The sequence below is a fragment of the Symphalangus syndactylus genome, chromosome 24, assembly GCF_028878055.3.
Source record: "Symphalangus syndactylus isolate Jambi chromosome 24, NHGRI_mSymSyn1-v2.1_pri, whole genome shotgun sequence".
Classification (NCBI taxonomy): Eukaryota; Metazoa; Chordata; class Mammalia; order Primates; family Hylobatidae; genus Symphalangus; species Symphalangus syndactylus.
This window is the reverse complement of record NC_072446.2, coordinates 18,908,733-18,980,821: the sequence shown is the minus strand read 5'-3', so window position 1 is coordinate 18,980,821 and position 72,089 is coordinate 18,908,733. Positions and strand designations below refer to the sequence as shown.

General features: G+C 44.8%; 1 protein-coding gene across 5 annotated transcripts; it reads right to left on the bottom strand.

Moving 5' to 3' along the window:
• Positions 1–15,929: 15,929 nt before the first annotated feature.
• Positions 15,930–58,492, bottom strand: ZNF217 (zinc finger protein 217). Of its 5 annotated transcripts, XM_055265197.2 has the most exons (6): positions 58,385–58,492; positions 46,845–46,917; positions 30,634–32,392; positions 27,477–27,593; positions 24,535–26,088; positions 15,930–18,109 (listed from the first exon to the last, which is right to left on the bottom strand). In XM_055265197.2, the coding sequence occupies exons 3-6, from the start codon at positions 32,048–32,050 to the stop codon at positions 17,961–17,963; spliced, it is 3,237 nt and encodes a 1,078-aa protein (XP_055121172.1). In that variant the 5' UTR covers positions 32,051–32,392; positions 46,845–46,917; positions 58,385–58,492; the 3' UTR covers positions 15,930–17,960. The 5 variants fall into 5 exon arrangements, with proteins under 5 accessions (XP_055121172.1, XP_055121171.1, XP_055121170.1 ...); XM_055265196.2 differs by lacking the exons at positions 46,845–46,917; positions 58,385–58,492 and adding an exon at positions 43,413–43,636; XM_055265195.2 differs by lacking the exons at positions 46,845–46,917; positions 58,385–58,492 and adding an exon at positions 43,055–43,573.
• Positions 58,493–72,089: the final 13,597 nt, after the last annotated feature.

Below are 72,089 nucleotides of genomic sequence, written 5' to 3'. Positions count from 1 at the left end.
ACCACCACATCCAGCTAATTTTTGTATTTTTAGTAGAGACGGGGTTTCGCCATGTTGGTCAGGCTGGTCTCAAACTCCTGACCTCAGGTGATCTGCCCACCTCAGCCTCCCAAAGTGCTGGGATTCCAGCTGTGAGCTACCGCGCCCGGCCAGCGTTTCACTTTTCAATATGCGCTGCATTCACCTGATCACCTTCAACTCTAACTGATAGTATCAAGGACAAACCAATAAAAGTTCAACCAAAAGTTTGTCTTGCCATTGATTTTGAATACTGCATGTCCACTTCCGGTCAATGAAATGGTAGATCTTGTCATTCTGCGACTTTGCACTCTTCGTTGTCTTTTTTTTTTTTTTTTTTTTTCAGACAGGGTCTCACTCTGCTGTCCAAGCTGGAGTGTGGTGGCACAGTCATGACTCACTGCAGCCTTGGCCTCCCGGGCTCAAGCGATCCTCCTGCCTCAGCCTCCAGAGTATCTGGGACTACAGGCATGTGCCACCACCCCTGGCTGACTTTTTTGGTATTTTTTGTAGAGACAGGGTCTCACTATGTTGCTTAGGCTGCTCTCAAACTTGTGGGCTCAAGCAATTCTCCCACTTCAGCCCCCCACATTGCTGAGATTACAGGCATGAGCCATCATGCCTGGCCTCTTCAGTGTCTTTCTATTGACCACAAGATAATGCCCAAATTTCCTTAAACAGCTCACCACCACCTCCTCAGCCTCTTCATACCCTTTCCTGGCAGAAAACTCCTTACTCAAGGGCATCCCCCTCCTGATGATCCCCAAAACGTGCCTTGTTGCCTTTAACCTCCTCCCAAGAGGGAAGTTCAGAGGGAACAGCAGATGCAAACCCTCCCAGATCCTTGTGCAAGCCTCAGATTAGACAGCTCTTCTTCCAGGAAGCCCTCCCAACCCTCCTCCTAGGGGTCGGGGGCACTGACAGATGAAGCCTTCCAGAAATGCAATCAAGTTCAATGAGGTGGGAGGAGCAGCTCCGGTCAACCCCCTCGGTGTCTCCGCGTGAATATTCAGCCTCATTTGGAATTAACATCAATGATGCAATGGCCCCCGGGTCAGACACCATGATGGAAAACACAGCTGTGCTAAGTCCAGTCGCTTAAATCCTCTGCTAAACCTCCCCACAGCTCCCCATCACACTTAGAGCAAAAGCTAAAAATTGGGCCAGGTATGGTGGCTCACGCCTGTAATCTCAGCACTTTGGGAGGCCAAGGTGGGCAGATCACCTGAGGTCAGTAGTTCAAGACCACCTGGCCAACATGGTGAAACCTCATTTCTACTAAAAATTACAAAAATTAGCCGAGCATGGTGGCACATGCTTATAGTCCCAGCTACTTGGGAGGCTGAGGTGGGAGAATTGCTTGAACCCGGGAGGCAGAGGTTGCAATGAGCTGAGATCGTGCCATTGCACTCTAGCCTAGGCGACAAGAGAAAAATTCCGTCTCAAAAATAAAATAAAATAGTCCGGGTGTGGTGGCTCATGCCTGTAATCTCAGCATTTTGGGAGGCTGAGGCAGGTGGGTCACGAGGTCAGGAGTTCAAGACCAGCCTGGCCAAGATGGTGAAACCCTGTCTCTACTAAAAATACAAAAAACTTAGCCGGGCGTGGTGGCAGGGGCCTGTAATCCCAGCCACTCGGGAGGCTGAGGCAGAGAATTACTTGAACCCGGGAGGCGGAGGTTGCAGTGAGCCGAGATAGCACCACTGCACTCCAGCCTGGGCAATGGAGCGAGCTTTGTCTCAAAAAAATTAATTAATTAATTAATTAATTAAAATAAAAATTGGGCTGGGTGTGGTGGCTCACGCCTGTAATCTAAACACTTTGGGAGGCCGAGGTGGGCAAATCACCTGATGTCAGTTAGAGACCACCTGGTCAACATGGCAAAACCCCATGTCTACTAAAAATTACAAAAATTAGCTGGGCCTGGTGGTGCATGCTTATAGTCCCAGCTTCTTGGGAGGCCGAGGCCACAGAATCACTTGAACCTGGACAGCCTGGGTGGGCAGCAGAGGTTGCAGTGAGACAAGATCATGCCACTGTACTCCAGCCTGGGTGACAGAGCAACACTCTGTCTCCAAAAAAAAAAAAAAAAGAGCAATACTCTGTCTCAAAAAAAAAAAAAAAAAAAAAAAGGAGGTGTATTGTGAGTCATAACCTCAATTTGTTCATACTTTACTCTGCTATTTTTTCCTTTTTTAAAATCGAAGTATCATACAGCCAGGTATGGCGGCTCATGCCTGTAATCCCAGTACTGTGGGAGGCTGAGGCAGGAGGATTGCTTGAGGCTAGAAGTTCAAGACCAGCCTGGTCAACAGATCATCTCTACCAAAGAAAAGTTTTTAGAAGATTTTTAAAAATTAATCAGGCATGGTGATGCATTCCTGTAGTCTAAGCTACTTAGGAGGCTGAGGCAGGAGGATCACTTGAGCTCAGGAGTTGGCGGCTGCAGTGAGCTATGATCACACCACTGCACCCCAGCATCCCAGTGACAGAGACCCTCTCTGTAAAACAAACAAAAAAACTGAAGTTTTTTTGAAGCTGAGATTGCCCCACTGCACTATAGCCTAGGCAACAAGAATGGAATTCCATCTCAAAAAAACAAAAACAAAAACAAAACAAAATGTGTACTGTAGTGTTAGAGAGTGCTGAGTGCTGTGGAGAAAAATAATGTCAGGCTGGCCTGGTGGCTCATACCTGTAATCCCAACACTTTGGAAGGCTGAGATGGGTGGATCACTTGAGGTCAGGAGTTCGAGACCAGCCTAGCCAACATGGTGAAACAACATCTCTAAAAGTACAAAAATTAGCTGGGCATGGTGGCATGTGCCTGTAATCAGAGCTACTTGGGAGGCTGAGGCACAAGAATCACTTGAACCCAGGAGGCAGAGATTGCTGTGAGCCAAGATTGTGCCATTGCACTCCAGCCTGGGCAACAGAGCAATCTCTAGCTCAAAAAAACAAAAAAGAAAAAAAGAAAAGGAAAATAATGTTAGATGCGGGGATAGAGAGGAGAGGTCTGGAAAGGCTTTGGGGCAGATGAGCACTTGAATGAAGTCGGGTAGGAAGGCGATTATCCAAAGGTTACCCAGGTGACAGGGCACTGAAACAGCAAGGGCATTGCTGCTGAGGAATAAAGGCACCTAGAAATTTCCAGAAAGAAATTCAAGTCTCCAGGCCAGGTGCAGTGGCTCACACCTGTAATCCCAGCACTTTGGGAGGCTGAGGCAGGTGGATCACCTAAGGTCAGGAGTTCGAGACCATCTTGGCCAACACGGTGAAACCCCGTCTCTACTAAAAATACAAAAACTAGCCAGGCATGGTGGCAGGTGCCTGTAATCCCAGCTACTCAGGAGGCTGAGACAGGAGAATCGCTTGAACCTGGGAGGTGGAGGTTCCAGTGAGTCAAGATGGCATCACTGCACTCCATCCTGGGTGACACAGCCAGACTCTGTCTCAAAAAAAAAGAAAGAAAGAAATTCAAGTCCCTGGCCGGGCATGGTGGCTCATATCTGTAATCCCAGCACTTTGAGAGGCCGACGCAAGCAGATCACTAGGTCAGGAGTTCGAGACCAGCCTGACCAACATGGTGAAACCCCATCTCTACTAAAAATACAAAAATTAGCTGGGCGTGGTGGCGTGCACCTGTAATCCCAGCTACTCTGGAGGCTGAGACAGGAGAATCACTTGAACCCAGAAGGCAGAGGTTGCAGCGAGCCGAGATAGGGCCACTGCACTCTAGCCTGGGCATCAGAGCAAGACTCTGTCTCAAAAAAAAAGAAAGAGAAGAAATTCAAGTCTCCTGTGGCTGCAGTAATAAATGGGAGAAGAGGAATAGGAAAACCCAGGGGCTGGGCCATGCAGGCTTTATAGAAGAAGCCATAGTGAGAATTTCGAGTTGTATTCTGCATGTGATAGAAAGTCTTTAGAGACGACCAACAGCAAGTCAGGGCAAAATTATTATTATTATTATTTATTTATTTATTTATTGAGACAGAGTCTTACTCTGTCTGTCGTCCAGGCTGAAGTGCAGTGGCATGATCTCAGCTCACTGCAACCTCCCAGACTGGAGTGCAGTGGCGCAATCTCGGCTCACTGCAACCTCTGCTTCCTGGGTTCAAGAGATTCTCCTGCCTCAGCTTCCCGAGTAGCTGGGACTACAGGCGTGTGCCACCATGCACAGCTAATTTTTTTATGTTTAGTAGAGTCGGGGTTTCACCATGTTGGTCAGGCTGGTCTCGAACTCCTGAACTCGGGTGATCCACCCTCCTCGGCCTCCCAAAGTGCTGGGATTACAAGAGTAAGCCACCGCGCCCAGCCCGAAATTATATTGTAAATGATAGTTCTGGCTGGGCACAGTGGCTCATACCTGTAATGCCGGCACTATGAAAAGCCAAGGTGGCCAGTAGTTAAAGACCAGCCTGGACAACATAGTGAGACCCTGTCTCTACAAAAAAATTTTTTAAACGTTTACAAATTTAAAACATAAAAAATAAAGCTGGGCACAGTGGCTCATGCCTGTAATCCCAGCACTTTGGGAGGCTGGGGTGGGCAAATCACTTGAGGTGAGGAGTTCGAGACCAGCCTGACCAACATGGTGAAACCCCATCTCTAATAAAAATACAAAAATTAGCCAGGTGTCATGGTGGGCACCTGTAATCCCAGCTGCCCAGGAGGCTGAGGCATGAGAATCACTTGAACCCAGAAGGCAGAGGTTGCAGTGAACCGAGATTGCGCCACTGCACTCCAGCCTGGGCAACAGAAAGAGATTCTGTCTCAAAACAAAAATAGTCAGGTGCGGTGGCTCACGCCTGTAATCCCAGTACTTTGGGAGGCCAAAGAGGGTGAATCACTTGAGGTCAGGAGTTCAAGACCATCCTAGCTAACACAGTGAAACCCTGTCTCTACTAAAAATACAAAAAATTAGCCAGGCGTGGTGGCGGGCGCCTGTAGTCCCAGCTACTCAGGAGGCTGAGGCAGGAGAATGGCATGAACCCAGGAGGCAGAGCTTGCAGTGAGCGGAGATTGCGCCACTGCATTCCAGCCTGGGCAACAGAGCAAGACTCTGTCTCAAAAATAAATAAATAAAATTAAGAATAAAAATAAATAACAGTGCTGGCAGCCACATGGAGAGTAGAATGAAGGAGATGAGGTTAAATGAGGAAGCAGAGAACCTGAAGAGTGACTGCTGTCCTCCAAGTGAAAAGACAGTGGGTTGGTCTGGGACAACAGCAATGGAGGCGATGAGAGACTTCACCCCCAGACATACTTTGAAGAAATAGGAGTGAAGATTTGCTCTTAGATTGGAGAAATGAGAGAGCAGTTGAGGCTGATTGTCAGGTTTTTCAAGCCATTCGACAGCATGGGAATGTATTAGGTTGGTGGTGCAAAAGCAATGGCAAAAACCACAATTACTGTTTTGTTTTGTTTTTAATTTATTTTTTGAGACGGAGTCTTGCCCTGTCACCAGGCCAGAGTGCCGTGATGCAATCTCGGCTCACTGCACCCTCTTCCTCCCAGGTTCAAGCGATTCTCCTGGCTCAGCCTCTGGAGTAGCTGGGATTACAGGCGTGCACCACCACGCCCAGCTAATTTTTGTATTTTTAGTAGAGATGGGGTTTCACCATGTTGGCCAGACTGGTCTCGAACTCCTGATCTCAAGTGATCTGCCCGCCTCGGCCTCCAAAAGTGCTGGGATTACAGGCATGAGCCACCGTGCCTGGCCCACTGCAATTACTTTTGCACCAACCCAATAGCTACAGTGGGCATCAAGGCAGAGAGTAGGGGGTGGCCTACCTTCAATGTGATGCACATTGAGTTCTAATGCCCGCCAGTGGCCCAGGTGGAAGCAGGAAGTAGGCAGCTGTGCACAACACACCTGGGTTTCCAGGGCAGGGGTACTTGAAATAGTCCTGAGATAGGACGAGACCCTTCAATGCAGGGTTTGGAACCAGGGGCCCTGATACCTTGGGAGGTGCAGAAGAAGGACCATCTATTCCTAAAATCTCTACAAAGACTGAGGGTCCCGAGGATGGCAATTCGCCCATTGAAAAACCCAGACACGTGGGAGGCACTTTACACAGGGCCAAGCCCCGATTAAGGCACCATCTCAATGACCATGATGATGAGCTTATAGGTACCACTGAAGCCATGTTAGGTCCTTGGAGTTGCAAATAGAACGCTAGAAAGTGTGGGTGAGTAGGTCCTCACTCTCGAGAGACAGGAGAATCACCTGATGCGCATGTGAGACACACAGATTTCTCATCTCAACTATTCCAGAGCCACCACACCAGAACCTGGGGAGGAAGGGGAGTGACAGGGCTTGGATATTCGCTAGGTGATCCTAATGGGTCTAGTCTAGAACATGAGCAAAATTCAGGCCACAGAAGTTTAGGAGTTTTGGCCAGGTGCAGTGGCTCATGCCTGTAATCCCAGCACTTTGGGAGGCTGAAGCAGGCGGATCACTTGAGATCAGGAATTTGAGACCAGCCTGGCCAACACGGTGAAACCCCGTCTCACTGAAAATACAAAAAAAAAAAAAAAAAATTAGCCAGGCGTGGTGGCTGGCGCCTGTAATACCAACTACTCGGGAGGCTAAGGCAGGAGAATCCCTTGAACACGGAAGGCAGAGTTTGCAGTGAGCCAAGATGGCACCATTGCACTCCAGCCTGGGCAACAGAACAAGATGCTGTATCAAAAAAAAAAACTTTAGGGGGAGCCGGGCACGGTGGCTCATGCCTGTAATCCCAGCACTTTGGGAAGTTGAGGTGGGCAGATCACCTGAGGTCAGGAGTTTGAGATCAGCCAGACCAACATGGTGAAACCCCGTCTCTACTAAAAATAAAAAAATTAGCCGGGCATGGTGGCAGACACCTGTAATCCAGCTACTCGGGAGGCTGAGACAGGAGAATCTCTTGAACCTGGGAGGCAGAGGTTGCAGTGAACCAAGATTGTGCCATTGAACTCCAGCCTGGGTGACAAGAGTGAAACTCCATTTCAAAAAAAAAGTTTAAGGGTTTCATGTTTTTTTGTGTGTGCAAAAGTGACTATAAGATTTCACTATTGTAAATAAGTGTAGAAAAATGTGTGATTCATATGCACCGTGGAATACTATGCAGCCATAAAAAATGATGAGTTCATGTCCTTTTGTAGGGACATGGATAAAGCTGGAAACCACCATTCTCAGCAAACTACCGCAAGGACAAAAAACCAAACACTGCATGTTCTCACTCATAGGTGGGAATTGAACAATGAGAACACTTGGACACAGGAAGGGGAATATCATACACCGGGGCCTGTCGTGGGGTGGGGGAGTGGGGGAGGGATAGTACTAGGAGATATACCTAATGTAAATGATGAGTTAATGGGTGCAGCACACTAACATGGCACATGTATACATATGTAACAAACCTGCACATGGTGCACATGTACCCTAGAACTTAAAGTATAATAAAAAAGAAAAAAGAAAAACGTGATTTTTTTCTTTTTTGATATGTCTATGAATCAACTCACAGACCAGAAATCTTTTGTCATATAAATATGTCCAGATATTTGTATCAGAAAATGAGATCTCACTGAAAGGACATAAAACTCTGGCATTAACATTGGTTGCCAAGATGGTACGCAGCTGTCAGCCAGGTCACACAGGCCACCAAGTTCTGAGGGATGAATGGAAGGCTCAGGTCCACAAAAGTCTAAAAATGAACCTGGGCCAGGTGCAGTGGCTCACACCTGGGATCCCAGCATTTTGGGAGGCTGAGGCAGGCAGATTCAATAACATTGACAGGCAACATTTTGGAATATGGTTAGATAGGTAAGGGAACATGGTACTGTTTAACATTTTAAGAATATGTGGGGGAGGCTGGGCACGGTGGCTTAAGCCTGTAATCCCAGCACTTTGGGAGGCCGAGGCGGGTGGATCACAAGGTCAGGAGATCGAGACCATCCTGGCTAACATGGTGAAACCCCATCTCTACTAAAAATACAAAAAAAAAATTAGCTGGGCGTGGTGGCGGGAGCCTATAGTCCCACCTACTCGGGAGGCTGAGGCAAGAGAATGGCGTGAACCCGGGAGGCAGAGCTTGCAGTGAGCCGAGATCGTGCCACTGCACTCCAGCCTGGGCAAAAGAGCTAGACTCCGTCTCAAAAAAAAAAAAAGTGGGGTTATGTGTATATAGAATATTTTATTTTTGCTCATCACAACCAGGTAACCAGGTTTCTTTTCTTTTGAGACGGAGTCTCGCTCTGTCTCCCAGGTTGAAGTGCAGTGGTGCGATCTTGGCTCACTACAAGCTCCGCCTCCCGGGTTCACGCCATTCTCCTGCCTCAGCCTCCTGATTAGCTGGGACTACAGGTGCCCGCCACCAAGCCCGGCTAAGTTTTTGTATTTTTAGTAGAGACAGGGTTTCACCGTGTTAGCCAGGATGGTCTCCATCTCCTGATCTCGTGATCCGCCCGCCTCGGCCTCCCAAACTGCTGGGATTACAGGCGTGAGCGCCCGGCCACAACCAGGTTTCATCAGTATTTGAAATATTTAAGATTGTGGCTTGGAATGTGGTTCAGACATTTACTCACTTATACAAATATTCACAAGTGTAATAAAAATATGAAGAAAACATTGATATGACTCTTCTTGCCTGGATAAATGGCTGCAGATGACATCACTTTTAGTATAACAGAACATTTCTGGATTTGACCTCTTTATATTATTTTCTTTGGATACTTAAACAATGAATAAGCACTTAGTTTTAAAATTAAAAAAAAACAAAAAACAAACTCTGGAGTTCGAGTCCAGCCTGGGCAACATGGCGAAACCCTATCTCTACAAAAAATACAAAAAATTAGCTGGGCATGGTGGCGCATGCCTGTGGTCCCAGCTACCAGACAGGTTGAGGTAGGAGGGTCGCTTGAGCCAGGAGGTGGAAGTTGCAGAGAGTCGAGATCATCCCACTGCACTCTAGCCTGGGCAACAGAGCCAGAACTTGTCTCAAGTAAATAAATAATAAAATCAAAATGAACCTGAGCTTCTGCATGTTCTTTTTTTTTTTTTTTTTGAGACGGAGTCTCGCTCTTTCACCCAGGCTGGAGTGCAGTGGCGCGATCTCGGCTCACTGCAGGCTCCGCCCCCCGGGGTTCACGCCATTCTCCTGCCTCAGCCTCCCGCGTAGCTGGGACTACAGGCGCCTGCCACCTCGCCCGGCTAATTTTTTGTATTTTTAGTAGAGACGGGGTTTCACCGTGTTAGCCAGGATGGTCTCGATCTCCTGACCTTGTGATCCGCCCGCCTCGGCCTCCCAAAGTGCTGGGATTACAGGCGTGAGCCACTGCGCCCGGCCCGCTTCTGCATGTTCTCTCTGACACTCAGAAGCAGAGCTTAGTTTAATGGAACGGGTAGCAAAAAATCCAGCCCCTTTCCCCGCAACACCCTGTGATGTTGTCTGGTTTTGGGAACACATGTGGCCTTCTGGGGACCTCGGGTTCCCCACCTGTAAGACAAGCAGTCAGAGTTCAGACCTCCCATGTACTGACATTTTGCAACCAAACGTTACATTTGTGCCTATTCGGGTTCTCTTAATATTGACCTTCTTTTTTATTTTTTTTGTTTTTTGAGACAGGGTCTCATAGTGTAGTGGCACTATCATAGCTCACTTACAGCCTCAAACTCCTGGGCTCAAGCAATCCTCCTGCCCCAGCCTCCTGAGTAGCTGGGACTACAGGCAAGCATCATCACATTCAGCTAATTTTTTTTATTTTTCAGGGTCTCCTTATGTTGCCCAGGCTGGTCTCAAATCCTTGGCCTCAAGCAATCCTCCCACCTTAGTCTCCTCCCAAAGTGCTGGGATTATGGGCATGAACCATCGTACCCAGCCAGCATTTCAACACTTGCCTAACCTCAAGCTTAAATGTCAGCCTACTCATGCTAAAATTTTGATTTTTTTTTTTTTTTTTTTTTTTTTTTTTTTTTTTTAAGGAGTTGCTCTGTCGCCCAGGCTGGAGAGCAGTGGCGCGATCTCGCTCACTGCAACCTCCCTGTCCCGGGTTCAAACAATTCTCCCGCCTCAGCTTCCCATGTAGCTGGGATTACAGGCGTCCACCACCATGCCCAGCTAATTTTTTGTATTTTTAGTAGAGGCGGGGTTTCACCATGTTCGCCAGGCTAGTCTTGAACTCCTGACCTCAAGTGATCCACCCACCTCAGCCTCCCAAGGTGCTGTAATTATAGGCGTTAGCCACCACACCCCACCAATTTTAATTTAAGTTATAGGAGAAACTGTGTAGAAAAAAAGGCTTGAATGCACAAAAGTAATATTCATGATTTTTCTGGATTATGTTTATCTCCAGTAATTAAGTACTAAGGAATTAAGACATTTAGTTCCACTCTGGCCCTCCAGTGTATTTCCCTACAGTGTTCAGAGTAATCCTAAAACAGAAATCTAATCCCACCATCTGCCCAGATACATTCAAAGGCTGCCACTGTACTTAAACCAACCCCCCAAAAAACAAAACAAAAAGCCCAAATCCCTACTGAGATTTAATGTGGCATTCTCCAAAATTCTCCAAACTTATCCAGGAGCAGTTGTCAGTCCTTCAGCGGGGACATTTTGCACACCCAAAGACACTGGGTTGCCTGATGACATTTTTGGTTGTCACAACTGGGGAGGGGATGCTACTGGCATCTACTGGGTAGAGGCTAGAGATGTGGCTAAACATCATACGATGCCCAGGACAGCTCCCTGCCCCCAACACAAAGAATTATCTGGTCCCAAAATGTTAATAATACCAAAGTTAAGACCTCTGCTGTGTAGCCACGCTGGTCTCCATTCAGTTCTTCAAATCCATGCAGCTCTTTCTGACCTGAGTCAAGCCCCATGCTTTATTAAAGGGTGCCCTAGGCTGGGCGCAGTGGCTCGCACCTGTAATCCCAGCACTTTGGGAGGCCAAGGCAGGAGGATCATTTGAGCCCAGGAGGTTGAGGCTGCAGTGAGCCATGATCTCCCCAGCCTAGGTGACAGAGTGAGACACTGTCTCAAAAAAAAAAAAAAAAATAGGCCAGGCGCGGTGGCTCAAGCCTGTAATCCCAGCACTTTGGGATGGGAGGCCGAGGCAGGCGGATCACAAGGTCAGGAGATCGAGACCATCCTGGCTAACACAGTGAAACCCCGTCTCTACTAAAGATACAAAAAATTAGCCGGGCATGGTGGCGGGCGCCTGTAATCCCAGCTACTCGGGAGGCTGAGGCAGAAGAATGGCATGAACCCGGGAGGTGGAGCTTGCAGTGAGCCAAGATCGTGCCACTGCACACCAGCCTGGGCGACAGAGCAGGACTCCGTCTCAAAACAAAAAAGACCGAGCACGGTGGCTCACGCCTGTAATCCCAGCACTTTGGGAGGCCGAGGTGGGTGGATCACAAGGTCAGGAGTTTGAGACCAGCCTGGCCAACATGGTGAAATCCCGTCTCTACTAAAAATACAAAAACATTAGCTGGCCGTGGTGGCACATGCCCTACTCGGGAGGCTGAGGCAGGAGAATTGCTTGAACCCGAGAAGCGGAGGTTGCAGTGAGCCACCACGCCCGGCCAAGATCCTTTATAAAGCATTAATTACATGGCCACCTCCTTTCATCCTCTAGGACCTGTTAGGTCCTGTCCTGACCACCCAGCTCTCGTGGGTTCTCCTAATTATTCTCAGTCTCCTGCTGATTTCCTCCCCAGCCACTACAGCAGGGCCGTAACTGGTCTGTTGACCTTTTCTCCCCTCCCCTCCCCTCCTCTCCCCTCCCTTCCCCTCTCTTCCCCTCCCCTCCCCCAGCCCTGTTCTTTTCTTCTTTTCTTTTTCTTTTCTTTTTTTTTTGAGACAGTCTTGCTGTGTCACCCAGGCTGGAGTGCAGTGGCACGATCTTGGCTCACTGCAACCCCCTCCCACCAGGTTCAAGCAATTCTTGTGTCTCAGCCTTCCAAGTTGCTGGGATTACAGGTGCACACCACAAAACCCGGCTAATTCTTGTAGTTTTAGTAGAGATGGGTTTTGTCATGTTGGCCAGGCTGGTTTGGAACTCCTGACCTCAAGTGATCCACTGGCCTGGGGCTCCCAAAGTGCTGGAGTTACAGGCATGAGCCACCGCGCCCAGCCATGATGACCTATTTTCAATATATCTTCCACCACCAGCAACCCCACAAAGACAGCCCCATGACGGCAGGGAACGCTACCTGGTTCATGAGACACGTCCCTGGCACCCAGCCAGTACTAGCCCTAAGCGCCTGGCACTTAGTGAAAGCTCAATAAAGATATACTGAAAAAATAAAAGCAGTTAGAGAAAAGACCAACTTCAACCTCCTCAAAGTAGATTTCTTCAAGTCATTTGATGTTCAGCAGAAAACCGTGTTCTTTTAAAAAAAAATTTTTTTCAGCATTTGACTTTTCCTGACTGTGTGTGTGTGTGTGTGTGTGTGTGTGTGTGTGTGTGCTGTTTCACTCTCCAGGAAAACAATGAAACAGTGCTAAAATCAGCCTGTGCTAGTGTGGACTGTAAACTCCTTTTTATATAAGAAAGGGAGATATAAATAGACCTGCAAATATGCCTGGATTTTCAAAAAAAAATGAAAAGATAAATCAAAAATTAATTTTTAGGCTGGGCATGGTGGCTCACACCTGTAATCCTAGCACTTTGGGAGGCTGAGACAGATGGACCACCTAAGCTCAGGAATTCAAGACTAGCCTGACCAACATGGTGAAACCCCGTCTCTACTAAAAATACAAAAATTAGCCCGGCTTGGTGGCGTGCGCCTGCAATCCCAGCTACTCGGGAGGCTAAGGCAGGAGTATTGCTTGAACCCAGGAGGCGGAAGTTGCAGTAAGTCGAGATCGTGCCACTGCACTCCAGCCTGGGCTACAGAGCGAGACTCATTCTTAGAAAAAATATTTTTAAAAATGGTTACTTTAGGCTGGGCACGGTGGCTCACGCCTGTAATCCCAGCACTTTGGGAGGCCAAGGTGGGTGGATCATGAGGTCAGGAGATCTAGACCATCCTGGCTAACACGGTGGAACCCCGTATCTGCTAAATATTCAAAAAAAAAAAATTAGCCAGGCATGGTGGCGGGCGCCTGTAGTCCCAGCTACTCGGGAGGCTGAGCCAGGAGAATGGCGTGAACCCAGGAGGCGGAGCTTGCAGTGGGCCGAGATCGCGCCATTGTACTCCAGCCTGGGTGACAGAGCGAGACTCCGTCCCCCGCCCCCCAAAAAAAGGTTACTTTATAGAAGGCAAAAGAACAGGGTGAAAGGATGAAAAGCTAAACCTCTCTATCATACCTGGTTTTCTAGTTTTGACTTTGAAACTAGGTAGATGTTTTGCATAACAGAACATTAAAAGCAGCATAGCAGTGCCTAAAGATGGAAAACGATGATTCTGCATATGAAGGGATTGGCATAGCCACGCACAGTTTCAACAGGCTCAGTGATGCCCATTCGGTATTCCTTGAGTGGAATCTGCCCAGTAGAGACCAGTGTCCACTGGAGGGCTTGATTGCTGGGCCCCACTTGCAGAGTTCCTGATGGAGCATGTCTAGGGCAAACCCAGTCATCTATATTTCTAACAATTTCTTAATGATTTTGCCAGCCAGGGAAAACTTGAAAACTATAGACCAACAGAACTATAAAAAGAAATCTGAGGCCAGGCGCGGTGGCTCACGCCTGTAATTTCAGCACTTCGGGAGGCCGAGGCAGGCGGATCACGAGGTCAGGAGATCAAGACCATCCTGGCGAACACAGTGAAACCCCATCTCTACTAAAAATACAAAAAATTAGCCAGACGTGGTGGTGGGCGCCTGTGGTTCCAACTACTCAGGAGGCCGAGGCAGGAGAATGGTGTGAATCCCGGAGGTAGAGCTTGCAGTGTGCTGAGATGGCGCAACTGCACTCCAGCCTGGGAGACAGAGCCAGATTCCCATCTCAAAAAAAAAAGAAATCTGAAAGGTTCATTGGACAGTGATATGAGTAATAACCCTGGCATTGTTTCTGTTATATACAGTAGGTTAAAGCCAGGAACCCAGCTTTTCAGAAAATCAAAAATAAAATCAAAGAAAACTCTAAAACATGAGTTGGAAATAGCAGTATAATTCACTGAGGTTTCCTTTTTGATCGTATTTATTTCCTTTCCCTACATTAAAAAGGCCAGGAGCACAACCACCCAGGTAGGACTAAGCGCCTCTTGCGCCCAAATTGCCCTAATTACCGCTTTCCATAAAAGGAACCCAGGATCCTTGGATAAATGACGGTTCCCAGGGGTGGGTCAGTACAGGTGGGATTTGGAACATTTCGGGTTTTGTTTTGGGTTTTTTTTTGTTTTTAGAGACTGAGTCTCGCTCTGTCGCTCAGGCTGGAGTACAGTGGTGCAATCTCAGCTCACTGCCTCCCAGGTGCAAGCAACTGTCCTGCCTCAGCCTCCCTAGTAGCTGGGATTACAGGCACCTGCCACCACACCCGGTTAACTTTTGGTATTTTAGTAGAGACGGGGTTTCACCATGTTGGCCAGGCTGGTCTGGAACACCTGACCTCAGGTGATCCGCCCACCTCGGCCTCCCAAAGTGCTCGGATTACAGAAGTGAGCCACCATGCCCAGCCAGAACATGTTTTAACAAAAAGTTAAGAAGCCTTCAGACTGTTGTCCTGCAAACACTGGGCCAACTTGGAACTACCACTGATCAAAATCAAAAGAGGCTCAAAGCATCCAAATGATGACCACATGCTCTCAACACATCAAGTGTATTTAAAGACTTGGCAGCTCATACCAAAAACGTAAAAGCTTATTCCTGGGTCACCTCTGGAGAATGCTGGCACCAACTCATCCTCAAAGCTGGTAATCAAGAGGAATAAGAAACAAACAAAACAAGCAGTTCTCCTTTTTTTGTTTGAAACTGTGTTTCAGGGTAACCAAATCATAAGGAAGCTCTTCTTAATAGAATTTCAATTAACAGATGTGGAATTTTAAGAAGTCTTTAAAAGTAACTTTTGCAACATCAATGGCAGCTCAAAGCCTAAGGAAGAAGGTTGGTGGGCTGGGCGTGGTAGGTCTCATCTGTAATCCCAGCACTTTGCGAGGCCGAGGCAGGCGATCACTTGAGGTCAGGAGCTCAAGACTAGCCTGACCAACATGGCGAAACCCCATCTCTACTAAAAATACAAAAATTAACGGGACGTGGTGGCACACGCCTGTAATCCCAGATACTTGGGAAGCTGCGGCAGGAGAATCTCTTGAATCCAGGAGGCGGGAGTTGCAGCAAGGCGAGATTACACCAGTGCAGTCCAGCCTGGGTGACAGAGCAAGACCTTATCTCAAAAAAAAAAAAAAAAAAAAAAAAAGAAAGAAAGAAAGAAAAAAAAGAAAAAACGTATGGGGTTTTTTTTGTTTTTGAGACAGAGTCTCGCTCTGTTGCCCAGGCTGGAGTGCACTGGCGCAATCCCAGCTCACTGCAACCTTTGCCTCCTGGGTTCAAGTGATTTCTCATGCCTTAGCCTCTTGAGTAGCTGGGATCACAGGTGTGCACCACCACACTCAGCTAATTTTTGTATTTTTAGTAAAGATGGGGTTTCACCACGTTGGCCAGGCTGGTCTCAAACTTAGTTTCAAGTGATCCACCCGCCTTGGCCTTCCAAAGGGCTGGGATTACAGGCGTGAGCCATGTGCTGGCCTCAAAATTGTGTTTATAAGCCAGGCATGATGGCTGGATACTCGGGAGGCTGAGAGCTGGAGGATCAGTTGAGCCCAGGGGTTCAAGGCTGCAGTGAGCCGTGATTGCACCACTGCACTCCAGCCTCAGTGACAGAGTGAGAGCACATCTCAAAAAAAAAAAAAAAAAAAAGAAAACTAAAAAGTTAAATAAAATCAGAAACCAGGAACACAATAAACACTAAAACTCAAGATTGCAAAACACCAAATCTATATTTACACTTCCACATATAATAACATAACTTTAAGCTGAAATATATCATAAATAAAGTAATGTCTACTGTTCGACAACTTAAGTATCAACAATTAAAATAAATCAAACTGGAATGAAATAAATACATAAACAAAAATCCAACGAATTGTACCTCTATTATATGTACTGTTGTCTCAAAGAAAAAAATATATAAAACCAGTAGTATACCAATAGTTAATACTGATGGACACAAAAACATATTTTGAAGTACAAAGGGCTGTAGGAAAATAATTGGTATTTTTATACATTCAGAAATGTGGTTAAAAAGAGAAATCTGAAAGCCCAAAAAATTCCAGCATAATACAAATTTTTTTTCAAATAGATTTGGTGATTCTTTTTTTTAAATACAGGTTTAAATTCCAGCCCTCTCTTATCACATACCCCCTTTAAGATTTACGATTCTAGTCACAGCAAGCTCTCTGTAACACTCATTGGATTAGGCAAAGATTGAGTCAATCATCTTGCAAATGTGTTAATCTTCAAAAATAGGCTATAAAAGTGCAAAACTATGAAAACAAAATCTAGATTATGTACATATGGCTCAGCTTGTGAACAGGAAAAAAGGTCAATAGTGTACAGTTTCCTGATACAAAGCACTTCATTGCAATGCCAGCAGACTGATCTCAAATGAGTTCTCCCTTGCAACACAGGAGCTTAAGACTTCTATCAAGGAGGACATCTTACGTTGCATAATTTAAAAAAAAAAATCTTCTAGGATTACCCTTGCTCTATGGAGAACAGCGAGGCCAGAAAAATGAACAGTGCAAATTTATTTTTGAAAGTTTCTTAATAAAATATTTTGTGGTCACTAAGCCCATGTACTAATAAACAGCCATGGACAGCACATTAAAGAACAAAGTGTAAAATATCTGGGAAGCCAGCCGGTGGCCATCTTCTCTAAAACCCAAATTGCATGTGCAATAAGAAAAACGTTACTGCTTCAAAACAACCAACAATGGGAAAATAACTGAGGTCTAGAAACAGATTTTCTCTTTCTAGACTCCCAGCAGGCTTGGCCAGCAGTTCCTTATTCAGAATCAGTGTGTCTATAATCCACTCTAGTATGTCCACAGTTCACCCAAATGCCAGACACATTAAGACTACCAAATACAAACCTAAAATGTTCCCCCAAAAATTTCCCTTAAAACTGTTCCCCAATACCTGCAATTCACATGTATCATTTAGCATTTTTGTTTTTATATACTGATTTAGGCAAACCCCCCCCCTCCCACCACTGAATCTTCCAACAAAAATGATTTGATAGAAACAAATTTAAGTAACTGCACATAGTTTCTTATGTTTATACAATGTGTGGCTGCTCTACAGAGAAAATGCTTCTCTGTAGACACACTCTCTTAAAAATCCTACAAGCCATCCCAACCCCCCAGGTCAAGGATCCTGGAAGTTCCAGGACAATCTGGAGAGGCGAGGAAGAAGCACGGTGCCTTCCCCAGCTGAGATGCTGAAAGTTGCAATAAAATGCTGCCAACTTCCAAATGGCTGACCTCAGTAACTGCAGCACATATCATAGAGGGTCAATACTTCCATTAACAATTTTAAGACAATAGATTTCGGAGGATTCAACATAATACAAAATCATTGACAGTTTAAAAAAACAAAACATACATTTTAAATGAAAGGGCACAACAGCAGAAACTGCTCCGAGTGATGAGCTCTATTAGGGAAAAGGAATACACACAGTATTTGAACAAGCAGGTTTACAACTTAGATATTTACAGATTTTTACCTGAGGTGCAAGCATTATATACTTTTCCCCCATCCCGCCCCACCCAACCCAAATGATTTCTTTTCAGCAGCGCTCAAGTATGCAAAAATTTCACTCTTATTTGGTCGATTCTAAAAAAAATATTATTCAGGGACAAAATAGAGATTTCCAGTCCCCATGTATGTAGGTTCCAACTGTTCCAACTAGTTTTTATTGCTATTTGGTATAAAAGTTAACAGAACAACTTTACAAAACTGTAGTGTTCCTTGCAGATTCCTTATATGTTTTATGTACAGTACAATCACAGCTTATTTCAGTAGCTTTCACCATTCGCTTCTCAAAGGATGAAGTAAAACTTAATTTCATGGAGAGTAGGCACTGACATCCACCAAGACCTAAGGAAAACAACATTTTTTAAATGATTACGATCAAAACTGAATACAGTTTAGAAAATTCTTTCTTTAAAAAAGTGTAATACATAGAACCAAATTGACCTAGAAGTGCAATGGGTTCTGTTTGTCGTTGTTGATTCTGAGACAGTCTCGCTCTGTTGCCCAGGCTGGAGTGCAGCGGCACGATCTTGGCTCACTGCAACCTCTACCTCCCAGGTTCAAGCGATTCTCCTGCCTCAGCCTCCCAAGTAGCTGGGACTACAGGCATGCACCACCACGCCCGGCTAATTTTTTTGTATTTTTAGTAGAGAAAGGTTTCACCATGTTGGCCAGGCTGGTCTTGAACTCCTGACTTCAAGTGATCCGCCCGCCTCGGCCTCCCAAAGTGCTGGGATTACAGGCATGAGCCACTGCGCCCAGCCCTGGGTTCTATTTAAGTTCAACTTTTGCCGTGTAAGTATTAGGAGAATGACTAACTAGATGATGCTGCCAACTTTGGAGCTACTTTTCGTAATTTAACTGAGATGACTTAACCAAGAATCAGAATTGAGTAAAAGGCAATTGCCATGCACAAGAAAATCCCAGCAACTCAGGAGGCTGCGGTGGGAGGACTGCTTGAGCCCAGGAGTTTGAGGCTGCAGTGAGCCAAGATCACGCCACTGCACTCCAGACCCTGTCTCAAACAAACAAAACCAATATGTGAGCTGGTCCTGAGGATCAGAAAGAGGAGGTTGGAAAAGCAAAGACAGTGCAGGCAGGATGTTCTCCAGATGAAGGAAACACAAGCAGAGAAGCTCAGAGCTCCCAGAGAGACACCAGCTCCAGATACAGGAGCTTGGCTGTTTGCTACTACTGATCAGTTGTAATGGATGCTGCAAGTAACCTGCTACTAAAATCGGCTCCTCATAATTCATAAATTATTTTTATGTTTTAATATAGAGTAGACTGAATCTTATTACTGTGATGACAAAGCTTTACTCCCTCGTATTCTTCATCTATTATCCTAAGCAGGAGAAAAGTCTGCAGAACCACACAAGGCTCACGCTGCCCAGGGAGAACGTCATCTCAGTTCCCCTATGAGTCCCGTGAAAATGTAACAAAGAAATTCTGTTCTGGACCACGAGCATCTTTTCATCTTCATATCCTAGCAGCCAGCAGGCACTTGGTGAAGAGGCTGCTCAATGAATATACAGTGATGGTTTTTACGGGACAAGAGTTATCTGAGAAAGAACTAAATCTGCCCGTGAGCCCCCAAGCTTTCCATTCAATCTTATTGTTGAATGAGTCATAGTATAACCTGTACACAGACATCACACCTTCTGCCCAAACTAATTAACTAAATATAAACTAACAAAACCAACATGTATAATTCTGATACCACTACTTGAGCCTTACGGGACGGGGGTGCACTACAGTGAGACCTTTAACATGTGAACCACATGCTCACATACTTGCTCCTGTCCCAGTTCCCCTCTAACAGATAAGTACTTGCCAAGTCTTTAAACAAGCTCTTAAACTAGAACGTTGGGCATAGAACCCGGATCTTTGCAGACCTAGGACAAAAACCAGGCTCCTGCCTCTCACAGGCAGAGAGGGGCTTTGAGCAAACTGCATAATCCATGCCTCGGTCTTATCTGAAAAGCATGCACAATACCTCCTAATGCTGGGTCACAAACTTTTTCTGTAAAGGGCCAGACGGTAAATAGTTTCAGCTTTGCAGGCCACGTGGTCTGTCACAACTGCCCGACTTTGCTGCTGCAGCAAGGAGGTAGCCACAGATAATATGTAACAGATGGGCATGGTCATGTTCCAATAAAACTTTATTGATGACGATGCATGAAAAGCTAGTTTGCTCATCCCTTACCTAAGGCCTCTGCTGCAACAGAATTAAACGAGATCTTGATTATAAAACACTTCATTCAATGCCTAGCACAAAGTAAATGCTCAGTAGATTCCAGTCACTATGACTGTTTTTGCCATTATCTTCACTAACATCCAAAGATCCTGAGGACTCTAAAACACCTAAAAAAAATCAAAATCCAACTTCAAAGCAATTTTGTTACATTAGACAAGTTAATGGCTTATTTCGGATCAAGTAAAATCAATCCCCCCCGTTCTTTTAGACGGAGTCTCGCTCTGTCACCCAGGCTAGACTGCAGTGGCGCAATCTGCTCACTGCAACCTCCACCTCCTGGGTTGTTCAAGTGATTTTCCTGCCTCAGCCTCCTAAGTAGCTGGGACTGCAGGCACCTGCCGCCACGCCCGGCTAATTTGTGTATTTTTAGTACAGACAGGGGTTTCACCATGTTGGCCAAGCTGGTCTCAAATGCTTGACCTCAGGTGATCCGCCCGCCCTGACCTCCCAAATGGCCACCGCGCTCAGCCAATCCAGTGTTTTTAATTGAAACATACGCTCACCTTTTCTCCCCCTCATTAGTTAATCAAGGTTTTTTGTCATTTGGTCGGTAATGTGCATTCCCAATCAAATTCTCATAGTTTCTCTTTTGTGCCATGCTGTTAGATAAGTGTTGATATGACACAGGCCTTTTTCCTGATTGAAAAAAAAAAACCATATTTAGAGTTAAGGTCAATTAGGTTAGATGTGTATAGGTTGTTAGAAGTCAATTTTCAAAATTCCTGACACTGATAATGTAATCACAACACATAAGTCACACAGTCACATGCAAGTGTTTTCAGTTACAGCTGAATTGTTTTTATGATACTTGTTAGGACAGAATTTGGTTGATGTAACTAAAACTAAAAGTGTCTGGGCTGTCAACTAGAAAGAATTAAAAAGCCAGAAAAAAATGACATCACAAAATACTTGAAACGTATACGCATCATGAACCAAACTATGTAAAACTGTTGCTTTTTTTTTTTTTTTTTTTAATCCTTTAAAAGGGGATTTGCCAGCATGGGCAACATGGTGAGATCTCTTCTCTACTAACAATAAAAAGTTAGCTGGGTATGGTGGCATGCACCTTTAGTCCCAGCTACTCGGGAGGCTGAGACGGAAGGACGGAAGGATTGCTTGAGCCCCAGAGGTCGAGGCTGCAGTGAGCTGTGATTGCCCCACTGCACTCCAGCCTGGGCAACAGAGTGTGACCCTATCTCAAAGAGGGGGGAAAAAAAGAGGACCTGACTTGCAACGCACAGAGCCTTTTCCCCCTTTAAGTAAAGATAAAGTTTTGATTCATGTCCATTTTAAGCACCATGGGGGGGAAATGAAGATTTTTAACCAAAAGGCAGTAAAAATTACTATTTCATCACAATTTTTATAAAATCTACTGGAGTGTGTGAAAGCAATTGTTTTTTAATTTGCTATCTCTAATGAACCAATCAGCATCAAGCAATTCTTGATAGAGTGTTGTCACCACACAGAAGCCTCAGTTTGAAACTAACACAAACTGAGATGTGTAAAACTGAATCTGTCTCTTTGGGGAGCACAAACCAGTAGAGCTTCTAAGTGATAAAGGAAGACGCTGCGGTTTGATCAAGTTTGCCAAGGGGAAGATGTCCCCGGGACACTGAGCTACTTTTTTACACATACAGGTATGTGCCAGACACCTGTACGAAGTGACGCCACCAGGACACATTTCTATGGGGAAAACCCCAGTCATCTATGAGGTTAACAATCTACCTATGGGAGAAATAAGGTTGGTTTTAAAATAATACAGTTGTCCCTCAGTATCCAAAGGGCACTGGCTCCAGGACCACCCGCCCCCACCACCCCAGCCAACAGACACCAAAATCCATGGATGCTCAGGTCCCTAATATAAAAGTGTCATATCTGCAGTATTCATAGTATTTGTAGTACTATTTTTTTTTTTTTTTGACATGGAGTCTCGCTCTGTCGCCCAGGCTGGAGTGCAATGGCGCAATATCAGCTCACCACAACCTCCGCCCTCGTAGGTTCAAGTGATTCTCTTGCCTCAGCCTCTCGAGTAGCTGGGATTACAGGCATGCGCCACCACACCCAGCTAATTTTGTATTTTTAGCAGAGACGAGGTTTCTCCATGTTGGTCAGGCTGGTTCCCAAAGTCCTGGGATTATAGGCATGAGCCACCACGCCCGGCCTTGTAATACTATTAATTTGCAGTATCGTAGTGTAACCTATTCACATCCTCCCATATACTTTACTTACTTACTTACTCATTTATTTATTTAAGACAAAGTCTTGCTATTTATTTATTTAAAACAGAGTCTTGCTCTTTAGCCCAGGCTGGAGTGCAACGGTGCAATCTAGACTTACTCACTGCCATCTCTGCATCCCCAGTTCGAGCGATTCTCATGCCTAAGCCTCCCAAACAGCTCGGATTACAGGTGCACACCACCACACCCAGCCAATTTTTGTATTTTTAGTAGAGACGGGGTTTCACCATATTGACCAGTCTGGTCTCCAACTCCTGGCCTCAATCAAGCTGCCCGCTTCAGCCTCCCAAAGTACTGGGATTACAGACATGAGCCACCACATCCAGCACCTCCCATATACTTTAAATCATCTCTACATTGCCAGGCACGGCGGCTCATGCCTGTAATCCCAGCACTTTGTGAAGTGAAGACAGGCGGATCACCTAAGGTCAGGAGTTCGAGACCAGCCTGACCAACATGGCGAAACACCATCTCTACTAAAAATACAAAAATTAGGCTGGCGTGCCAGTGGGTGCCTGTATCCAAACTACTCGGGAGGCTGAAGCAGGAGAACTGCTTGGACCAGGGAGGTGGAGGTTGCAGTGAGTTGAGATCATGCCACTGCACTCCAGCCTGGGCAACAGAGCAAGACTCCATCTCCAAAAAAAAAATCATCTCTTCATTATAATACCTAATATGAAGTAAATGCTATGTAAATATTTGTTATACTGTATTATCTAGGGAATTATGACAAGAAAAAGAAGTCTGCAGATGTTCACTACAGATGCAACCATCCATTTTTTTTCCCCCAAATATTTTAGTCCCGCAGTTGGTTGAATCCACTGAGGCAGAACCCAAGGATACGGAGGGCTGACGACATTTCACAGCAAAACGCTTCACAAGACTGTTTAATCGCAAGTTCTTTTGCTTTCTGCTCTTGCCAGGTCAAGGGTCCTCGTGTGGTCCTTACTGGGCGCCCCCCATTCTGCCCCTTGTGGGAAGCATGTGACTTGATGCCGTACATGTAAAACATGGCTTCTGCTCTTAAGTTTACAGGCCAGCAGGGAGTGGTAAAACACGTGAGGAAGAACCCCTAGGCTGGGCGTGGTGGCTCACACCTGTAATCCCAGTACTTTGGGAGGCTGAGGCCGGTGCATCACCTGAGGTCAGGAGTTCAATACCAGCCTGGCCAACATGCTGAAACCCCGTCTCTACTAAAAATACAAGAATTAGCCAGGCGTAGTGGCACGTGCCTATTACCCCAGCTACTCAGGAGGCTGAGGCTGGAGAATCGCTTGAACTCAGGAGAAGGAGGTTTCAGTGAGCCCAGATCGCGTCACTGCACTCAGGCTGGGCAACAAGAGGAAAACTCTGTCTCAAAAAAAGAAAAAAAAAAAACAAAAAAACCTGCAACTCCAGGTGGGTTGGCACTGACTACTGAGCACACCATTAATGTGCAAACGAAGAAAAAGGGCTGTGATGAAGTGAGGCAAGCTGGGGCCTCAACTGGCTGCATCTGGAATTTCAACAGCAAGACAAGAATGGACTAGACAGACCAGTGTTCTCACCCTCTGTTTCCGTGATCACTCCCAAAATAGAAAAAATCAACAAGAAAAATTACTCAAGAATAAGGCTGGGCATGGTGGTTCACGCCTGTAATCCTGGCATTCTGGGAGGCCGAGGCAGGAGGATCACTTAAGACCAAGGGTTTCAGACCAGCCCGGGCAACAAAGCAAATCCCTGTCTCTACAAAAAAAATTAAGTTAGCCAAGCGTGGTGGAGTGCATCTGTAGTCTAAGATACTTGGGAGGTCAACACAGGAGATCACCTGAGGCCAGGAGTTCAAGACCAGCCGGGGCAACTCCATCTCTACAAAAAAAAATTTAAAAATCAGCTGTGCATGGTAGCAGCACACATAGTCTCAGCTACCTGGGAAGCTGAGGCAGAAGGATCTCTTGAACTCAGGAATTCAAGACTATAGTAAGCTATGATTACACCACTGCACTCCAATCTAGATGACGGAGCAAGACCCTTTCTCTAAAAATAAAATACGACTAAACAAATCAAAAGAATAAAATACACAAGGTTAAGAGTTAAACCCACAGAGTTAAGTAAGCCTTGGAGAACCACAAACCACTGCCGTATCTAAGAATGCTTCTCTCTGTGACCCCCAAGAACTTTTTGCTACCTACCCCCCACCCTTGGGAGTGGTACCATCTCCACTGAGAATGCATGGATTAGCTATTAATCACTGTAGGCACCAGTGACATTTAAACATGACGCCCCTCATGCAATACCTTCTAACGTTGAGCTGGATGCTGGACTCCCAGCAGGCACACAAGTGTAAAGTGGCCCGGAGCCACCATAGGGCTTCTGAACAGTCAGCACATTTGGAGACTCGACCTCACTGGAGCTCAGGAACCTTGGTTTGGGAGGCAGTGCCTGCGACGGATACACGCAGTCCTGCGGTAACAGTGATGTGATGCCTCTGACCATATGGTACTTGGGAAGGTCATAGCCTCTTCTGTAATTGGCCCCGGGCTGGTCAACATCAAGGGCAACCACGCTGGACTTCAGTCTTTTTGGAAGGGGCTCACCAAATTCTGCTGCAGTGTTGCTGGCACTCCGATTACAGAAATAGTCTCTTCCTGGAGGTGCCCATGGGCTGTCGTTCTTGGCAGGGTAGTCGATGGAACCATTGATGTTACTGCTGCCGAGGGTGGGCTGAGAAGGAGCTACTGGGAGAGGTTTCAATTTTGTCTCGGGTCTTTTTGTCTTATCCGGTGCAGGGGAAACACTGGTTTTAGAAAACATCTCAGATTGCTGTTGCCTGGTGGCGGCCCCTTGGACCCCCACATTCTGCTGTGGTCTGTGGGACTTCAGGTTACTTGGGGCTAAAGTGCTAGAGTCTATCCCTGAAGTCAGAGGGGCCTTGCCTGGCCCAGGAGGGCTCTGCTTCCCCTTCGCAGATGGCAGGGATTTGGACTGCGCTGGTAAAGCAGACTTGGGCTTGGGTTTACAGAAACTAGAGAGGGGAGGCACATCTTTTCCCAGCAACGCTGGCGGGCATCCGGTACGTCGACTTCTAAGCAAGGACTTGTTTCGACAGTTTTTATGAACGTCAGGATTGTATTTATGCTCCAGTCTCTGGTGCATCATTAAAACTTCTGGATAAAATGTCTTGAAGGTACAAAATGGACAGGTGATACTTGGCATTAAACTTTTACTCAAAGAAATTGCCGGGCAATTGTGAAGAGCCCCCAGGGATAAATTTAAAGGTTTTTCGTGACAATCCACACTTGACCTGTATCTGCAGTCAGCTGCAGTCTCCGTTTGCTTCTCTTTGGGGCTAACTTCAAGGTTATGGGTGGTACTGCCATCCGGAGGAGGAGTAACATCCGCCTTGGTTCTACAGGTGAGGTTATTTGCCTGAGTTTCAACTGCTGATCTCTTTTTTAATAGGTCCAGGTAAGCAGGGGTAGGGTTTTTATTCACTTTATCAGCACTGTCATCAGCTGCATTTTTATGGAAATCCTGAGTATCTTTGTGTGCTGGTGAGAGGACAGCGCTGCCCAGAACATTCTGAAAAACAGAAGGCATCTCCTTAAGCTGCTTTGCAGGCGGACTGCCTGTAACATCTTTGGCACCATCAAAAAATCTTTTCAAATTTTTGGTTTGCGCACTGTCAGCGGCTAATAGTGCATCCTCAGTGTCCTGATTTTTACCATCGTTCTTGACTTCAGCAGCAACATCAGTTTGTTTTTCCTTGTGATGTCTCTCCAAGTGATACCTCAGAGATGTCTTCTGGGCTGCAGCATATTCACAAAATTCACATTTGTATGGTTTTTCACCTAAGGCAAGAAATGGCACTTTATTGTAGAAGTGTATGAAAAGCACTGAAATAGATCAAATATCTATTTATTGAGAAAACAGGCTTCTTTCCTCCTTTTGCTTTCTCGATCTACTATCACATAGCATTTCTCATCAGTTCGTTATCACCCTTACTGTAACGAATATTTGAAATTGTGAAAATCTATCTTCAATAGAAAAATTAACAGCAACACTTCTAACTTAATCTTCCTAACAGTCCTAGGGAAATATGTATTATTCTACTTTTACAGCAAAGAAAACTAAAAGCACACAAAGGTTAAATAACTTGCCCAAGGGTTCACAGATAGTAAGTGGAAGAGATGAAATTTCAAATCTACGCAGCCTCTTACATCATGATGTCATAGCTCCTTTCACAATCTCAAGACTACTAAATAGATTCTCATTTCATTCTCAATCATAAAGACATAAGATGCAGCATTTTAAAATACTGTAGCTTTTAATAAGATGAGAGTCAGGATATAGCAGTCATAAACTGAACAAATGAACTTTGTCCGGGCGCGGTGGCTCACGCCTGTAATCCCAGCACTATGGGAGGCCAAGGTGAGCAGATCACTTGAGGTCAGGAGTTCGAAACCAGCCTGGCCAGCATGGCGAAACCCCATCTCTACTAAAAATACAGAAATTAGCTGCGTGTGGTGGCAGGTACCTGTAATCCCAACTACTGGGCAGGCTGAGGCAGGAGTATTGCTTGAACCAGGGAGGCGGAGGCTGCAGTGAGCCGAAATTGTACCACTGCACTCCAGCCTAGGTGACAGAGCAAGACTCCGTCTCAAAAAACAAAAAAGAAAGAAAAGAAATGAACTGCAAATAAGAACAACGGCTCGGGCCGGGCGCAGTGGCTCACGCCTGTAATCCCAGCACTTTGGGAGGCCGAGGCGGGCGGATCACAAGGTCAGGAGATCGAGACCATCCTGGCTAACACGGTGAAACCCCGTCTCTACTAAAAATACAAAAAATTAGCCGGGCGAGGTGGCAGGCGCCTGTAGTCCCAGCTACAAGGGAGGCTGAGGCAGGAGAATGGCGTGAACCCCGGGGGGCGGAGCCTGCAGTGAGCCGAGATCGCGCCACTGCACTCCAGCCTGGGTGAAAGAGCGAGACTCTGTCTCAAAAAAAAAAAAAATAAAATAAAATAAAAAATAAATAAATAAATAAAAAAAAAGAACAACGGCTCAAGTTACAATGGCACTAAAAGAATAAAAATAACCGCTGCAATCAACATGCTACATATTTATCCTTAAGCTAGTCCAAGGATCTGACAGAGTATCTGAACAACAACAACAACAAAAAATCAGATAGATAACTACATAATTTAACTAATGCATGGTTAAAAAAAATAAAAGTTCTTTACCTGTATGCGTTCTGAGATGAATATTGAGGTAATAATTTGAACGGAAAAACTTTCCACAATAACTACACTCTCTTGAAGATGTAAGATGCTTTATTTTTCCTCCATCATCATTTTTATCTTAAAGGAAAAACAAAAATATTTATATAAGAAGGTAGCTAAAGTACATGAATAAGACATGCTGACTTAAATATTCTTGACATGAACATTTTTGGAAAGCATGAAAAAATTATTTTAATATAATATCGGGTTAGAACAAAAAGGCTAGACACACACCAAATTCTGTTTTGAGGTTGTTTGAAGTTTTATGAGGTTGTTTGAAGTTTTAGAGTGTTATAACGTGGTTTTGTTTTGTTTTTTTCTGGGTACAGCAGAGTACACTATTAAACATTCAGTTCTTCGTTTGCCTTAATCACAAGAAAGATCATTTAATAGACTGAATTGCCCGGGCAGCTTCCGGTTCTCAGTATCTCTGAGCAGGCAGGATCTGGCAAACTGAAGGTGGACATACATACTGGCAGGAAAAATGATCTTCTTCAGAATAATTTAGAAAAATGAGCCAATTACAAACCGTCAACTTCCTAACCACCAGGGGAAAAATAAGCGGTTTAACGTTAGGATTAAACAAGTGACCACTAGAGGGCAGCAAGCACAACTTTATCTTCAACAGAAAAGAAAGTTTGGCATTGGGCAAGCACCTAGGAAAGTTTGTCAAAATTTAGCAAAGTTTTGGAAAGCAGGCTGTATTGTCCACAAACACTCATGTGGGCAAAACAGATCTGACAAATGAAAACCTGTCCCCAAATGACACAGTGTTTGGCTTTAGTCCCTGCAGGACAATAGGACAATGTGTCTCACGTGCATCAGTAAAGTCCACTGGAAGGAGGACAGAACTTCAAACACACACCAGCCCTCCAAAAGACAATCAGAAGTGCTGCCGTTAAAATACCACCCCCAAAACACATGAATGTTTAAGTTTTAAATAAATGTCCCCTTACTGTAGATCATATCACTATCCACCTGTAAGACAGAGACATCCTTGATCTATAGTGTCTAAAGACTTTAAAAAAAAATTTACTTGATCTTCTTAAATCTTAAAGCCAGGGTGATAGTATAATATGATAAATCTAGACTACTAAGATAATATAAGTGTAGGAAAATCAATTCCCCAAATACAGAATGGCCAGGATTTTTTTCTTACAGTCATACCCAAACTAGCTGGGTTTATAACTGGGCGTTGTTGCCAATTTCCGACTCCCAACTATGTGTCAGGATTTATGGTATGTTGCGTCATATCCAAAAAGCTATGAAATGCCTTTTCTTTAGAACAAAGGACATGACATTTCCACATCTACCTGGTTCCTGCTCTTTCAAGCATCACCTCTGACTTTACAGTTATATTTTTTAAGGGACTGTGATCTTTTTACAAACAGGCTGTTGAAATTGTCCTTGGGAGATGGAAGACAAGGGTCAACGAACCATTTTGCAAACAGGGAAATAGTAGCAAAGAAAGGTTAAGCAACTCATAATTGGTCACAAAACAATGCAGTGGTAGAACCAGAACTCAACATCAAGCTGGGGTTCTCCCACCCACAGCCAGGCATTCTGTCCTGCCTGATGATCTAGCCCGTGTTTTCCACACTACCTACCAGTAACTGGCCTTTTCATTTCTTTCAGGGAACTGGGGCATCTCACAGGGGCCCCCACAACAGTACCGGCACTAGCAGAAACCACTTAGCTAACTGGAGTCTGTGTTTAAAGCCTCTTTTTATGATGCCATTAAAACATTAGATTTGTAGTATGCTAAGTGCTAGGCTTCCTGTGTCCCAGGAAACTCAAAAACATTCTAAAGATTTGATATACAGACTACAGTTCTCACGTCAATCACATGATCAGAAAAGGAACTGGCACTGGCTGAAGAGCAGGTGAAGGAAGAGTCCAATCAATCGTGTGGGCAAATTCATCGTGGGTCTCATACACACAGTTTGCCAAAGAATTCAAGCACACAGTCAAGTTACACTGAGAGAAGGAAGCACTTGTTTTAACCGAGGACCACTTTAATAGATGCTTCCCTAAGACTGATTCATGTTCCCATCATTCACTTGTCAATTATGGCCTGCCCATCAGGGGTCTTTTCAACTGTTTTAAGCAGCAAGATCCTCTATTCAAACAAAATATTAAACTCTGATAGGAAAAGCTCTGGCTACAGTAAGGATGGGCGCAACTCCAAACACAAGTAGAATCCTTTGTCCTAGATAACGCCCACCAGGGCTCAGATGCCTTCAGTGATCGCCTTCTCTTTCTATACATGCCATTAGTACACTGAAAATTTTGCTGAGCAAATGAGCCTTCTTAAAAATGTCTTCAGTGTGCTCACATTCCTCGTATTTTATGACAAATCATTTGGGTTCCTGATGTACCTATTAATGGATACTAGCTTGCCAGACAGAAAAGACAGGGTTTTGGACAGCACCAAATGGCTGCCCAAATAATATTACTGGCTCTAGTTGATCATCACTCCCAGTACCTTTTATGGCCATTAGAAATTCACTACAGATAAGATCAGGAATGCCAGAAAAACTTAAGTGAAGGCTAGGGTCTCTCAATGCCGAAACTACTGACATTTGGGACCAGATAATTCTTTGATGATGGGGCTGTCCTGTGCACTGTACCATACCGAACAGCATCCCTGGCCTCTGCCCACTGGGTGCCAGCAGGCACGCACGCACGCACACCTGCATGCACACACCCACACACACAGTATGACAACCAAAATGCCTCCAGACATTGCCAGATATTGACTGGGAGCAAAATCGCCCCAGTTAAGAACCAGCGCATTTGGGCTGGATGCACAAGTTATCAAAAAAAAAAAAAAAAAGTGTGTTTCGTGAGCAAAACGTTAAACGTTTAAAAAAAAAAAAAAAAGGATTTTCAGAACAAGGAGACCTCTTAACTCAACCCTGTTATTACAGAAATGAGAAAATTAAGGCCCTGAGAGGTTAAATGACTTACACAGAGTGATATCAAAAAGAGCCTGGACTTGACTCTGGCTCTCCAAACCCCACTCCTGGCCAGCCTTGTCTGGAGATGGGAACAGAGATGGGGAGACAGACAGACAGACACAGGCGGAACAGCACGGGACGGAGACAGGGCAGCTTACCCAGATGGATTCCTTCAGGAAGCCCATCCTCAGATCCGTCTTCAGAACCACCTTCCCCTCGATCCACGGCTCCATTTTCATCCAGAGGGGCAGCGAGGTCAGGAGAACACGTCCCCGGCTGCCTCCCGTCCACAGACATGGTGGGCGACTCCGCGCCGGCCCTCCGGTCCTTCTTGTGGACCCTGGAGTGCAAGACCAGCTGGTGGTAGGTTCTGAAAGCTTTGCCGCACTCGGAGCAGTGCGTGGGCTTCTCCTTGCTACTGGGTAACTTGGGATCCGCGTCCACGGAGGGCGCTTCGCCGTGGGAGTGTTTGCACTTCTCTTTCTCTTGCGAGAGGCCTGCACAACTGCCCTTATTTGTTTTGGCCTTTCCAGAACCTTCCGAATGGCTTTTATTCGCATTCCAAACTTCTCCAAGCTCCTTCTCGGAACTCGAATCATCGTTGTCGGTGCTCCCTTCTTGCCCCGATTCCTTCACTTCTTCTTGGCAAATGGCAACTTTTCCTTTCGTAGCCAGCTGCCAAGCCTGGAAGGTGGTGAACGGATCGAGCTGAGGTATGCACCTGACAGGCTTCTTCCCCGTTTCAGGGTGAGATTTTGGTCTCAAGTTGAACAACTGCAGGAAGCCTTCCCTCGAGGACGGCATTCCTCCTTGTGGAGAGTCTGTCTGCGCGCTGCTGGTACCGAAAGCAGCTTTTTTGGTGTGCACCTTGCGGTGCTCAATTAGACTTTCTTTATTTGGAAATAGGAAGCCACAAACCATGCAGATTTTGTACGGAGAGGAGATTCTCTCGGCCGCATGCACCTGGACGACCTCGTTGATCGTTGCTGGACTCTCCAAGCCTTGCGGCACTTTGCTCCTGGCCCCCGATTTGCCATTATGTGTCCGCATGTGGTTTTTAAGAAACCAAGGCTCCTTGAATCTTCTTCCGCACATGTTACACCCGTAAGTGAAAGAATCTTTGTGTGTTCTCATGTGGATCTCAACATCAAAAGCGACTCTAAATGTCTGCCCGCATACCTCGCAGCTAAATTCTTCATTTTCCTTGCAATTCTTTTCCTTGGGAGGTTCTGTTCGCACTTGACTTTTATCAAGTGGACTAAGATACTCTGCTTCAACCCGAAGAACTGCTGGTTCACAAAGGGTAGGCCGGTGTTGCATTAAGACATGTTTATTAAGGTCTTCTGAATGTGTGAAGGTCTGGCTGCAGAACATGCAATCCAAGGGCATATACCCCTCGATTTGGATGACATTTTTTTCTTGCGTAGCTCGGAATGGAACAACAGCGGTCCCTTTCATTGACATGGCGTCCTCCATCTCCATCTGACTGCCAAGAGAGCTGCCAATCACTTCTGGCCCATCCATGTACATTAAGAGGGATTGAGTTGGCATGTTTCCTGTCACTTTCGATTGCATATAATCTCAAAGGTCCGTTGGGAAATTTCTGGAGTTGGAATAAGGCCACTTGTAAGACTTGCCACTCACCCCTCTAACAGCCCTGGGCTTCAAAAACCAGAGCAAATATTTATTATAAAAGTTCAAAAGAAAGTATATAGTCCTCTAACTTCTTCGAACTTTTAGGAAGCTCAGTGGTGGTGTCACTGGTTCTTTCCACAAACAAGGCATACAGGCTCCCCAATGCCTTGATTCAAATATGAATCAGCACAAAGAATTAGTTCTCTTTGTCTCCATTGAATGAGTGTTTCAATTGAGCAAGAAGTCAATCCCAGCAACCTGGAGACAAGGGATTTCCAAACCCTAGAGGAAAAAAAACAGAAACGGTTAGCTACACTCAGAGCAAAGAGAAGGCTGGTGTGGGTGAGTCATACTGTCTTTACCACGCAGCAGAGAAGGGACCTAATTCAATTGCTTCACTTTTAACTAATATATAGGGCATCCTGTTAAACATGCTTGTTAATTAAATCATTGGCATTTTATCCAGTCAGTACACTTATTAAATCAGAATTTCATCCAGTTAAAATCCAGTTCAAATCAGTGCTTTACTGACTTAAATCTAAAATGTCAAGTTTTAGGTCAGAAATTGTTAAATTCAGCTGAATACATTTTAAATGCCACTAAAATGCACATGTGGATGCCATCAACAGCCTCCCTATATCTAAAGACTGTAAGAACTGTGAAAATTAAGATGAAAAAATTAAAACACTTTAGTAAACTATTTTAAATCCAGTGTATACAAAACAATTTAAAATTTGTTTCATATACAAACAAATCTGCATCCAAGAAATCTAACTGCCCAAACACCCCCTTAGAGATTTTGCACATACAGAGGTCAACAAAATGAACACAGAAATACAGAAACTTTTCCTAAAATCCCCATTCAAGAAATACGAAACACCTCAGAATGGTCACTCATCTTGGCCAGGGGAACCCTGATATATTTTGGTTCACTGGATATTCGAAACCTCAATCCACTGTTCAAATCCCGGCTTGCTTTCAACAACTTTCTGCCTTCAACAAGCACTGGGTGGGGCGGCTTCCTAGTCCAAACAACAAATAGGGAAAGACATACACAAAGCTCCTTTGTGAATGTACAGATTTAAAATAAAAATCCTCAACAGGGCTGTTTCAACATGGCTTAGTCTTTCATCAGAAAATGGGTCCTCTCATTTTTTTAATCTACCTTTCACATCATGCACTGGCCAGGTGGAAAATTATTTAGCTCTGCTGCTTCTGGTTTAGAAGCTAATTTTCGCTCCTAGAGAAGAACTAACTTCTAAAGCCAATACCCTCTGCCTTTATGGCAAACATGGGCTAGGCATTGTTTTTAAATAGTCCCAACTACTTAAAACTTAAGTCAGTTAATTCCACCCAAGAAAACCAAAAGGCATGCAAACTACTCCCAGCAAAGTAACCTTCAAAAACAAAAACACACTTTACTTTCCTCCCTCTCTCTACTTCCTTAAAGAGCAAGGAGGGCCTGTAGGCTCTGAGAAGCCAAGGAAACATCTCCTCCTTTACACTCATAATAGAAATTCTCATACTCCTTGTTATCTTTAGTTTTGAATAAACTAGATCTTTAAGCTTTTCTAAATAAGACTGCAGATCAAGGATTAGGGTAAAGGAAAAAATGTCCTGAAGTCTTTTCTTTGTTGCTATCACAATGGAGGATCAACACATGGGCTGGTGACCAGCTTGGTGTGATATAATAGAACACTCCAGAGACCCGGGTTCTAGTCACAACCTTCAAGTTGTCACTGCCACATACCACATCTATTATCTATTTAATGCAGTTGGTTAAACTGTAGGATGGCCTTTACAGTTCCAACATTCTGTGGTTCTGGGATAGATCTACACACTGAAAGGAATATTCAATTACTCTGCTAATCAGAATGTGAAGCAACTTAGGTTTCTATGCATAGAAGCTTAAGTTTCATTTGCTTATTCAACAAGTATTTATTGAATGCCAGTGTCCCAGGCAAGGTTTTAACTGAATAACAGCACATACCCTAGAAAAAGTTATCAAATTCTGACAACACTGTTTTCCCTGGCCAAGAACAAAGACTCATTTATTTGAGGGCCTTCCTACTTTTAGATGCTAAAATACGCTTATTTTTAAAAAAATCAAATAGTGGCAATAGGCAATAGTGGAGGTTTTTTTTTTTTTACGTCCTTATTTAGCAAAATCAAAGTTAGGTGAGAATTTGAAAAAAAAAAAAAAATAACAACTAAGTCCCTATGTCAGCTCTGAACATTATTACTGTATTTTAGAAACTTGACTAATATGTGAAACTGTAATTTTGGGGAACTCCACTTCTCTACTGACATCCTTTCCAAAAAGAGACAACCAGCTCTACACTCAGTCTCGGGATTAGAAATATGATGTGAGGCCAGGCATAGTGGCTCACACCTGTACTCCCAATGCTTTGGGAAGCCGAAGTGGGTGGATCACTTGAGGCCAGGAGATGGGAGACCAGCCTGGCCAACATGGTGAAACCCCTTATCTGCTAAAAATACAAAAATTAGCAGGGCATGGTGATACATACCTATAATCCCAGCTACTTGGGAATCACTTGAACCCAGGAGGTGGAGGTTGCAGTGAGTCAAGATCGCGCCACTGCATTCCAGCCTGGGCAACAGAGCGTGACTTTTCTCCCCCGCCCCCCCAAAAAAAGAAATATGATGGAGTGTAACTTTATTATTTCCCACTCAGGGCAACAGCATAACTTAGTTACTGAAAATATTTATTAATAGAAAGATGTTTTGGTTCCAATTCTCAATTATCTGTGTTAAAGAAGTTACCATCACTCTCCATACAAGACCTTGTAGGATTATTTCACTGCAGTGAAGGACAATGAAGGAGGTTCAGTGGGAAACTTAAGAGGAAGCTTCCACTTTGCCTGGGAGGGTGAACAGCCTGGGAGACCTGGAGATAAGGGCAGGCATTCTAGGCCAAGGGGTCTTCTTGTGTGGTCAGATGGGGAAGGAAACCCTCCTGGCAAAACAGCAGCAATTCTTTCTCCAGGGAAGCTTCTGAGACTGACTCTGATAGTCAATTGTGACCAACTCTCCTAGGCTCCCAGGGTCACAGCAATCCTTAGGCACCCCAAATGTGCCATCCCTGACTACCCAGCACACCCTATCCCCAAAGCATTGTGATAGCTTAAGGATGACTTCCTCTGAAAACCTCTGTCCAGATCTAAAACCATCCTGTTTGTTTGCTTGTAACTGTCTTTTTCTAAGAGTAACACCTCAGGATGGAGACTCTGTTGCCTTGTCCACTGCTGCCCCCAATGCCTGGAACAAGGTGCCTGACACAGGATTAGGCACTCAACACACAGCTGGTGAATAAACGTCACGGAATTAGCACACGTGTAGAATCAGTACGCACATGTTTGGCCACAGTCACTAACCATAACTGATCAGAAATTAAAATTAACTTGCATGTTCATCAAAACTTCTACATGGCTATCAGTGACTGCCATCTAATTGCCATTCTGCAACTTCAAGAGTGCAATTTCAAGAGCGTAATAAAAAAAATCGTATTTAATCACACCATAAAGTTGATCAGCACAAGGAAAAAAAACTGCACTATTTGGATTTATACTCACTCTCCTTATGACCCTCCAAAACAAAAATGCTGGGCATCCTAGGGCGATCGATCTCTGACATCAAATGCCTTCAGCTCTTGACTTAGAAGCTGCTAACATACTAGACAAAAGACTTCCTTAAACTCTAAAACAATGAATAATACTTTAAACCAGGTTTACATCGCTTAAAACCAATTTGCTCATCAGTAATCGTTAAAGTGGTTTTAACAATAGAGACGTTAATAACAGAATACAGCAAAATAGAAATTCTAATCTACTAACAGCAAATCACCATTCCAATTGAATGGAGTGTGTGCACCAAACACAAGCCTTCCCAGAAGCCTCCAGCTCTCCACACTCCTGCACACAGAAGGCAGCAGTAAACCGATGGCACTGCTGATAAAGGAAATTGTCTTTCTCGACAAAGAACTGGAGGGGAAAAGGAGGATATTATAATCCAACACTATCATCTACATGCTTCTAGTTTGCAAGAAAGTGAGCGTTATGAACACGCTAAACTTACTGAAAAGTACTTCACAAAAATGTTTTCCAATGTTTAAAAACATTTTAAAATCTTTACTCAGGTAAACGACAGAACTTAACTCATATATCCCCTAACACCTAAGGCAAGTGGGCTATTATTACTGAAAAGTACTTCACAAAAATGTTTTCCAATGTTTAAAAACATTTTAAAATCTTTACTCAGGTAAACGACAGAACTTAACTCATATATCCCCTAACACCTAAGGCAAGTGGGCTATTGAGTATAGCCATATTTTGAAAGAAACTTATATTGAGATTATTTAAGTAGATAATTTTAAAATTTACCAGAGCATAATCTTTGAAATCCAGTAGGAACCATATTGCTAGAAAAGGCTGGAATAGAAGTGTGATGTTCTTTAGGTCACTAATTACACACTGATTTGTGACTAAAGCTACTGTGAATTCTACCACTACCTGCAGATCTTGAAATTAGCAAGTAGGACACATTACACACTGCTTAATAAAACGCACAGTAATCTGTGCTTAAGTACAACTAACTAGGTACAAGAGCCACTTTGCTGACGATTACTGTAACTTGGGAATATTTTTCTTTACATCCTAATGTACTCAAACTGTTAACTTTTAGAAACAGCACAGCCTGTTTCTTCTGCTTAACAGGTTATCTTACATTGTTGATATGGAATATGTATCCACCATAATATGAAGCAATAAGGTATTCAAAGTCCTCAAAAACACAGAAAAATTATATTTATACACAATTTGTCATACTGCTAACAAAGCTACTTTTTCCCAAGTTACTGAGGTGTCCAAATAAGGAGTTACTAAAAAATTCAACTTAAATTGCTATTCTCTGGCCAATGTATTTGTACCCTGAAAACTACAAAATTATCTCCCAGACCTGGCTAGAAGTTTACATTTTTTCTGAAAGATTTTCCTCTGTATTTTACACACAGTATTTTTTCTTAATCTGACAAGTGGAGAAGACTCTGCATAGCCATCTACATACAATCAAAAAGCTACAGGTTTTTTTATTTTTTATTTTTAATGCTCTAAATTCTTCAACACTGTCTTAAGGAAATTACTAGGGGTCACACCCATGAGGTTAAATGGTCAACCCAACTTTCCTAATATAGCTGTGGAAAGATGCTTCCAAGTTAAGCGAAAGAGAAAGACTGGAATATTCAAAGTTTATATTTAAGGTTACAACCTAAACTCTTCAACCTGGGAAGCTTGTAAAGGAAATAATTTCATTTTGCTGAAATTGTTCATGAATTACCAATTTTAAATAGGATTAGAGACCAAAGTACTATAAAAATATAATCATATGGCATATTTGAGTGTCATTAACTAGAAACTGCCTGAATTCATCCTAAATCAGTTAAGGTCAGTTTAGGGATCTTAGTAAGAACTTAAAGTATAACATATTAATTTTAGTTTCAATATTAACAGATACTGTCATCTGCAAAGTGGTTTTTAAAAACATCCTGATCTGAAAAAAAGTTATAAGGAAAGTGAATTTTTAAAAACTTTAATTAAGCAAGATTAAGCATTGCTATCCGCTTCTCCTATTACTACTACTTAACCAGTACAACCTTAAATATCTGTAAAAATTTGACAGGCCTAACTGCACCAAAAAAAAAAAAGATTTCAGCAAATTAATTAACTGTTAATAAACTGTTCTATCTTTACCTGCACTCTCTGCCATGAAAACACTGAACATGTGTATACACACATCTATCTATATATATACACACACACAAATAACTATGCCCACTACTAGACCACTACACCATACCACTTTTTCCAGTGAGTGCTCTGAATTAAACACAGTTCAACTAACCTAGTTAAATACAAGCTTAGGCAATGCCTTTTAAGGCATAAGATCGTTCTGCAAGATTTAAATATTCCCCTCCCCATCCTATCTTTTGCTGACTACATACTAAAGTTGTATATCTGGCTCTTTCCAGTCACCTGTTTGCTTTCAAAATCAAGGGGAAAAGTCTCCTTTCAATTAATAATACAATCATTGTTCAGCAGATTTATAAACTGAAAAAAAAACTCTATATTGATTACAAAAGAAGGAAAAACACTTCTTCAGTATAACTGAGATGCTTTATGTTATCCTTATTTGATACAGGTATTAGTGAAAGTAACTATTATTCCTAATGCTGATTCAAGAAACGTCTAGAGTCTACATTTCCAGTCCATTTAACTACCTCTTAAATTCCAAAGGTTTCCAGACACACCAGAAAATAATGGAACACCAATACAGAAACACTACACGAATCCGTTAAAAACCTAGCTTCTGAGTCTAGGGGAGCTTTTCTACAGGAAGTACGGTCATGTGGAGGTCAGAACCAAGTTTTGTAAAGCCTAATAAGAACAAAGGCTAAATAAGGAATCCAACTAACTCTCTCATACAACTTCTTCAGCTGTCTTTTCAGGTTTAGTAACTTTATTTCTCAACTTTATCATAAAATTACCAAACTGTCCCCAAATTTCCAGTAACTCAATTATGCTGATACCCTGGGCAGGAAGTAATGGAGATGTTCAGAACAGTCAGTCAACAAATGTTCAAATGGAAAGCATTCCAACGTTAAATATCAAAGGGTAATATGTGGCGGCAGCTGGCTAGCGGGGGCTTCCCCCCTATTTATCTGGAAGATAGATGTGTAGAAGAATTGAGCATGTCATCGTGAGCTGCAGATTTTAGGAAAGAATGGTCCCTGTTCTTCCACTTCCTTAAAGTCAGATTTCTATCTCTCCTCGTGGTCTAAATTCAAAAACCTTTGCCCCAGATACCACTGCAAATTTGTCTGTTATTACTGGTTGGGGAAAAAATAACCCAGTTCACCTTACTCCAAGAACATGAGCATTTCAGAAAAGTTTTTATACTGCCTCTAAAATGAGGCCATTAAGTGATATTCAATAATCAGGCTTCCTTCACCTGAATTTAAGAAATTCCCTGCCGTCTTTGTGCAATAATTTTTTTTCTTCCATGTGCATTCAAACTAGTTAACACCCCTCCCCCCCCCTGCAAAATCTGGAGATGAGGTGTGCGGATCAAGACCCCCCCACATCTGCCATTGTCTCAAGTTTAATTTACATGCTGTAACCAAACCCTTCACTCTTTAGAATATTTAACAAGATTGAGATTCCTTTAATTCCATTTTGGTAGCTGTTCTGTAAATACTTTTCAGGCTTTTATTTTTTAACATCCCAATCATCTAAAAACTATTGTTTTTAGATTTCAATTGTAGTAACTGGATTTAAAATCTTATTACATTTATTAGTGGAATACTCAGTTTATGCAACTGTCTCATGTTTTTCATTCCTACTTTCTAATTCTAAGGCTTGAAAACAGCCACTGCTCAGTCCTTCAGCTTCACCTTCCCAATTCATTCATTAAACATTCTGCTCAGGAATTAAACTGAAATGGGAAATTAGGAAGGAACCATTTAAAACAAATCATACCTAGCAACCTCAAAATCCATAACATACAGGCCATATGAGCATACAGGAGATGGGACAATTTGTATTTTTTTTAAGCAAATGGAAACAAAGCTTCATATAAAACATAAAAAGGGTCCAATCATTTACTTTCAAACAGAGTCAGCTAGAAGTAGCTCCTTTTTTAAAGTGGCATCTTTTAGGCAGTCAAGAGTCATTAAAACTACTCCAAAGTTCTTATCAACCAATATCATGTTTGTGACAACTGTGAGAAAAGAATGTAATTTTATAAAGTGGGAAAACAGCACATCTTTTGGGACCCCTGAGGCTCTAATCAGGCATCTCAGAATTAAGAGTGCTCCGGGGTTGGGAAATGGCTACCCTGCTGTGGCGAAAACATGCCATTTCATAATAAATGTTGTTAAGAGAGAAAAAAGTGACTGGCATGTATCTGCAATGAGGAGATAGAAGGACTTAGTCATTGCCAGGCCATTATATCCCTTAATTATTTCATCAGTTTATAAGTGACTTGATGATTAAGTCTTATTTTCAGATTTCCTCCAAAACAAGTCCACTGGAAGGGGATTAGGGGCTCCTACTCCTCCCTGAAGTTTTCCTGCCAAAAATGGAGGCTCACAAAGAAAATGCAAATCTACCCCCACCTTAAAAAAGTAAAGGCAGTCAAAGTCAAAACCTTCACGGCTCCTCCTTCCTCCCCTACTACCTGGAAAAAAATTTTGACCTGTTACCAAAATAGATTCCTCAGGGTAAAGGGGAGAAAAGTTTTCTACAAATTTTTTCTAAGTGGTGTATTAGTTCCTTTTTTTGAGTAAGAAGTGAAAGGGAATAGGAACCCAACACAACTGCTAAACTTCGATCTCACAAGTTATTAAAAAACAGCAAAGGTCAAACTGCAAAGCGTTTAGAAAAGTGTTGTGAAGACAAAAGGATTAAAAGAAGTGGGACACTAAAGAAAAAAGTGTATGTCCTTCACCAATAAAAGTCATATCTTGTCCTCTACTTCCTCCTTCTGTAGGCAAATAAAGACACAATTCTAAAGAACTAGCTTTCCTCATCACGCCAAATAAAATTCCAAACAGATTATTAATCCTATTCTAACAACTAAAATAAATGATAAATCTGCCTTGTAACTACTGACAACTGAATTTTAAAGAAGTCACTGCCTCTTGAATTTAAATATAACTGATTAAAAATGGCAGCAACATCAGGGTTAAGAAACAAAACGAAACACTGTTAGTCTCTAGAACACTGAACAAAACAATATCTAAAATAAATATGACTTCTCAGAAGGAAAAAAGTTATCTACCATTAAGGACACACCTTAAAGTTCTTAGCACGTATTAACTAAGTAAGCACAAACTAGTGGCTTGCCTGTTATATTTTCAGACAAAAAGCAATGAGGTTATTCCTCTGCACTTGTCACTGCAGACACATAAAGGCTTTTAGAAACTACATCTATTACTCATTGTCTAAGTATCATAAAACTTAGCATTTTAAGTCTTGTTTGATACCAAGAAAGAACATCCACTTCAGGGGAAAGAAGTACAGTAAAATAAGAACATTGTAAATGTCCTTCTTGACATATACAAAAGAGAAGGTGAAAGGCCTCCTAAGACCCCTACCTAGTGGCCAGGCCTGGACGGCAGCTGTTGCTACCTCGCCTTTTCTTTTGTTGAGCTTAATCTCATGTCAAGTCATTCAACCAACTCAAAAGCGATGAAGACATAATTGAATCAACCTGAACTAAATCAGACCTAGGCTTCTTAAAACATACAGCTTAATGCTTCCAACGATCTAGAAAACTAAGAAACCTAGCTACGCTGTAGGACACACAGTGGCCAATAATACAGGACCCCCAAACTGGCCAGTGGACCACTGCAACCGCCATTTACTTCCTCCGTGTTTAAGAATGTTCAACGCTCCAAGTCCCATAGGCTGATTCAGGAAGACAAACTGAGGCTCAAGGAATTTCGAAGTGGAACAATACACCAACGCCTAGAACCTGAAATGCCCATCCTTTTCTGAGGGGTGGGGGGGGAGAGAAAAAAAAAGTTTCTGGGGCTCTCAGGTTGGCCCGGATGCCAGGGTCCCAGAAGTGGCCTTTTCTAGCTCCTGTAACTAAACCTGGCGGAAAACTCCCCGCCTGCTCACCCCACCCCCACCCGCCCAAGAATGCGCCTTCCCTTCGGTGGCCCTACCCAGAATCCCAAAATGTGGGTTCCAACCGGGGCCCTGAAAGTCTTCCCAAACCCCGGGACCCAGGTTCCGGCGCGCGCACCGCGTGCCAGGTCTTGCCCCTCGGGCGGGACCGCCCAGGCAGCCCCAAATCCAGCCTCCCGGGCCCCCAGCAGCGCCCTCCGCCCCTCCACCATCCCGTCTGGCTCGCAGTCGGGGCCAAATCGAGAGACAAGAGGGCTGTGCATCTGAAACTGAACGGTTTCACCACTCGGCACCTCCTGGCAGAAACTTCCCTTTTAAAAAAAAAAAAGAAAAGAAAAAAAAAACAGCAGCAGTTTTGGGCTAGCATTTCAATCCTTCCTGCCCTTTAGAGTTCCCAGTTCTGCTTCCAGCTGGCTTTGGGTGTTCCACTAGAATTGAGTTGTAAAGATATTCTTTAAGTGTTTATAGAACATTAAGACTTAAAAAAAATCTTTAAAATTAGAGGAGGGAAAAAAAAGCCACCTTATCGCACACATCCAGGAAATGCAGCCCCGTGCATCCCTGCTCAGTGATGACCAGGCGCCCCGGGACTCCCGGGGACAGATTTTTGGGCACCCGAGGGAGTCACGGGGCGCGCGTCGGCGTCCGCGGCGAGGCCCAGCCCCTCCCGCGGTCCCTTAGACGCGCCCTCCGCCCGGCCCGTGTGGACCGTCCCGGCCATTGTTTACGGGGGACGCCCCTCCGGACGCATTGTTTTGGCCGTTTCCAACTTGCCCCGGCCCTTCCCGGGGCATCGCGGGGGACCCCACAGGGACGTCCCCCCTCCGCCCGCGCCCCGAGGGCCGACTGGGCAAATTGGGAGACCGGCCCCGCGGGGCGACCCAACTTTTCGGAACAGCCCCCCACCGCCCACCCCCGCAGACCCCCCGGACCCCCGCTCCCGGCGGAGATTCAGGGGACCCCGCACCCCAAGCCCTTCTGAATCGTGCGGCGTGAGTGTGACGGCCAAGAGCGGATGCAGCCCGGGATCGCCCGCACCTTCCCGCGGGCGGAAGCGCAGGAGCCGGCTGGGGAGGGGGCGCCCTAGAGGAGCGGATAGAAAGCTGAGACGGGGAACTGAGGTCATTCTGGGGGGGACAAGACAACGAGAGCCGGGCGCCTCGGGGGCGGCGCGGGAGCCTCCGCAGGACCGGGCAGGGGCCCCGGCTGGCGCGGGCGGGGGGCGCGCCCCCTTTACCTGCGGCTCCGGCTCCTCGGCCATTTCCTCGCGCGGCGGCGGCCGGGACTGAGCTGACACCACTCGGGCCGGCCGGGTTTGAATGAGGAGGAGCGGGCGCGGAGGGGAGGGGGCGGGGAGGGCGGAGGGAGGGAGGGAGGCGTCGCGGAGTTTCTCTCGGCCTTTTGTGCGGACACCTCCCGGATTCCGCGCCCGCACCCGGCCCCCCAAAAAGACGCGGGGAGCCCCGGGCGAGGGATGCAGCCATCCACCGAGGCGCCTAGTGCCTTCGCGCCTCCAAGAACCCCCCCCAACAAAAAAGGAGCGTCCCCCACCCCCACCCCCGCCCCCGCCCGGAGGATTTAGGGGCCGGGCTCACCTCGGGCGCGGGGCTAAGGTGAGCGGGGCGGGGGTGCGCACGGGGGGCAAAGGCGCGGGCGCCCCCTACTCGTCCGCGCGGGGACAGTGCAGGCGCGGGGGGTCCCTAGAGCCGCCGGGGCGCGGCGCGTCCGGCGCTGGGGGACTGTTGGGTCAGAAAGTGTTGAGGGAGCAGCTGTTGCGCCCTCCCTCGGCCCCGCGGCTCGGGGACGCCCCGCCCCCTGCCTTCACCGGCCGCCCGGCCCGGCCCCGCACCGCCCCGGCCCCGCCCAGCGCCCACGTGACTAGCATAGGCGCGCCCCCGCTCCGCCCACCGCCACAGACTCCGCCTCCGGGACGCGAGCGAGGGGCGAGCGCGCTCACTCCCAGTTCTCGCCCGGCGACTCTCGCGCACGCGCGCGCCGTGCCACCCTCCCCGCGCCCCCCGCCCCGCACCCCTCCTCCCGCCATCCGGCTTAACGTGGCGGGCGCGCGCCGCGGCGGTAGCCGTGACAGGTACGGGGGGGGGCCGCGAGGGTGTGCGCAGGCGCAGACCCCGGCCCCGTCCCCGCCGCCCCCTCCTCTGCAAGGTGTGCCCGGGCGAGGGGAGGGGCCCGAACCCCTGGGTCACCCCGAATTACAAACAAAAACCTTAACGCCGTTGCGCGCGGGTTAGAAGGCAGCTGTGCGCGAAAAACACCTCAGATTTTCTTCAAGCGTGAGGAAGGTCGAGAAGATAAACAGTTTTTAAATATCTTCAGAAAGCTAATTGTTCTGACTTTTTTTTTTTTCTGGAAGGGCTGGGTTTGCGCTATTCTAACTTGAGATTTCTAAACTTAGCCTAGGTTCCAAGAATCTACTTGGTTTCGATAGAAATCCATTTGGAGGAAACCGGGGACAAAAAAAAAAAACAAAAAACCGCTACCCTTTCCCCTCCTCCCTACGCACAACTCATGTAAAGCGTTTCCCAACTGTTTTTTTTTCCTTACTGAAAAAAAGGACAAAAAAAGATTCTGATTCCTAAGGCCTGTGATATTTCCCCATTTTAAGTAAGCCTCGAGGAACCATAGACATAACAAGCACATCCACAATTTTTCTACCCCAAAATGCAAACTAATGCAAATGTGAAATGGATCTGTGCAAGTCGCTACCAACAAAATAGCCAAATACTTGTTTTTTAACTGGCCTTCGGCATATCCAAAATGAAAAAACTTTAAAACACATCAAGAAAAGCATTTAAAATATCTATTTCCTAAATCAAAAGAACGCACTACAGGAACGATCCGGAGCCGGTGAGCAATGCAATCTTAATAAATAGGAAAAGGAATTGGAGAAGACAGCTCAGCAAAGGGGAAGAATTTGCCAAGTGTCATGTTTTGCTGTCATTTTATATATAACTACTAACCTCACATATGGTCTGGCTAGTCTTTTTTAAAAAGGAAGCGAATCAGTTACTCACAATTAATTAGCAGTGCCAGTAGATTCTTAGGCCAGCACGAAAAAACTAAATTGGGTGAATTTTTTTTCACTCAAGTCCACTGATATTGATCACTTTTAGTATTAGAATTCCTTTTCTGACAAAAGATGAATACCTTCCTTTAAAATACATTTTTTAATCTTCTTGTCACATTCTAAAACACAGTCCAAAAACACTTCATAAACAAGAAACTTCATTTAACTTTATGAAAACAAATGACTATGAGCCTTGCTACACAACAAAGAAACTATGAACAAGTGGAACCAGGTTGAGCCTTAAGTGTAGCCTCATTCTACATGTTAATGGATAACCTTTGAACTCTGAGACCTTGAATGCTGTAAACACAATAGCACTGATAGTTAAAGATTCTAGTGTCAAAATCGAGCAAAAAGAAAAGTCCAAACTTTTCAGGGGGACTCGGGAAACAATCAAATATTTTGACAAATAATCGTTTCAGTAAGAACAAGGAGATTCCTGGCTCTCAGACCTTGTTGCTACTGAATTATTTTCTGAGCAAAAACGGTTGTGCTTGTTTTCCCCGTGCCCTCCAAAGCTACCACTTTGTTCACATTATAGCATCATGATTTGTTACTGTTTCGCCGCCTCCCTCAAAAAAAAAAAGAGAGGGCCTTATTATGTTGTAGCTTTTAAAATTGAAAGATGATTATATTCAGTGATCTATCTGCTAAGAGTTTTATTTATATGTGATCCTCCTTATGTTTGAGCAAAGAATTACAAAGAACCTTGTCCTGGAGTCGTGCCAACGAAACTGGGAAATCGTTGCAAAATTCTGCCAGTGACTGACTGCTGGGTTGCAAATACATACTGTGTTTTCAGAAGGACATAGAGGGATCTGAATTCGCCCGGGAGGGCTTCCCTGAGACACATTCTTCCCTTAGAATGTGAGACTCATACTTCCCATTTATTTGGAAAGCATGTATAGTTCAAACAATTAAAATATGGAAATTCCAAAAGTAACAGGAGAACACTGGAAACATTTGGTTTTGTAATAAAAGCTAGGAACTCATATTGCACGAAGTGAAAATTGAAAATCGAACGTTGGTCTTCCTACGCTTAGCTCCACCCACAAGAAATCCAGCTTCGCCATCATTCCCTGCCTAGGCCATCTCTAAAGGAGTCAGGTGCTACTAGATGCCAGCAACAAAAACAAAGAATGGAACCAAAAGAAAAGCTCTGCACATGGTACTTGGAGAAGGGGCAGAAAAGCCCCACTTCACCTTGTTTCAATGCAGCAAACATCAGCTACACCTCATTTTTCACAATTATCCAAACAGGCCCTCCTTAAGACATATTTCCTAGTATGCGCTTATAAAATCACACCATTATCTGTAATTTAATCCTAGTGATATAAGGCCTCTTCGTTTAGCCAACATCTGATTTTCTATCCAGATCCTGCCAGTCACAGCATGCTCAGATCTAGTAACATAACAAAAAAAAAAAGAAAAAAACAAAACTTCTGATTTGCTGTATTTAACACTTACTGGAATCCTCTTTTGAGACTCAGCCTTAATTAGAAGAACAGAATGAGGTATGATCTTCTTATTTCACAAGACTTTATTTTACTGTGGAACTATTATAGAAAAACTATTTGGAAACTGTGTGTAAATCCCTGGAGCTGAAACAGAGCCAACATAGATACGGGACGTAAAAGAATTCAGTGTTCAGAGCAGGAAAACCTGAAAAACTGCAGTGAGGAGTTAGCAGGAAAAGAACATGAAAAAGTTAGGCAAACCTGCCAGCATCTGCAAACTACAAAGGACATTTGAGAAGGAAACAGGGACAGCCCTTTGAACAAGACTAAATGCACCAAGGTAAGTAGGAATAACAAACAGCTCGAAGGAGCACCACATTGCTCTTAAGTTTCTTGATCCCATGCAAGTCACTCCTCTGTAAAGTATCACAATAATATACAATAAAAAAATAGATATAGATATATAGATATATAGCAGAACTTACCTTTCAGAAGAGAAGGCAGGGTCTGGAACCTGATAACTCCGTAGGACTTCAGTCTACCTGGCTCCGAACAATACTGGAAGAGATGTGATTGCTGGTTTTTATAAGCACAGCAAAAAAGGGAGGGGTCAAGAATAAAGCTTAATTTAAATAAAGGTTTCAGTACCCTCCCAACTTGATTGGATTAGTCAATCTTGATAAGGTTGACAGCATTTTTTAACTGGATTTGTCCTATTTGATGAGTGCCCTCCCCCACTGCAAGCACAACTCATGACTCCTCTAATATTCTGGATAGTTTTCTGAAATTACCTTCACTCAAAATGTTAATTTAAACTTCCTTAAAAATTGCACATGAAACACAACACTGGGAACACCTCTTTAAAGTTTTCTGCCTTCATTAGATATTCCAAACAGGAAGCTTTGGAATGAGGGACGGAGGGGAAGAAGAAGGTAACTAACATTAATTGAAATTCAATCATTATAATCTCAGGGCAAAATCTTAAAATCTAATCAGGATATTTCAGCTCCATCTACTCCACCCTACACAGACCTTGCAAACCTTCATATGTCTCAATTGTGTCCATTTATCTTTATCTCTAACAAAAGCCTACACCAGGTACCACTGGCAGGTGCCATGCACGTGAACGTGGAGTCTGCTGTTGGAAATGTGTTGGGAAGGGAGAGTTCCCGGTGAGAATTATGTACATTTAGGAGCTTTCCAAATACTGACGGCATGTTGAGCCATCAGACTGGATAAAATCACCCGAAAGAGGTGCTAGTATTGGGCCCTTGGGTGGTTCAGCGCCTGAAGTCAAGGAGAAGAGAAAGAGATCAAAGGGGAGCAGGCAGTGAGGTCTGAGGGACCTCAGGAGAGCATGGGGACCCAAATGCAAGGGAAGGAAGGGTGTCAGCTCCATCACATGTTCTCCTCCAGACAGAGACAGTACTGTATATGCAGGTTTCTCCAAACTTCTTCCTTTCTAGGTTTCCCTTAATGCTTTCTCTACCTATAATCCAAGACTTTTACCCAAAAAGACCCAAGTCTTTTACCATGGATATCAGGTAAGTTCACCACCCCTTAATGGCTTCCTATTGCCTTGAGGGAAAAAAAACTCCATAGCTTGCCCCACCAGCTCTGCAGATCTGGTCCCTGCCTAACTCCAGCCTCAAGTCCTGGCAAGCCCTTCACTGAGGCATCTAAACTCCAGCCTTCTCTCTGACCTAGAGCCTTCAGCCCTGGGGTTCCCCTTGCCTAGCACCCCCTTTCTCATTCTCTTCAAGAACTTGGCTTCTGTTCTTTCTGAGAGTGGTTTAAAACCCCTAGTTCCCTGGGAGGGGGAGGAGAAGGGGAGGCTCTGACATAGTGTCCTGGTTATGAACATCTTCTCTCCAATAACTTGGGCTCAGATACTCAGACTCTACCTCTGGAGAGCTGCATAACCCTAGAATATTATTTAATCTCTCTCGGGTTTCAGTTTCTTTATCTATAAAAGGGGAATGGTGAAGATGATGAAGACGACAATTATAATAATTGTTTGTGTTACTTATATAAGTAATAGTCACATTTCTTCAAGACTCTGGAGATTGAAATGACACACACTACAAAGCTTGTGAGCCTAGAGTTTTGGGGGCCCTGGCACTGTTCTAGGCATGGGAGACAGAACAGTAAACAAAACAAATGAAATCCTTGTCCCGTTGGGGCTTATCTTCTTGAGGGAAGCAGACAACACACCGGTAGTTATATTTGCAACCTGCTGGGACTGGGTCATAGGAGAGGGGAAAAGCCTGCTGTTTTAGATTGAGGCTCCCTGAGGAGCTGAGACCTCCCAGGAAGTCAGGTGGCAAATCATACCAGGATGGGGAGGAGTGTTCCATTCATTCAGAGGGAACAGAAGGTGAGAAGGACCAAAGATGAAGAGAGCCAAGCTTGGAGAAAGAACTGGAAGGCAGCCAGTGTGTCTGGGGGCCGTGGAATGAAGACAGGGTAGGGACAGAGGAGCAAGAAATCAAGGCAGGCCTGTGTGAAGACCGGGGATTTGACTCTCCTTGCAGCAGGATATCAGTGATCGGTTCTCTGTTCCCTAGTATTTGCCACATCTGCAACACTTGATAGAGCTCTTTCCTGCCTTACAGTTGGGTCTCCATGCTCTCCTGATCTCCGTCAGTCCTCGCTGGCTGCTCCCTGCCAGTCCCCTTGGCTCCTTCTTCACACTCTTTTCCTTGACTTCCAGGTGCTGACATGCCCAGGGCCCAATGCTAGCAACACTTTCTTATTCATGTGATTTCCTCCAGTGCGAGGGTTCAACCTGCCATCCATATTTGGAAAGCTCCTAATGTCCATATTTCCCACCTGGAACTCTCCCCTCAGCTCCCAAAACACATTTCCAACTGCTGATTTCGTCTCTACATGCAAGGTCCCTGTGTTTACAGGGCAGAAATGTGTAGCCCGTCCCATTCTAAGCGGCCACAATTGACCTTTTCAAAAGTCGTTGTCTGGTTATGTCATGACCCTCATGCATCTTAGAATAAAAACAAAGTTCCCGGCTGGGCGAAATGGCTTGCGAGATGGCTCACGTCTGTAATTCATAATTCCAGCACTTTGGGAGTGACAGTTGGGAGGACTGCTTGAGTCCAGGTGTTTGAGACCAGCCCGGGCAACATAGCGAGACCCCATGTCTACAAAAAAATAAAAAATTAGCCGTTGTGTGCCTATACTCCCAGCTACTCAGGAGGATGAGGTGGGAGGATCACTTGAGCCAGGGAGGCTGAGGCTGCAAGAAACCGAGATTATGCCACTGTACTCAGCCTGGGCAACGGAGTAAGATCCTGTCTCAGAAAACAACAACAAAACAAAACAAAACAAAAGTCCTGAGAACATGGCTGTCAAGATCTGGTGGGCCATGCTAAGACTCTGGGATTTATTCCAAGAGCACTGGGAAGCCACTAAAGGAAATGGAAATAAAACCAAAAGATCCATTGAACGTCAAGTGTTTCTTTCCCAAGAGATATTAATATCTCCCAAACGACCCCATCATGGTTTAACAAAAAGGACATGACAAACTGTAAGAAGTTGGAGTCCTGCCCGGTGCGGTGGCTCACGCCTGTAATCCCAGCACTTTGGGAGGCCGAGGTGGGTGGATCACGAGGTCAGCAGTTCGAGACCAGCCTGACCAACATGGTGAAACCCTGTCTCTACTAAAAAGACAAAGGGAAGCGGAGGTTGCAGTGAGCTGAGATCGCGCCACTGCACCCCAGCCTGGGCGTCAGAGTGACACCCTGTCTCAAAAAAAAGAAGAGAAAAGAGAAAACTAAGGCTCAGGATCATTAAATAACGTGCCTGGAGGTCACACAGCTAATAATTTGTTTCCCTACTTTCCCGACTACAATGAAGCCAATGCACCAGTTGAACCCAAGGTCAGACTCCCCTTTTATCACCAACCTAAATTTCCTCAATTCTAAAAATTGACACTGATGCATATTTCTTGACCCCCTATTTCCAGGATGTTTACCAGTCAGTCATGTGTGGCTCTGGGGCAAGGTTGAAACGTCCGCAACCACTGTCCTCCCGTCCCCACATTCTGGAACAGCAATACAGTGTTTCACTTGATTGCCTGAGGGCTAGTTTCCTCCCACCTGTGTCACTCCCTTGAGTTCTTGGTATACCTGTATTCAGGACCCTCTTCTTCACCAGACTGTAAATCTTTTTTGTTGTTGTTGTTTTTGAGATGGAGTTGCACTCTTATTGCCCAGGCTGGAGTGCAATGGCACAATCTCGGCTCACTGCAGCCTCCACCTCCCGGGTTCAAGCAATTATCCTGCCTCAGCCTCCTGAGTAGCTGGGATTACAGGCGCCCGCCAACATGCCCGGCTAATTTTTTGTATTTTTAGTAGAAACGGTTTCACCACGTTGGCCAGGCTGGTCTCGAACTCCTAACCTCAGGTGATCCGCCCGCCTTGGCCTCCCAAAATGCTGGGATTATAGGCGTGAGCCACCACGCCCAGCTGAAATCTCTTTTGAAAGAGAAACCGGGCACGGTGGCTCACGCCTATAATCCCAGCACTTTAGGAGGCCCAGGCGGAAGGATCACAAGGTCAGGAGTTCGAGACCATCCTGGCTAACACGGTGAAACCTTGTCTCTACTAAAAATACAAAAAAAAATAGCCGGGCTTAGTGGCGGGCGCCTGTAGTCCCAGCTACTCGGGAGGTTGAGGCAGGAGAAGGGCATGAACCAGGGAGCGGAGGTTGCAGTGAGCCTGGGGGACAGAGCAAGACTCCGCCTCAATAAAAAAAAAAAAAAAAATTAGCGGGGCATGGTGGCTGGCACCCATGGTCCCAGCTACTCAGGAGGCTGAGGTGGAAGGATCTCTTGATCCCGGGGAGGTCAAGGCTGCAGTGAGCCAAGATGGCATCACCGTACTCCAGCCTGGGCCACAGACCCTGTCTCAAAAAAAAAAAGAAAGTGGGGAAGAAAATGTAATACAAATTAATATACCAACAGCAGTTAGTGAGTACTTTTTCCATGGAGCTGGGAGAGAGAATAAATGTTTGTAAAATTAAAATGTTCTACGCTAGAAATCAACTTTCCTTCTATGCCTTCTTCACTACACCCCTTATAGCTAGTTAGTAAATCTCATAACTCCTATCCTTCTAATCTCTCTGAAATGTACCCTTTCCATTCTTTTCTCACCACCCATGTTTCTTTGTTTCCTTCTGGCCTGTGTAATAATCTCATAATCGCATCTCCTGTACCTGCCTTCTTTCTAGTCCAGAATACTTTTTCCTAAATTCCACTAATAACCATCCTGCTACTGCTTTGGGTGAAATTCTCCAAAAAAATATTTTACTTTTCCAAAATAAGTCAAGCTCCCTCTCTTAGGATGCAAAACCACACCATGGTCCCAGCCAATCTTTCAGCCTGATTGACTCAGTATATATTTATTGACCTCTCCTTTCTCCCAAGCACTTGGCTAGATAGTAATTAAAGAGTGAGGCACAAAACAAATTGGATTCCTCCCCTCATGGAGCTTATATTGTAACAGGAAACATAGACATTAAATAAATTAAAACACAAAAAAATAGACAAGCATATAATTACAGTACCTATCCTAGAGAAATATCACTCATGCAGAAAGCATACACAAGGATGCAGCACTGTTTCCAATAGTGAAAAGCTAGAAACAACCTACATGTTCACCAAAAGAAAATGGCCACATAAACTATACCATATCCAAATTATCCAAACTTTAGAATATAGACAATAGGCCAGGCGCGGTGGCTCACACCTGTAATCCCAGCACTTTGGGAAGCCGAGGCGGGCAGATCACGAGGTCAGGAGTTCAAGACCAGCCTGGCCAACATGGTGAAACCCCGTCTCCTCTAAAAATACAAAAAAAAGCCGGGCGCGGTGGCTCACGCTTGTAATCCCAGCACTTTGGGAGGCCGAGACGGGCGGATCACGAGGTCAGGAGATCGAGACCACGGTGAAACCCCGTCTCTACTAAAAATACAAACAATTAGCCGGGCGCAGTGGCGGGTGCCTGTAGTCCCAGCTACTCGGAGAGGCTGAGGCAGGAGAATGGCGTGAACCCGGGAGGCGGAGCTTGCAGTGAGCTGAGATTGCGCCACTGCACTCCAGCCTGGGCGACAGAGCAAGACTCCGTCTCAAAAAAAGAAAAAAAATACAAAAAAAATCAGCTGGGCGCAGTGTCAGGCGCCTGTAATCCCAGCTACTGAGGAGACTGAGGCAGGAGAATCGCTTGAACCCGGGAGGCAGAGGTTGCAGTGAGCCAAGATCGCGCCACTGCACTCTAGCCTGGGTGACAGAGCAAGACTCCATCTCAGAAAAAAAATAAATAAATATAGACAACAGGCCGGGTGCAGTGGCTCATGCCTGTAATCCCAGCACTTTGGGAGGCAGAGGTGGGCTGATCACCTGAGGTCAGGCGTTCGAGACCAGCCTGACCAACATGGCGAAACCCCGTCTCTACTAAAAATACAAAAATTAGCCAGGCGTAGTGGTGGGCGCCTGTAATCCCAGCTACTTGGGAGGCTGAGGCAGGAGAATCACTTGAACCCGGGAGGTGGAGGTTGCAGTGAGCCAAGATCACACCACTGGGCAACAAAGTGAGACTCCCTCTCAAAAAAAATACACACTGTGAATAAAATGTTTACTAGTTCCATATCCTGCTTTTGGATAAACATTTGATAAACCATTCTATACTTACTCCTCTCTTCACTCTATTCTGACTGCCTGCACCCCTCCCCTGCCACCCAATCCCCCAACATATATGCCATATATATAAACATCAACCTGTAACCACCCTAATCAGCCCCAAGGTCACTCGAAATGCCACCTCCTTCAGTTACTCTCTCCTTTGTTCAATGCCTCCTTTATGACACTGTCTGCATTACGCCTAGCCCTGGGTATGTTATTTCTCTTGCCACCTGAATGGGGGGAGGCTCTTCCAAGGGAAGACCAGTTTCCTCCATGTTGTGGAACGGTCAACACACAGTAGGTGCTCCAATATTTAGCTGTTCCGATATTTAGCTGTTCTGTGCTCCTTGGATTTTTTTTTTTTTTTTGAGACAAAGTCTCATTCTGTCGCCCAGGCTGGAGTGCAGTGGCGCGATCTCAGCTCACTGCAACCTCTGGGGTTCAAGCGATTCTCCTGCCTGAGCCTCCTGAGTAGCTGGGATTACAGGCATGCACCACCACACCTGGCTGATTTTTGAATTTTTAGTAGAGACGGGTTTCACTATGTTGGTCTCCAACTCCTGATCTCAAGTTCTGCCCGCCTTGGCCTCCCAAAGTGCTGAGATTGATTACAGGTGTGAGCCACTGCTCCTGGCCTCCCTCCTGGATTCTTTTCTTTTTTTTTTTTTTTTTTTTGAGAAGGTGTTTCGCTCTTGTTGCCCAGGCTGGAGTGCAATGGCGCGATCTCGGCTCACTACAACGTCTGCCTCCCCAGTTCAAGCAATTCTCCTGCCTCAGCCTCCCTAGTAGCTAGGATTACAGGCACCTGCCACCACACCCAGCTGATTTTTTGTATTTTTAGTAGAGACAGGGTTTCACTATGTTGGCCAGGCTGGGCTCGAACTCCTAACCTCAGGCGATCCACCCACCTCAGCCTCCCAAAGTGCTAGGATTACAGGCATGACACACCTCGCCCGGCTCCTGGATTCTTTAATACACTCGTTTTTTCACTCTCTCCTGTGACACGTACATATTAAGCACTCACTATGTACCAGGCATTGTTCTAGGTGCTGGAGATGCCGCAGGGAACCAAACAGATCAAAATACCTATCCTCATGGAGTTAACATTTGATATTATAGTGTATTAGATATTATAACAGTACGATGGAGAGAAATACAAGGGGCAAAGGGGCTACAGAGTGGAAGGGTGGTGAGGGAAATGTTAAATGGATTGGCCCTGAAAGGTTTCATCATAGACACATCTAAATAAAGATCTGAAGGAGGTGACAGTGGGAGCCACAAGGAGTTCTAGGGGAAGAGCATTCCAGGTTCAGGGACAGGCAAGCGAAGTCCTTGAAGCAAAGTGCACCCAGTGTTTCAAAGAACAGCAAGGAGGCCAGCATGGCATTGTGGTTGGTGTGGAGACAAGCCAGGAAATTAGGATGGGGATGGTGCATCTTGATTGCACGGATCTTTCTGGCCATGGTAAAGATTTTGGATTTCATTCTGAATGGGCCTGAGAGCTCTGAATAATCTGAGCAAAATGACCTGGCTCAGTTAGTAAGTGGCGTATTAAACAGATTGACAAAATCAAGAGCGCTCCTAAAATAGTAACACAGGGTCTCTCTCCTTTGCTGAAATCACTCAGATATTTAAATGTATCTCTATTTCAGGTTACTTCTACAACCATAACAGTAATAATAATAGTAAGAAGAGGGCTGAGCACAGTGGCTGGCTCATGCTTGTAATCCCAGCACCTTGGGAGGCCAAGGCTGGCAGATTGCTTGAGTCCAGGAGTTCGAGACCAGCCTGGACAACATGGCGAAACCCTGTCTCTACAAAATACAAAAATTATTACAAAATTAGCCAGGAGTGGTGGCAGGCGCCTGTAATCCCAGCTACTCAAGAGTCTGAGGCAGGAGATCACTTGGACCCAGGAGGCGGAGGTTGCAGTGAGCCAAGATCATGCCATTGCACTCCAGCCTGGGCAAAAAGAGTGAAACTGTCTTAATAAAATAAAATAAAAATTTGCCGGGCTTGGTGGCACACGCCTGTAATCCCAGCTACTCAGGAGGCTGAGACGGGAAGATAATTTGAGCCCAAGAGGTCGAGGCTGCAGTGAGCAGTGTTCGTGCCACTGCACTCCAGCCTGGCCGACAGTCTCAAAAAATAAAATAAATAAATAAAATAAGAAGAACAGGGCCGGGCGCGGTGGCTCACGCTTGTAATCCCAGCACTTTGGGAGGCCGAGGCGGGCGGATCACGAGGTCAGGAGATCGAGACCACGGTGAAACCCCGTCTCTACTAAAAATACAAAAAATTAGCCGGGCGTGGTGGCGGGCGCCTGTAGTCCCAGCTACTCGGAGAGGCTGAGGCAGGAGAATGGCGTGAACCCGGAAGGCGGAGCTTGCAGTGAGCCGAGACTGCGCCACTGCACTCCAGCCTGGGCAACAGAGCGAGACTCCGTCTCAAAAAAAAAAAAAAAAAAAAAAGAAGAACAGGGAGGAGGAGAAGAGGAGGGGTAAGAAGGGGAAAAACAGGCCAGTCTTGGCGGGAGGCCAGCACTTTGGGAGGCAGAGGCAGGAGGATCACGTGAGGTCAGGAACTCCAGACTAGCCTGGCCGACATGGTGAAACCCTGTCTCTACTAAAAATACAAAAATTAGCCAGGCATGGTGGTACATGTCTATAATCATAGCTACTTGGGAGACTGAGGCAGGAGAATCGCTTGAACCCCGGAGGCGGAAGTTGCAGTAAGCAGAGATGGAGCCACTGCACTCCAGCCTGGGCAACAGAGACTCTGCCTCAAAATAATAATAATAATAAAAGGGGAAAAACAAAATGATTTACTGCACCCCTGCTATGTGCCACTCTCAGCTCCAAAGCCGATTTATATTATGGTGTTACTTAGTTCTCCCGATAACCTTCATGCTTAAATCCGTTTGCAGATGAGGAAACTGGGGCCTGAGGTTAACTTTCTGACTTAATTCTCTTACTTGAAGATCTACAACTAGAACAATGCCAAAAGCCATGCTGACTCATACCATTCTTTTCTGCCCTAAGTGATTGACCTTGGCCTTAGGAAAACTGAGTAGTAATAACCATCACTGATTGGGCATTGACTCTGGGGCAAGCAAACCATACTCCATTTTGAGATCCCCTGGCAGAGTTGGAATCCAAGTCTCCCAGAGTAGAAAGTGGCACCTAGGAGCGGTGACCCCCGCAGCAGGTCAGGGCTGAGATCTTGAAAATGGCTTTCTGGGTTCAAACCAAAACTTGATTGCCCAGCTGTGCCGCTTTGGGGCTTCCTTTGAACTCTCTTTGACTCCATTTTCCCCATTTTACAGATGGGGATAATAGAAATCCCTAACGGCCAGGCACAGTGGCTCCCGTTTGTAATCCCAGCACTTTGGAAGGCCGAGGTGGGCAGGTCGCTTGAGCTCAGGAGTTAAAGACCAATCTGGGCAGCATAGCAAGACCCCTCTTTGCCATCTCTACAAAAAATACAAAAATTAGTCAGGCATGGTGGCTGAAGCCTGTAATCCTAGCACTTTGGGAGGCCGAGGCAGGAGGATGGCTTGAGTCCAGGAGTGCAAGACCAGCCCTGGCAACATAGTGAGACCTCTATCTCAATTTATTAAAAAAAAAAAAAAAAAAAAAAGACTAAAAATTAATAGGCTGGGCGCGGTGGCTCATGCCTGTAATCCCAGCACTTTGGGAGGCTGAGGCGGGCGGATCACGAGGTCAGGAGATTGAGACCATCGTGGCTAATACAGTGAAACCTGCCTCTACTAAAAATACAAAAAGTTAGCTGGGTGCGGTGGCATGCACCTGTAGTCCCAGGTACTCAGGAGGCTGAGGCAGGAGAATTGCTTGAACCCGGGAGGCGGAGGTTGCAGTAAACTGAGATTGTGCCACTGAGCTCCAGTCTGGGCAACAGAGCGAGACTCTGTCTCAAAAATATATATATACACGTATAATATATATATATATATATACATATACACGTATAATATATATATAGACATATATATATACACATATATATATACACATATATATACACATATATATATACACATATATATATATATATATATACACACACACATATATATATATGCCAGGCATGGTGGCTCACGCCTGTAATCCCAGCACTTTGGGAAACCAAGGTGGGCGGATCACTTGAGGTCAGGAGTTCGAGACCAACCTGGCCAACATGGTGAAACCCTGTCTCTACTAAAAATACAAAAATTCTTTTTTTTGTATTTGAGACTCCATGTCAAAAAATAAAATAAAATTTAAAAACAGCCGGCTGCAGTGGCTCATGCCTGTAATCCCAGCACTTTGAGAGGCCGAGGCAGACGGGGAGGATCACCTGAGGTCAGGAGAAACCCTGTTTCTACTAAAAATACAAAAAATTAGCCAGGTGATGCGGCGTGTGCCTGTAATCCCAGCTACTTGGGAGGCTGAGGTAGGAGAATCGCTTGAACCCGGAAGTGGAAGCTGCAGTGAGCCGAGATGGCGCCACTGCACTCCAGCCTGGGCGACAGAGCAAGACTCCATCCGTCTCAATAAATAATTAATTAATATTAATTAAAAGATAAAAATAAAATTTAAAAAATAGTACTCGCTGACAAGTCAATTTGGGAGGAATAAGCAAGACCTCACTTGTGGTAACGGGCGCGGGGTGGGTGAAGTCGGGGGGTGGCACACAGAGCTCAATTAAGTCACGCCATTATGATCACGACCACCGCCCGCGGCCGCAGAACCTGCCCGCTCTGCCCACCAGGGCGGACACCCGCAGACGCGTCCTTCACCCGCGCAGGGACCTGCTAGGGGCGCTTATACCTGAGGGTGTTCAGAGCAGGAAAGGAAGAGATCAAATCTGAACCCGGATCCGTCTCCTACAGAACCTGAGTCGCTCAATCATCAGCTAGATCGCCCAGTGTACACAAAGCAAGTGGAATTCTTTGAAGAATATACCTTGAGCTGGGCAATCCTCATAGAAGGTGGGAGACGACCTGCCCTTCAGTGCTCCTGGGGCATCTTCTCCAAAGTGGAGGTCGAGCCAGGCCCGGGAGGAAAGAGAGGGCAACTGCCGACGACCCCACCGCAGAGGAGGTGAAACCGACGAGCTCCAGGTAGGTGTGTCCTCCCCAATCACACCCTCCCACAGGGCCCTGAGACCGGGGAAGGCCGGAGACGAGATTAGGGTCAGAGCCACACCCCTGACCGGCGTACACGACAAACCGAAGCCACACGTCTACACTGGCGCTCCGAACTGAGTTGGCCCAAAGCTTCTTCACCGCTTCCAGCAGAGGGCTTAAAGCGGTCCCCCAGCACTTACACAACGGGTTTTCTTAGAACCCAGTCTCCAGAGACCGCCTGGATTCAAATCCTGCCGCCGCGCTCAGCCGCTGGGACACACGGGCCTTGGCCTCACCTTCTTCCCAGCCTCACCTGCAGAATGGGAGGGTCCCGAGGGTTAAATGCCCTCATCACCATGAAGCCTTAAAACGGTGCCTGGCACGTGGCGATCACGCAATAAACGTCCGCCAAAATGACGTTAGCCAGGATTCTCCCCGGAAGGCTGCCTGTTCTCATACAGCCCTTCAATGAGGGCTAATCCCTTTGGCTCCTTTAACAACTTTTTTTTTAATGTGGTTAGCACATTTTGTTGAGTTTTTTTTTTGTTTGTTTTGTTTTTTTTTTTTTTTTACAAAGACCAAGTCAGCATGTCCTCTTAAAAATATCTTAAGAGATTATGTTTTGTTCCTACTTGCTTTGAGGAATGACTTCGTCCTGGTTGAGTGGGGTGAAAACAGTGAAAAGCGAACAAGGATAATAACATCTTTCCTGTACTGTTTCTTAAAAAAGAAGGGGAGGGAGGAATTAAAAATTCAGAGGCTGGATTTTAAAGATTGCCATGCTAAGTATTTTCTTATCAACTTACTTCTCTTTTTTTTGTCTTCATATAAACATAACAGTAGTGAGTTTTTCCTTTCTTCTTGATTCAAAAAAAAAAAAAAAACTGACACATAAACTTCTCCAAACCAATACAGCTGAATTTTCTACAAAGATTTGTAACTGATATGATATATTCCTTAAAGAAAATAAGAATGCTCTGAACAGAAATAAACCGTTTCTGCAGCAGTTTTATTTGAAGCCCACAAATAAAAACAGCATGTCCCCAAGGAAACAAAATAGAATTTGGAGTCGCAGCTAAAATGGCTCTGCCCTAATCCTCTCTTACCCAGTACTATGGGGTTTGTTTACAGGAAACCCTTGCCACGAGAAGTTTTCTGCTAGTTTTCAACCGTATTTTGGCATCATCAACTCAGGCATATGGAAACAAATTAAATATTCAACCTTAAAAAAAATTACAAAGTAAACGAAGAGAACGCTGACCTGTTCCTTTCTACCTTCTTCAGGATGGGTAGAGGCATGAAGAAATACAGGCTCCCCTCCCCCTCCGGGCCGCGCTTCCCGGCTGGGTGGAAACTATCTCATTACCACATTTTCAACAAGTAGACCAGTTTCCTCCTTTAATCAAAGTTACTTTGTGGTTGTTTGGCAGTCTGCGCATGCCATGTTTTTATAGCTATAGAAAATGAGTATTTATTTATTTTGAGATGACTATGACCATATGACAAACCTAAGTCAGCCTCTTATAGCCAGTGATTTATAAGAGCTCTGAAAAGCCCGGCCTTTAAACATTTTAATAGAGGCTCTCTCATCCTTTGTAAGTGGAAGTGTAAATTGGTACAGTCCTTTTGTAAACAACTCAATGAGACAAGTCAAGGGCCTTACAAATGTTCATACATTTGGATGCAGCAATAACACTCCTGGAATCAATCCTGAGGAAACAGCCTTAATGTAGGAAAAGGTGTTAGGAACAAAGATCTTCGTGGTAAGAAGATTTACTACGAGGGGGAGAGCAATACACGTTCACTCTCCATGCATGTGTGGAGGCACACAAATAAAGGAGTGGTTAGTCATCCAAGTTACGTATTCCCACACGATTACACACAGCCATTTTAGAATTAGAAAGTTTTGAAAAATAGGCCATTGGGAAATATTTATAATAGCAAATGAAAAAAACCGAGATGCAAAGTTGTATTTTTAATGAACTCTAATTTTTTCTATTAGTAACGAAAAAAGGATGTAATATACATAAAAATATTAAAATTTATTTTATCAGAAAAAATTTAGTACAGGCTGAATATTATATGAAAACAAAAGAACAATTTCATTAGCTGTGATAATGGCACGGATTATCACAGAATATGTATATATATTTAAAGATGTATACTGAAGCATATAGAAGAATGACATGACATATGATAATTTATAATACTTTAGTAAGTTAAAAAAAAAAGAGAATTGAACCAAAGGTAGTTAACATCTTGAAACTAGAACTTGTCCAGGCGCGGTGGCTCACTCCTGTAATCCCAGCACTTTGGGAGGCCGAGGCGGGTGGATCATGAGGTCAGGAGATGGAGACCATCCTAGCTAACACGGTGAAACCCCGTCTCTACTAAAAATACAAAAAATTAGGCCGGGCGCGGTGGCTCAAGCCTGTAATCCCAGCACTTTGGGAGGCCGAGGCGGGCGGATCACAAGGTCAGGAGATCGAGACCATCCTGGCTAACACGGTGAAACCCCGTCTCTACTAAAAATACAAAAAATTAGCCGGGCGTGGTGGCGGGCGCCTGTAGTCCCAGCTACTCGGGAGGCTGAAGCAGGGGAATGGCGTGAACCCGGGAGGCGGAGCTTGCAGTGAGCCGAGATCGCGCCACTGTGCTCCAGCGTGGGCGACAGAGCAAGACTCTGTCTCAAAAAAAAAAAAAAAAAGTAACTAGAACTGGGCATCCGGTATGGGGGTTACTCATTGTACTATTTTTATTATTCTCTCTACTTTCGCATACATTTCAAAATTTTTATTAAAATTGTTTCCTTTTTTCTTTTTTTACCCTTAATCCTATGATGAGTTATATTTAAAAATTTTTTTTAATGTTTGTTTTTCAATAATGGAATATGTGTGACCCTTTTTCTACTTTCTATTTTTCTCTAATTATTTTTCATAATATACTTATATTACCTTTGAAATAAATTAACATTTATTTTACCAAAAAGAAATTAAGAATAGTAAACAGTTCCACAGAAAAGTTTTTCTTGCCGTGTAATTCTAGTGAATCCTCAGAATGCTATGATAAGCCTGTGTACCTTAAAATGTGAGCTTCTAAATGGTCCAAATCTTTTGGGACGGCACCGTGCCATCTGAGACTGCTGTAAATATGATCAGCTGATAAAAAGGCCAGCTGCAACTAACCATTTTAAAGATTAGGAACCATTTAAAAACACACACACACACACACACACCACCTCTTGCCTCTTAAGTGTTAAGTGGCAAGATACTCTGGTTTATTTCTAAAGTTTCATGCAATAATCACGTAAGCACTGAGCGGGACAGAATTCTACATAGCACCAAGCTGACTCAGAAAGAAGGGTTCCACATTCCTTAATTAGCAGCATCAGAAAAGCACCACTTCCTGCAGTGGAGTTCCCATTTCATCCAGCCACTCCACTGGCTTGGTACATCCTCAAGTTCACATAAAAGATTTTCATAAAGTCCGGAGACACAGTGTTATTTAATTTATTTCATTTTACTTTGTTTTGTTTTATCCTACTTTATTCTATTATACTCTATCCTATTGTATGTATTCTAATTTTTACAAATTGAAGATGTTTGTAATGACGTAGATTCTTTGTTTCCAGACTTTATGGATGCCTGTATATACTGAAATCACAGTTGGAGGCAGAGTAGGTGAACACTTGACCAACTTGAAAATACAGCTTTCACTTTGGGAGGCCAAGGCGGGAGGATCACTTGAGCCCAGGAGTTCGAGACCAGCCCGAACAACATAGTGAGACTCCCCCATCTCTATTTTTAATCTTTCTTTTTTTTTTTTTTAAGACAGAATCTCACTCTGTCGCCCAGGCTGCAGTGCAGTGGCATGATCTCTGCTCACTGCAACCTCCCTGTCCTAAGTTCAAGCAATTCTCATGTCTCAGCCTCCCGAGTAGCTGGGACTACAGGCGTACACCACCACGCTTGGCTAATTTTTGTATTTTTAGTAGAGATGAGGTTTCGCCATGTTGGCCAGGCTGTTCTCGATCTCCTGACCTCAAGTGATCTGCCCACCTAAAACTCCCAAATTGCTGGGATTACAGGCGTGAGCAGCACACACCCCCGCAGCCCCTACGACCCCCGCACACACCCCTGCACCCCCCACCACCACCAGTCGTCTCTATTTTTTAAACGAAACAAAATACAGCTTTCTTGATTATTAACAGTCAAAAGATTCAAAGTCCTAGACCAGAAGTTTCTTTTTTAGTACCTATGACTTAAGTTTATGATTTGGATTAAAGTTCTCTGGCAGAACTCCTACAGGATGCCAAAGCCTGAGGAAGATTTCCAAGCAAGATTACATGGTTTTCCAATGGGATATATTTGATCACGTGTGAAAACGTGGTGGCAGCACTACCGCAAACTTAAATGAAAGGGCAAATTCTCAGGAAACACATTCTACTTGTAAATATTGGATGTAACCATTGTAACAGTTATTTACTTTTAACTTCAGAGGTTTTAAAGAAATGTAGCCGGGCGCTGTGGCTCACACCTGTAATCTCAGCACTCTGGGAGGCCGAGGCAGGCGGATCACCTGAGGTAAGAAGTTCGAGACCAGCCTGGCAAACATGGTGAAACCTCATCTCTACTAAAAATGCAAAAATTAGCCAGGCATGGTGGCAGGCGCCTGTATGTAATTCCAGCTACTCGGGAGGCTGAGGCAGGAGAATCACTTGAACCCAAGAGGCGGAGGTTGCAGTGAGCTGAGATCGCGCCATTGCACTCCAGCCTGGGTAACAGCAAGACTCAAAAAAAAAAAAAAAATTTCTAGACTTTTTTCCTTTTTCCTTTTCTAAGCTTTTAAAGATTTTATGTCTGTCTTAGTTTTCAAGTTATGCAGCAAAACACTGTAGATCCATTACAGAAACACTGAAATTTTAGGGTATAAGAATTCAAAGCTTCTATTATCTGGAACACAAGGGCACCCCCTCATTGCCAGTGTATTCTGTTGTGTTCTGTTTGCATAGAATCCAGCCTAAATGCTGCCCACCTGGAGTGAGTTGCTAGCTGGACTGAAATAATCCTAGCAAACTTGTCATGGTTTGGGCACAACCACTGCTCCTTTGCCATCTAGCTGGTACTGCTGCTGTTACCAGGTCTGTTAGATAGCGACCGATGAGGCCTCCTGGCCTTGTTGATATTTCTTTGCCTATCAGTGGATCGTTAGTTGGAGTATTTCCTTAGTCACAGACCGGCCTTTTATTGGGATGTTCTCAGTAGGAACTACATTTGCAGATAACAAAGAATGTGAAAAATATATATACTCTTTCTCTTCGGGGGCCTAAGATGGTTTTTGCTGATTCTTAAACCTGTAGCTGTTTTTATGAGTGGATATCTGATTTTTTAAAAATCTCTCTTATGACATTTAAATGTTTAATTAAAAACATTTACATTTTCTGACCAGCCAGCAACACTTAAAATCTTCCATATTTCCTAAGATTAAGAAAATAAGAGAAAGCTAGAGAGATTTGGCAAAGTATGTAATAACCTAACAAGGAAATTCTTGAGCAAGAGTATATGGGTTTGAATTTATTGGAACATTTGAAAGCAATTAATTTTTTTTCCTCCAAACTTATTTTTGTCCTTTTTAAAGCACACCCAGGCACACAACTGAAAAAGATCATTGCAAGTAAAATGAATCATTAAGCTGATCAAGCCTAGAAACCACCACCAGAGGTATTTATAGCATTATTAGGGTGGAGTATCTATAATCCATTCTCAGACTTATTATAAGTCTCAAGATCCACCCTTTGAAAAGCTAATCCTATCCTCAATCTTCAAATTTAATTAGTATTTATTGATCTCATATGGAACGTCCAGCACAGTGTTAAAAAGAACCATCTTCATCCAAAAAAAAAAGAAAAAGAAAAAACCAAAAATATGGAAAAAAATAGAGAAATTAAAGAAAAAGCAAATAAAACAAAAGGTACCATCTTCCAAATGTGAGAATAGGTGCTCAAATGATATCTACGGTTCAACTATACATGTGTGTTGAACAAATGTAAATAGCATATAGTAGAAGCCACCGTAAATGAATCAGAATGATTCAGGTTAACTTTACAGTAAACTAGAAGAACACTGCTATTAGGTCTGTGTAACTGCCATATTTCAAATACAAGAGTCCTCACATTTTACAAAGTCACTTAAGTAGGAAAGATTAAAGGACACACTCTAATATGCAATGTATAATTCTTTTTTTTTTTTGAGACGGAGTCTCACTCTGTCACCCAGGCTGGAGTGCAGTGGCACAATCTCGGCTCACTGCAACCTCCGCCTCCTGGGTTTAAGCAATTCTTTGCCTCAGCCTCCTGAGTAGCTGGGATTACAGGCACCCACCACCACACCCGGATAATTTTTGTATTTTTAGTAGAGATGGGGTTTCACCATCTTGGCCAGGCTGGTCTTAAACTCCTGACCTTGTGATCCGCCCACTTGGGCCTCCCAAAGTGCTGGGATTACAGGCGTAAGCCACCATGCCTGGCCAATTCTTTTTGTTGTTGTTGCTCTGGTCATGCAATGTATAATTCTTTTTTGTTTGTTTGTTTGTTTTGAGAAGGAGTCTTTGCTCTGTCGCCCAGGCTGGAGTGCAGTGGCGTGATCTCGGCTCACTGCAAGCTTCACCTCCTGGGTTCAGGCCATTCTCCTGCCTCAGCTTCCTGAGTAGCTGGGACTACAGGCACCCGCCACCACGTCCAGCTAATTTTTTTGTATTTTTTAGTAGAGACGGGGTTTCACCATGTTAGCCAGGATGGTCTCAATCTCCTGACCTCGTGATCCACCTGCCTCGGCCTCCCAAAGTGCTGAGATTACAGGGGTGAGCCACCACGCCTGGCCTTTTCTTTTTTTTTTTTTTTTTTGAGACGGAGTCTCACTCTATTGGCCAGGCTGGAGTGCAATGGCATGATCTCAACTCACTGCAACCTCTGCCTCCTGGAGTCAAGCAATTCTCCTGCCTCAGCCTATGAAGTAGCTAGGATTACAGGCACCCGCCACTACGCCCAGCTAATTTTTGTATTTTTAGTAGAGATGGGGTGTCACTATGTTGGCCAGGCTGGTCTCGAACTCCTGACCTCAGGTGATCTGCCTGCCTCAGCCTCCCAAAGTGCTGGGATTACAGGCATGAGCCACTGTGCCCGGCCGCAATGTATAATTCTTAAAGAATACTTTTTTATTTTTATGATTAGAAAGCCTTACTTGGCTGGGCATGGTGGCTCACATCTGTAATCCCAGCACTTTGGAAGGTTGAGGCAGGAGGATTGCTCGAGGCCAGGATTTGGAGACTGCAATGAGCCATGACTGTGCCACTGCACTCCAGCTCGGGCAGCAGAGCAACACCCTGTTGCAAAAAAAAAAAAAAAAAAAAAAAAAAAAATCAAGCCCTACATATTATTATAGAAAATTTCAAAATTGCACCCATGAACCCAACACATAACATGCAGAAATAACCACTGTTCCAATTTTGCTGCCTTCTTGCAGCTTTAAAAAAAAAAAAATGGCCATAAGTGACATTTTGGGCTGGATGATAAAAAAGAAAAAAAAGGCCATATGTATCTTCAAAATATGTACAACTCTTATGTATTAATAAATAAATTAAAATGGCATAGTACTTAATTGAACCCTGCTCTTTATCTGATACTTTACAATGATCATTTCTCTTAGGTGTCAAAAATAATGTAAGACCAGGTATGATGGCTCACACCTGGAATCCCAGCACACTGGGAGGCCAAGGCTGAAGGATGACTAGAGCCTAGGATTTCAAGACCAGACTGGGTAACATGGCAGAACCATGTCTCTACTAAAACTACAAAACATTATCCAGGCGTGGTGGCATGTGCCTGTAGTCCCAGCTACCTGGGAGACTGAGTTGGGAGGATCACCTGAGACCAAGAGTTAGAGGCTGCAGTGAGCCATGATCATGCTGCTGCACTCCAGCCTGGGCAACAGAGCAAGACTCTGTCTCTAATGATTGATAATAATGATAATGTAAAGCTTTATTTATTTTTTTTTTTTTGAGACAGGGTCTTGCTTTGCACTGTCCCCCAGGGTGGAGTACAATGTCAGGATCATGGCGGAGATTAAAAGCTCATGCCACCACGCCCAGCTAATCTTGGCTTTTTTTTTTTTTTTTTTTTATAGAGTCTCGCTCTGTCACCCAGGTTGAAGTGCAGTGGCCAAATCTTGGCTCACTACAACCTCCACCTCCCAGGTTCAAGCAATTCTCCTGTCTCAGCCTCCCGAGTAGCTGGGAATACCGGCACGCGCCATCAAGTCCAGCTAAATTTTGTATTTTTAGTAGAGATGGGGTTTCTCCATATTGGTCAGGCTGGTCTCGAACTCCTGACCTCAGGTGTTTCACCCACCTCAGCCTGCAAAGTGCTGAGATTACAGGCTTGAGCCACCCCGCCTGGCCATCTTTGCATTTTTATACAAATAAAAATAAGCAAATACAGGCTGGGGGCGGTGGCTCATGCCTGTGTTCCCAGCACTTTGGGAGGCCAAGGTGGGTGGATCACTTGAGGTCAGGAGTTCAAGACCAGCCTGGCCAAATTGTGAAACCCGGTCTCTACTAAAAATATCAAAAGAAATTAGCCGAATGTGGTGGCTGGTGCCTGTAATTCTAGCTGCTCAGGAGGCTGAGGCAGGAGAATCGCTTGAACCTGGGTGGCAGAGGTTGCAGTAAGCCGAAATCATGCCAATGCACTCCAGCCTGGGCGACAAGAGCGAAACTCTGTCTCATAAATAAATAATTAAATAATCTTTACCCTGGTCCTAGGGATGACCCTGCAAGGGGAAGAGGACTCGAGAGTCAGGGGAACCACAGTGGGTGGGAGAGAGACTGACTTTTCTCTGTGTACCTTTTGATATCGGAATTACATTTCAACTTCATAAAAGATACATATGTCGATTTTTTTTTTTTTTTTTTTTTTTTTGGATACAGAGTCTTGCTCTGCCACCCAGGCTGGATTGCAGTGGTGCGATCTCCGCTCACTTCAAGCTCCTCCTCCAGGTTCACGCCATTCTCCTGCCTCAGCCTCCGGAGTAGCTGGGACTACAGGTGCCTGACACCACGCCCGGCTAATTTTTTGTACTTTTTTAGTAGAGATGGGGTTTCACCGTGTTAGCCAGGATGGTCTCGATCTGCTGACCTCGTGATCCGCCCGCCTCGGCCTCCCAAAGTGCTGGGATTACAGGCGTGAGCCACCGTGCTTGGCTCTTCTCTTGTTTTTTATTTTAGAATCAATTTTTTCGGGGTTAGGGCAGGGGTGGGGTGAAGGGCACAGTAACTAATCATAGGACACCTCTATTTTGCCCTTGAGTAGATTCTCAGAAAAGCCTTGACAACACCCCCAGAACTAGATGGCCTAACCAAATAAAATGGCAACACCTAAAGATACTTATAAAATAAATCTTTAGGCCCTGCACCGTGGCTCACGCCTGTAATCCCAGCACTTTGGGAGGCTGAGGCGGGCAGATCACGAGGTCAGGAGATCGAGACCAACCTGGCTAACACGGGGAAACCCCGTCTTTACTAAAAATACAAAAAATTAGCCCGGCATGGTGGCAGATGCCTGTAGTCCAGCTACTTAGGAGGCTGAGGCACGAGAATTGCTTGAACCCGGGAGGCGGAGGTCGCAGTGAGCTGAGATCACACTACTGCACTCCAGTCTGGGCAACACAGCGAGACTCCATCTCAAAAAAATAAAATAAAAATAAATAAATCTTTACATTATTTGTGGTTTATATTCTAGGGCTTTTTTTTTTTGAGACGGAGTCTCACTCTGTCGCCCAGGCTGGAGTGCAGTGGCGCAGTCTCGGCTCACTGCAAGCTCCGCCTCCCGGGTTCACGCCATTCTCCTGCCTCAGCCTCTCCGAGTAGCTGGGACTACAGGCGCCCGCCACCACGCCCGGCTAATTTTTTGTATTTTTAGTAGAGACGGGGTTTCACCGCGGTCTCGATCTCCTGACCTCGTGATCCTCCCGCCTCGGCCTCCCAAAGTGCTGGGATTACAAGCGTGAGCCACCGCGCCCGGCAACGTTCTCTTTCTATGAAGAAATAGGCTATTTCCTTTTGTGCTACATATAATTCTTTTTCTTTTCTTTCTTTTTTTTTTTTAGATGGAGTCTCGCTCTGTCGCCCAGGCTGGAGTGCAGTGGTGCGATCTCGGCTCACTGCAAGCTCCGCCTCCCAGGTTCACGCCATTCTCCTGCCTCAGCCTCCCGAGTAGCTGGGACTACAGGTGCCCGCCACCTCGCCCGGCTAATTTTTTGTATTTTTAGTAGAAACGGGGTTTCACCATGTTAGCCAGGATGGTCTCAATCTCCTGACCTCGTGATCTACCCACCTCGGCCTCCCAAAGTCCTGGGATTATAGGCATGAGCCACTGCGCCCGGCCATATAATTAGTTTTCAAAGAAGAATAATAACTCTATATGTTTACTATTTTTATTTTTTTAATTTAATTTAATTTTTTTAATTTGAGACGGAGTCTTCCTCTGTTGCCCAGACTGGAGTGCAGTGGCAGGATCTCGGCTCACCACAACCTCCACCTCCTGGATTCTAGCGATTCTCCTGCTTCAGCCTCCTGAGTAGCTGGGATTACAGGCATGCACCACCACACCCAGCTAATTTTTGTATTTTTAGTAGAGATGGGGTTTCACCATGTTAGCCAGACTGGTCTCGAACTGCTGACCTTCTGATCCACCCGCCTCGGCCTCCCAAAGTGCTGGGATTACAGGCGTGAGCCACCCCGCCCAGCCTATTTTATTATTTTTTATTTTTATTTTTTATTTATTTTATTTTTTTTTTTTTCAGACGGAGTCTCGCTCTGTCGCCCAGGCTGGAGTGCAGTGGCGCGATCTCGGCTCACTGCAAGCTCCGCCTCCCGGGTTCACGCCATTCTCCTGCCTCAGCCTCTCCGAGTAGCTGGGACTACAGGCGCCCGCCACCGCGCCCGGCTAATTTTTTGTGTTTTTTAGAGAGACGGGGTTTCACCGTGGTCTCGATCTCCTGACCTCATGATCCGCCCGCCTCAGCCTCCCAAAGTGCTGGGATTACAATCCTGAGCCACCGCGCCCGGCCTATTATTTTTTATTTTATTTTTGGAGAGCAATGGCTCAATTTCGGCTCACTGAAACCTTGACCTCCCGAATTCAGGCGATTCCCTTGCCTCCCGGAGTAGCTGGGACTCCAGGTGCCCACCACCACGCTCGGCTAATTTTTGTATTAGAGACATGGTTTCACCATGAGGGCCAGGCTGGTCTTGAACTCCTGACCTCAAGTGATCTGCCAATCTTGGCCTCCCAAAGTGCTGGGAATACAGGCTGTGAGCCACTGCGCCTGGCCTGAATTTTTATTGTTTTTTTGAGATGGAGTCTCGCTCTGTCGCCCTGGCTGGAGTTCAGTGGCAGGATCCCAGCTCACTGCAACCTCCGCCTCCTGGGTTCAAGCAATTCTCCTGCCTCAGTCTCCTGAGTAGCTGGGATTACAGGCATGCGCCACCACACCCAGCTAATTTTTTGTATTTTTGGTAGAGACGGGTTTCACCATGTTGGCCAGGCTGGTCTCGAACTCCTGACCTCAAGTGATCTGCCCGCCTCAGCCTCTCAAAGTGCTGGGATTATTGGCATGAGCCACTGCACCTGGCTGAATATTTTTAAATAGGAAAAAAAAGAGAGAGAAAAAGAAAGACAATCTCAATGCTTTTCTCAGAAAGAACAGGAAGCCTCAAGGAGGAAGTAGGTGACAGTTTATTTTTCAACAAGCACACGTTATCAAGTGAATGAAATTCCTCTGGAAGCTATAAAATTGAAGATTGGAGGATGGCAGTGTTCAGATAGCATGAAAGGCTGCTCACTATTTAGGAATTTTTTTCAAAGCTAAGTTATTAATGAAAGCCAATTATTTGCACTTTTCCAGAAGGAAACAGTGAGTCATTCATGAAATGATCTAAGATTTCGAAACTTGCTTACACCATTTTTTTCCCCTCCTCCTTTCTTACCTGTGCCAAAAACAGAAAAGCCAACTACTCACTGGGGCCTAAATCCAGGGAACCTGCACCAAATTAGCTCAAGACTGGAGTAATTTAACAGACTCGTGATGCCCCGAAGGCTTAGGTCCTACCAGGATGGTAAACTCTGAAGTGCCTCCATTGCCCCCGCAGGGTGCAGAGCACAGGGGCCTGGTCCCCACCTCTGGAGGGCCTGTGATTAACTGGTTCTGGCTCAGTAATTATTTAGCCATATCCCTGGCCTGCCTCCAGGTTTCAAGTGGAACAGCAAAAGGGCGTGGGCCTGGCAGATAGGCAGGCCCGTGTTCCTAGGAGGCATTACTTATTTACAGCCAGGTCCCTACAGAATTTGGCCAGAGATGGGATACAGATGAGAATGTGTTTGGCTAGGAAATACTGACTTCTTGATGCATTTATGGAAAGTTTGTGAGCTTAGTCTAGTAAACCATGTCAAAAACACAGTCAACAAATGTTTGTTTCAGGAATAAACTGTGAGTGAGGTGGTTTTAACCTAGGGACAGCTTCATTCTGTTTCTTTCCTGGTGAGACTGAGTATTTCTGGGTACTTTTTAAAAAACATAAGTTGAGGCAAATTCACTAAGAGTCAAACCACTGAAGTTTCTGGTTAGGCCATCAGTGGAAGCCGCTTATTTCATCTTCACAAACAACTGTAAGTCCATGTAGATAACTAACGTAGACAAGGAAACAATGTTTTGATCCAAACAATACAGAAAAGCTTGGAATTGTGCCTCCTTAACATAACACCTTATGTTTGCATTGTTCTGTTAAAAGGATTTTACAGATACATTATCTTAAAATGTCACTGCAAGGTACAGAGGGGAAGTTGAATGTCCCATTTCACAGATTAGAAAACGGTGGCTCAGAGAGACCATGACCTTCCGAAGGTCACAAAATTAGTACATTGCAAAGTCCATGCTTAAATCCAGAGCCCCTGGCAAGAGTGCTGACCTTGCCCCTTACAAACTGGATCTGAATGTTCCCTTCTGTATACCAGGACTCTGTGAGCTTATATGTCCTTTGGTTTTTCATTAAACCTGAGCTTTTAGCTCCTAGAATTCACAAGGAATATTCAAGTCTATTTCCACTCCCTACCTTGAAGCTCCTGGACTGTTTTCACAACAGGGGATGTGCCTATTTGAGAAGGAAGTGGTCTAGAGTCTGGTATTAGTGTAAAATGGCTTCCTCTTTTTCTCCTTGAATTTATTCTGGTAGTATTTTATCCCAATACTCCTCCCCCGCACCAAAAAAATCCCAAATTCTGCAACACATTTGAGGAACTTAAGAAAAAAAAAAAAAGAAAAACCTTTCTCATCCACTAAGATGTTACTAATGATCACCAGTGATTTTTAATTCCCTTTGTATATGTGTGTATTTTTCAGTTTTTTTTTTAAACAATGATATAGGGTGGGCTTTTCTAACATTTAGGGAAAAAATTATTTTTAAAAAATCTTATTATTTTTGTGTAATTCACATGGTGTAATTCACACAATGGGTGGTTATTACTAACACCAGTAGGAAAAAATATCACAGGAGCTTCAATGACAAATCCTCAGGCAAGGTTTAGGTCTCACTAATTTAGAATATGCCTGGTAAGCACTGGTTAAAAATTGATGATCCCGGGAAGTCTTTCTCAAACGATTTTTGTAAAATACCTAGGAGACCTTGAACACTCTGTTACGGAGGTTTTCCAATCCTGGGGAGAAGGACAGAGGGTGGCGTTCACGAGGGATACTGCCTATTACTCAGCTAAAAGTCCCCTTGGCTCTGCCCTCCTCCTCCTCCTCGTGCTGCGAGCTGGGAGGAGTCAGCGTTTTCTCTCCCTAACTGGCATTT

Coding starts and splice junctions, on each gene's coding strand:
- ZNF217 (XM_055265197.2), bottom strand. CDS start 32,050: ATGCAATCGAAAGTGACAGGAAACATGCCAACTCAATCCCTCTTAATG. Junction 27,594..30,633: donor TCCTGAAGGAATCCATCTGG/GTAAGCTGCCCT, acceptor TTTTCCTTTAAG/ATAAAAATGATGATGGAGGA. Junction 26,089..27,476: donor TCATCTCAGAACGCATACAG/GTAAAGAACTTT, acceptor TTCTTGCCTTAG/GTGAAAAACCATACAAATGT.